Source organism: Prosopis cineraria, unplaced genomic scaffold, assembly GCF_029017545.1.
Source record: "Prosopis cineraria cultivar Desert tree isolate PC_DT_omini unplaced genomic scaffold, ASM2901754v1 PC1, whole genome shotgun sequence".
Classification (NCBI taxonomy): Eukaryota; Viridiplantae; Streptophyta; class Magnoliopsida; order Fabales; family Fabaceae; genus Prosopis; species Prosopis cineraria.
Window position 1 is genome coordinate 73,026 of NW_026555332.1, and position 72,089 is coordinate 145,114.

At 33.1% G+C, this 72,089-nt stretch overlaps 3 protein-coding genes and 1 long non-coding RNA gene across 8 annotated transcripts; 2 read left to right on the forward strand and 2 right to left on the reverse strand.

Annotated features, from left to right (window-relative positions):
• The first annotated feature begins 11,570 nt into the window (after positions 1-11,570).
• Positions 11,571-25,739, forward strand: LOC129284977 (biotin carboxylase 2, chloroplastic). Of its 2 annotated transcripts, none has more exons than XM_054920515.1 (17): positions 11,571-11,715; positions 11,876-11,939; positions 12,874-13,199; positions 14,879-15,020; positions 15,679-15,777; positions 15,880-15,936; positions 17,547-17,618; positions 18,120-18,209; positions 19,052-19,111; positions 21,540-21,725; positions 21,876-21,968; positions 22,031-22,112; positions 22,339-22,445; positions 23,383-23,458; positions 23,694-23,740; positions 23,840-23,902; positions 25,499-25,739. In XM_054920515.1, the coding sequence occupies exons 2-17, from the start codon at positions 11,892-11,894 to the stop codon at positions 25,556-25,558; spliced, it is 1,608 nt and encodes a 535-aa protein (XP_054776490.1). In that variant the 5' UTR covers positions 11,571-11,715; positions 11,876-11,891; the 3' UTR covers positions 25,559-25,739. The 2 variants fall into 2 exon arrangements, with proteins under 2 accessions (XP_054776490.1, XP_054776480.1); XM_054920505.1 differs by having other exon boundaries at positions 11,584-11,770.
• Positions 25,740-33,726: 7,987 nt separating this feature from the next.
• Positions 33,727-38,494, forward strand: LOC129284956 (U-box domain-containing protein 35-like). Of its 3 annotated transcripts, XM_054920495.1 has the most exons (10): positions 33,728-34,080; positions 34,414-34,532; positions 34,653-34,774; positions 34,892-35,088; positions 35,190-35,244; positions 35,772-36,069; positions 36,287-36,388; positions 36,538-36,966; positions 37,122-37,892; positions 37,995-38,494. In XM_054920495.1, exons 1-10 carry the CDS (start codon positions 33,903-33,905, stop codon positions 38,076-38,078), a joined length of 2,355 nt encoding a protein of 784 aa, XP_054776470.1. In that variant the 5' UTR covers positions 33,728-33,902; the 3' UTR covers positions 38,079-38,494. The 3 variants fall into 3 exon arrangements, with proteins under 3 accessions (XP_054776457.1, XP_054776470.1, XP_054776464.1); XM_054920482.1 differs by having other exon boundaries at positions 33,727-34,080; positions 34,414-34,774; XM_054920489.1 differs by lacking the exon at positions 33,728-34,080 and having other exon boundaries at positions 34,147-34,774.
• Positions 35,606-39,531, reverse strand: LOC129284987 (uncharacterized). 2 transcript variants are annotated; one of them, XR_008587048.1, is made up of 2 exons: positions 38,862-39,531; positions 35,606-36,440 (listed from the first exon to the last, which is right to left on the reverse strand). It is a non-coding gene; the product is annotated as an uncharacterized LOC129284987 (long non-coding RNA). The 2 variants fall into 2 exon arrangements; XR_008587047.1 differs by lacking the exon at positions 38,862-39,531 and adding an exon at positions 37,042-37,182.
• Positions 39,532-40,160: 629 nt separating this feature from the next.
• Positions 40,161-47,694, reverse strand: LOC129317034 (auxin response factor 19-like). The gene is made up of 15 exons (XM_054961349.1): positions 47,029-47,694; positions 46,802-46,917; positions 46,253-46,351; positions 46,097-46,153; positions 45,770-45,925; positions 45,613-45,697; positions 45,403-45,493; positions 45,114-45,278; positions 44,813-44,935; positions 44,108-44,183; positions 43,829-43,967; positions 41,769-43,618; positions 41,462-41,652; positions 40,676-40,844; positions 40,161-40,591 (listed from the first exon to the last, which is right to left on the reverse strand). Exons 1-14 carry the CDS (start codon positions 47,096-47,098, stop codon positions 40,709-40,711), a joined length of 3,354 nt encoding a protein of 1,117 aa, XP_054817324.1. The 5' UTR covers positions 47,099-47,694; the 3' UTR covers positions 40,161-40,591; positions 40,676-40,708.
• Positions 47,695-72,089: the final 24,395 nt, after the last annotated feature.

Here is a 72,089-nt window from a genome sequence, read left to right on the forward strand (position 1 = left end):
GGATATTCAAGAATTTAAATATTCCAAGCAATGTACTAAAATGGGCACCAGACTATTGAGGTATATATATTATATTGAAGGGAAAAGTGAACACCATGCGACCTGCCTATCGTTCTACCCTAAATATTGTTCCTGCAATTCAAACAATGTAGCCACCCAATTATAAACTAATTCATGATGAAATGTAACTCACTCACGCGCGCTCTCTCTCTCTCTCTCTCTCTCTTTATGTTCACATACACATATATAAATTGTAAGAACACACACACACACACACACACACAAATCCTTATGATTTATAGACCTAGGTAAATATCTTACTAATCTTCATGAATTACATAAAAAAGGTTATATGATGAGCTCTCTCTAGCAAAGATTGACAACTCACTTAGAGATCCCAAAAGAGTGAGCACAGGCAGCAGTTCTCTCCTGTTTTATGAAAATTTGGGACAAGGCTTCACTTTTGCTATAAAATCTTCATACTCAAGTAACACATACATGGAGGATGAGAACCCTATATTCTTAGGCTCCAACAAACATTTTTCATCCATTAAAACATCATCATTGATGTCCTTACATTTCAGGTATCTATACCACTCTATGAGGATAAAAATAACTACAGGCCTTTTATAAGTAACAAAATATAGATCAAATACTTGACTTGTCAAGTGAATTTTGTTAATCTTATGGGAGAATGCAGAAGATGAAGTAAGAATACTAAAAATAGAGCTCAAGCAAATAGTGGACATGTACCATATAACTTGTAGAGACTAGTATCAAAATAGATGGTTTTGTTAAAGATTAACTAACATCACTTGGTCTTTCAATTTTTTTTACTAATTAAAGTTTTCATATATTTGAACCACTGTATGGTATGTATTTTTTTTGTTAGTTAATTAGAGCATATAGCATATGTCATATATACTAACTAATGACTAATATTTGATCCATCAGTAGACTAAACTTGAAGAATGGAAAATGGAACAAGAGCAAAGAATGAAAGATGTTTTGTTTTTCTTTTGGCCAAAAAATGAAAGATGTTAAAGAAGAAGCAGTGGCAGAGGTTGAGAAGGAAAAACATATAGGAAAGTAATAAAAACAACACATAGTTTAGTAGAGCAAAAGGTGGAGAAGAAAATACTCAATGCAAAAATAAAAGAAATGATAGAAGCAAAAGAAAAGCACAAAGCTTTCGAAGCCCTAAGCTGCTCTTTCTTAGTTCTCAAAATTCATAGCTTATTTTGTATATCATTGTTGTGATTTTTATTACATTTCCACTGTTCCTTATTTAAAGGGACCTCTCAAACTCAATGACTTAATCAATTATATATATGTGGAGTATTATAATTAATACAGAACCAAATTGATAGCTCTAAATTTTCACATTACTTTCTTTGGCCAAACAATTTTAACATTAATTAGAAATAAAAAATTACCACATTACTTATTTGATGATTAGATCACTACTACTAATGATATTTATCAATATATTTCGAAGAAATTGGGTCTAACTATTATTAAAAGTGTTAAAAAATAAAAATATCTATCAACTCTTTTTTTAAGAGTACTAATATTTTTAAGTTCATACAAATGTAAATATACTCAAAAACTTAGTTTAATGATTGCAATTTTCCTAAACTGTGAAAAGTGGTTGATGGTCATTAGTTTCTTAGGATGGGTCCCACAATATACTAGGTGTCAAGTTTCCATAGGCCACTTCCCCCTCCTCTCCTTATCTTTTCTTTTCATTTCATTCTCACTTTAAGATTGTCATGCATACTGCGAGGAATGTGCTCAAATAATTAGCGAAAGTGAACAAGATAACCCAATTAAATGAACAGCACTTTGATTATCATAGAAAACATTAGTAACTCCTTAGGCAATACCAAATTCAATAACAAGACTTCACAACCATATAACTTCCTTTACACCCTCAATTGTTGCTATATACTTTACTTCAGTTAAGGATAATGCATAAATAGATTGGAGAGATACTCTCTAGCTAATAGGAGAGCCATAAAGAGTGAAAATATAAGCAAAAAGAGACTTTAACACATCAAAATCACAACGATGATCAGAGTCAATAAAACTAACAACATTGTTAGATACAATCTTATTCCTATCAAATACCAAACCAACATTAAAAGTACCTTTCAAATAATAAAGGATCCATTTAATAGCATCCCAATGACCCTCTCCAAGATTGTGCATGTATCTGCTTATCATGCTTACTACATATGCAAGATTAGGTCTAGTATATACTTACATAAGACAACCAACAACATTTGAATAAGGAACTCTTGACATCTTCTTAATATCCTTTTTGGATTATGGGTAAAGATCATCAAATAATTGAAAATGAGTAACAAGAGGATTAGACATAGGTTCATACTTACTCATATTAAATTGATCAAGTACCTTTAAAATATGTTTATTTTGAGATATACGTAATTTACTATTTTGACAATCTTTATGAATTTCCATGTCAAGAATTTTCTTTGCTACACCAAGGTCCTTCATATCAAACTCTTTACTGAGTTGTTATTTTAATTTGTTAGCCAAAGATTTCTCTTTGAAAGCAATCAACATATCATTGACATAAGGCAACGAACATAGAAAAAGGCTCATGGAAAAATTGTTTAAAATAAACATAGTTATCATATTTGCTTTTATTGAGGCCTTGCTCAATCATAAAGCATCAAACCTTTTATACCACTATCTAGGAGCTTGTTTTAGGCCATATAAAGATTTCTTTAAACAAAAAACACAAGTAGTACATGAATGGAGGTGTGACCAACAATTGGAAAAAAAATTTCATTAAAATCAACACCTTTCTTTTAATGACATCCTTGAACAATTAACTGTTCCTTCCATCTTGTATCTTGAACCCCAAGGATACCATCTTTCTTTTTATATATTCACTTAATAGCTTAAAGCTCGCTTGCCTTTATGAAGCTCACATAAGTTCCAAGTACCATTCTTGTGGAGACTCTTAATTTCTTCATTCATGGCCAATGATCACTTAAATTAGCACAAGAAGTAGCTTCAAAATAACTATAAGGCTCAACACCTTCAGGGATCTCTTGTGCAACAGAAAATGCATAAGCAACTAATACATCATCAGTGTATCGAGCAGGCCTTTAATATCCCTCCTTGATGATCTCAACCAATAGAATATTCTTGCTCTTGATAGATAGCAGGAGTGGTACTTGTAACATCATCATATATTTGATCATCACATCCTCCATTAGATGAAGATTCCATAATAGAAGAAAGAGTAATGGCTTTCACCTTTAACTCCACCTTTTCATTAGTACTCTGTTCATTACCGACACTAGTGGAAGGAGACACATAAGAATTTTTCTTAGAAGGAAATAATACTTCTTCATTAAATGTAACATCTTTACTAAGAATAACTTTCTTCCCATTAGAGTCAGAACCCCATAACCGATATCCCTTAAATTAATATGCATATCCAAGAAATACACATTTTCAAGCTTTTAGAGCTAATTTACCATCATTAACATGTACATATGCAAAATGCCCAAAAACTCTTAAATTAAAATAATTAACGGGGTTACCTGACTAAATTTCTTTTGAAAACTGGAAGCCAAATAACATGTAGTGGAGGTAGTTTTAGCCCATACATCATCCCGATGCCATAACTCAGCATTAGAGAGCATACAACGTGCTTGATGTAGAGTTCTATTAATGCATTTTGCAATACCATTTTGCAGGGGCTTTTTTACAAGTGTCTTGTATCTAGTAATGCTATTGTTAACACAGAACTCATTAACATTATTTTCACATAACTCTAACCCGTTGTTTGTTCTCAACTTTTTAACCTTTCTCCTTACTTGATTTTTTAGACAATAAGTTAGATTTTACATTTTCAAAAGCTAAGGTATCTGAATTTTCATAGAGCATAATTTCTTTGAAATTTTTATAAGAGGGAGGCAATGGGACAACTAACTTGATAGCTTTATCCTCATCTTCAATTTTGATATAAATATTTTCTAAATATATAATAATGAAATTAAATTCATCAACATGAGATTGAATAGAAGTACCTTTAACTATATAGTATATAACCATTCTTTGAGATGAAGTTTATTTGCTACACTTTTCATCATATAGAGAGATTCTAGCTTCAATCATAATGAAGTTGCATTAGTCTCATTAACTACTCGTAGAACTTCCTTAATAGGCATAGTTGAATAGTCAAAAAAGTTTTTTCATCTAACTCTTCAAATTGCATATCAAACATAGTCACAAGCTTTTTACCCATCTCTCCCCTCCCCTCCCCTCGTTCCCTGGCTATTGCTTCTTATTCTTAACAAGTAATATCAGAGTTAGGTTTTATTTAGGACATATAAGCTCATTATTATGCACACGTTTGAAGCCTAAAATGGGACTGGCCCTACTTCAATAGGTACTTGTGTGCACCACACCATTTAAAGCCTGAAAATCGAGCTGGCCCTAAAAAAGGTAGGGACTTGGTGTTTGGAACATCTTTGATATGGGAAGCCTGTGGACTCACATTTAAGGGGGAGATTATTAGGTTATTCAAATGTGAGTGGACATAAGATAATGTGGGAAGTTCCACATTGAATAAAGTTAGGCTTATTAACTAATATATAATAAAGAGGAAGAACTTATAAACTTGAATCTTGAGGTTTTGAGTTAAGATGTAGTGTTCTTCCGCTACTCTTACCCATCTCCCTTTCCCCTCATTTCTAGATAGTCGCTCCCCATTCCTAACAAAGTGGCTAATATTAATAGAAGGATGCCATATCTTAACTCAAAATCTCAAGGCTTAAGTTTACAGGTCTTTCTTCTTTATTATATATTAGTTATTAAGCTCAACTTTATCCTATATATGACTTCCCTTGTTGTTTTATATCCCCTCACACTTGAATAACCTAACACATACCTCTGTTATTATTAATAAAGAGCATAAGAATATAAAGTTGTAGGCGAGCCACTAAGCTGTTATTCATATTTCACATGGGCATGCTATTACAGCATTGGATAGAGATAATCTTAGTCATTTACATATAAACTGAATATTATATGTCACCTTCTTCTTCTCATATAATGGTCACTACTCTTTGCATGATCTTCATACCCATTATTGTCTCCTTCTTCTTCTCATAGAGTCCACATGGAAAGTCCCTCTTCTCCTTCCCTACTCACCGGAAGCTCCAGGTAGCTCGCTCCTTAATGGCTTATCTGGTTACGGCCTCCCTCAAATCTCCTCCTTCCTTAAGTTCATATGGTCTGAAGGTTTAACCATTGTTGGAGCTCTGTAGTTTTCATCAAAGTATGATTGTCACGCCTCGATAAATAATAGAGGGTGACTGACATAGAATGTGGACCATATTACACACTCCTTAAGCCCTAATTTAATATTTATATATTTTTTTCATTTTAAAATATAGTTGAATCTGTACTGAAAATTATAACATGTTTAATAATATTATTATATTGAAAATTTCAATTAGGAGCTCAGCTTTTTCCAGCCAACAAATAACATAAACCACAATAGAAACTGAACTATAGGCTATATGGAGCTAACTAACCTTACTTTCAAAATAAAATACATCAGTTCAAATGTTTATGTCAAAAGGAGATAATGCTAAGCAAAATACCACCACCCAGAATAATTTTTTGCCCTTTAAATGTCATCAGTAGGATTAATGCCAGTTAACGAATATGAGATCAAATAAGTTTCCAATGAATAGAATCCCAATAATAAATAACTAAATATGTATAAAAAGAAATTTTAACATAATTATTTATGTTACAAATAAAAATTTTCGCAAACAAATATGTAATAAATTTCGTCAAAAAGGATTTTATGTAACTTTAAATAAATTCCTGATTCATTAAAATATCATATCAAACGTCATTATTATGTACTTTCAATAAAGCAAATAATTGCATAAAATAATTATAAATATGTCATTAATCAAAAACAATAAAAAAATAGGTCTATCAAATAATTAAAAAAACATAATTATCTGGACTTATCAGAACAAATAACAAACGTGGACATACAGTCCACGAGAGTAAATAACCAAACGCGGTTTATGCCATGAAGACAAACGTGGACATACAGTCCACGAAGGTAAATAACTAAACGCTGCCGAAACTACGAAACAAACGTGGACACATAGTCCATGAGGGTAATGCTAATCAAATGCAGCTTGAAGCCACGAAACAAACGTGAGTATGATGCTCACGAATAACCATCCCTCCATTCCATGTGCATTGGCCATCGCACGGGGCTAGTACCTCCTATAAACACCCTGCTAGCTAGGTGTACCATGGCGTGCCAATAGCTAACGAAACTTCCGTTAGCAACCCATGTTCTGTATAAAGTCCCATTCAAATCCATTTTCAAACATGCGAGAAAATCATCACTTCCACAATAAAATTTTCATTTTCAAAGTCAAACTTGCATGAATCATTCTCTGTATCAATCCAATGTTTGATAAAATGAAATTTTATAATCAAAGTCCAAACTTGCATTTATTAATTAATTAAAATTTCAAAACTGATAAAGGCAATTTCACAAAATAAAGAAGTTTAATAAACAAACTATTCAATAACCACATCGTTATTACTAAAACAGTTTTGCATAAAAATGTACTATTGTAGTAAAGGAAATCTTTATTGAAAAATCAGTTGAGACGCTACCCACTTACCTGAAAAGCTCGCAAGATGAAAATTTGTTCCTTTTAAACATCTCTTAGTTGCCTTTTGGTTACTCTAATTACCTAAATAAGAAGAATGAATAACTTTTTTTAATGATAACTCCACTTCATATACTACCAATAAAAGTCATCAACCTATTATCTTGTCTAGAAATTATCAATTTCTTCTAAATCAATATTTGTCCCTAACCCAGCAACCATATTTGAAATATTTTATTTCTTTCTCTTGCTTTGGTATTTTAAAATTTTCAATCAATAACTTGATCCAAAATTATAGAGACTTCTCCGAGCTATAACATGAAAGCTTTAATAACCCATAATTTACCAAATTTTTCTTTCACACATTTTTATAAATACCTTGAGAGCATGCATTTATCATTGGCAACTTTATGAGATAAGCACCCATACAATTCAATAGCTTTCAAATTATTAATTCCATCCTAAAATTCGATTTAGCATCACTGCATGATAATATTCAGCACTAACCGACACATACACCTCAACTCTTACTAGAAGTGCATGATAGTAGCAACATAGAATAGGAACATAAGGAGGGAAAAGAAAAATACCGTGCTGCTATAGGAACGGAAAAGGAAGAAGAAAAACAGTAACTTTCATCAACGAAACATAGTGACAGCAACTTAAATCAAATGTGCTTAACACTGAAGAAGGAACAAAGAAGAGCTTCAAGTTTCCACACGCACGAGAAGGAAGAAGACCAAAATTCAGCCAGCAAACAAAATAATCGAGCTACCGTACACACACATACACAACTTCCAGCAATTGAGGAGGAAGAAAAAGAAGGATCGAACATGCGTGCATACACCACCTTTGTAAGCCACGAAACAGAGAAAAATGAGGAAGGAAGCAGACAGAAAATTTTAGCCAACAAACACACAAATCATATTACCATACACACACAGACTTCCAACTATTAGGGAGAAAGAAAAGAAAGTCTAAACATACACACATGAGCGTAGCTTTTTCCACCACAGAACAGCAAAGAAAAAAGCAAATATTCAACTCAGTACATGACAGAAAATAGACGAACAGAAGAGATGAACTAGTAAAACAAGAGGCATACCGATGGTGAGGAGAAGAACAAGCCGGAGGTGAGGAGGGAGGGCTCGGCAGTGATGAGAAAAGAAGTCTAAGGTCAGTGAAGAGGAGAGACGAGAATGCTCTGTTCTTCAAACACGAAAAATATAAAAATCTAATTGAAGAAGTACTCAGAAAATTACCAAAAAGAGCACGAAAAAATCACAAGGAAAGGCATAATTAAATTACGAAGGAGGACACTACATTTTCCTATAATTTTTAAAACAAAACTTCTGCTCAAAAATTTTGAACCCTGGATCCTTGAGAAAATATCTAGAATAAATTCTTATAAACTATCCCTTTCTACTTGCCATAAACTTATTTAAATAAAATATCTATTGGGAGAGAATTTTATTCAATTTAAAATTTAGGGTCATTACAATGATCCATTGTAAACTAACCATTGCCATGAATCCGAGGGCTTTGTCTGCCATGACAAGGAGTTAAGGAGGTAGGAGTAGATAATGGAGAAGTTGAAGAGTGAGTTGTAGGGTTTAATAGTAGTACAAAATCTTGGTTCTAGATGTCAAAGGGAGGGAAGGGAGGATGAGAGTGGTTTCTAAGACTTGAACCATATTTGCTCGCTAATGAATGTTAAATTAGGGAGGTATGGTTGAAGCTATGAATTGATGGACAGGAAGATGATGACCCTAATGAAAAAAGTTAGTAGATGTTTTCACCCTTTAAGCCTTATTAAAAAGTACTCATATTGTAATATGTATAAGACATAGTATTATATGTGTAAGTAGTGGGAATAGATAATAGGATTAAAGGACAAAAATATTCATGAATTTTTCTTTTAAGAGAACCCAGTATCCTTAATTAAAGGAGAGTATGATGTGCCATGACAAACACACATATTTGAAGTAAATTAAAAGCATTGTGCATTTGAAAACAAAAGGAAGGAGAAGAGGAAACATGAGAGATGACGAAGGCAGGTTTTGGATTTGTTGGGGCTTCAACTTTTGGCCATTTTTGAGGTGTTTTGGGCTAGATTTAAGCTAGGTAAACTTCCTAGAACTCTCACCTACCTCTATGCAAACCCATTGATTTTTAGATGGAGCCATTAGAAGTTAATTTGGGTTTCTATACCTGTAGTTGGTGAGTTTATGGTGTCTTGAAGTTGTGCTCTTAGGTTTGGATGAACCTGCCTTAAATTTGCAAATTGAGAGTAATTTGAGATCTAAATTAGTGTTATCTAACTTCATGAGAGCTAAATGAAGTTAATGAAATATTATTAAGGTGTTGGTTTAACCAACAATAGAAGTTAGATGTTGTAAGCAGCTTAATTAAGCTAGGCAATACTTATGTTAGAGCTAATAATTAAGGATTAGCATTATTTTGCTATAATTAATGATTAGCACTTAATTATGTAGATTATAGTTCAGGGTTTAGGGTTTAAGGCTTACTTGAGCTTAAGGATGCTTGAGAAGTATTGAATTCTACGGGTAATCCTTTTTAGTAACAAAAAGGTTCAGGTAATTAGATAATCTACCTTACTTATTGGATTGTTAGACTATTCATGAGGTTTTATAAAATGTGTAATTATGTAGTTATATGTATATGTATATACGTGTAAGCATGAATTGGTCTTGAAATTCTGTGTGAAATAGGAAAAATGGTTTTGAAACTATAATATTTACATATATCTTTGTATATTTATATATGTTAAATTTATGGAATATGCCCTATGATAGTGTTGTAATGATTATGGATAATGTATGTGAAATTGTGCTACATGAATACATAATTGTGTATGTGAGGGTGGGAGATTCACCATAGATGGAGTAATGTAAAACCATATGATATTAACTGATATTACGAATAGTCTTGATGTTCAGTCTTATATTTGTTTGGAAGTTCTCGCTCATCGTATAATACATAATTTCCCAGTTTATTAAAAGATTTTAGGTTATTAAATCTTCATTTCTAAAAATAGAATTAATAGCTAATATTAATATTATACACTATTTTTTTCAGTTAAATTTTTTGGAAGTTGAACATGTGTATGAAGACATTTTCATTTTTTATTTAATTTGTATATAATGTTAATTAAAGTTATTTTAAATATCTAAATCTTATAATATTTTTTAAAAAATAATATATAGATATGTGATGACTCTACATTTTTGAAAGATTTTTTAAATGTTATGTATAGTTATACACAAATTTTAATCTGATGATCTTTTTAAGTTATGCAATTATTTTTAAAATCATTTAAAAGAAAGATTAAAAAAATAAAAATTAATTTAAAAATGGCTCCCATAATTTAAATGTTGGTTCCGGCCCTGCGCCTTACTTGATGTTGACAATGTTAAAAGATTAATTTGATAAATTATTATGCTTTTCAATTAGAAAAAAATATTAAAAATATTCTACACCGGTCAAGTAATACAACTAGTATAGAATACCAATTAATTTTTTTTACACTAGTTTTTTTTTAACCAAGTGTAAAAAGTGTTTTTTCCTTTTAAATAGTAGTGTGTGTCAACATAACCTTAACACTAGGGAGAGGGTATCATCTATTCTAACAAGAGAGGGAAGGAGTTGGTAGTCCAAGAGGCTAAAAGAGCTTTAACGTTGCCTTGGCAACAATCATCAATTTCGAAGGAAGTGTAAAGTGAATAAATGGAAATAGTAGAGTAATGGGTAGAAGTTGTCCTACAAGACTAGAGGAAAAGAAAATGTTAACCAAGCAAAACTCCGACGTCCCTTTTTTTTTTGGGACCCTGGGTGTGTTAATGGATTTATGATCGTAGAAGCTTTGTCTCCCGTTATCAGGTATGTATCTAAAGGGGGCAAGAGGGGGCCCTTGGCCCTCTACAATTTGATTGGTCCTTAAAAATTTTTTAGGAATTTTTTTATTTTTCTTATAAAAAATGTAAAAATCAGTGTTAGCTCCCATCTTTTAAGTAATTTTTAATTTTGCCTCTATGCTTTCATTTCTGGATTCATCCTTTGCTTATTATCATCCTCAACCAAAACTCCCCTATCACAAATGCCACTAGTTGGGTTTGTCATTTTTGTTTTTGTTTTTTTGTTTTTGGTCTGAAGGTTTGTTATTGTTGTTGTTCCTCCATAAACGTCCATTGGCTCTTGCGTGGCTCCCTTTGTTGTTGTTCTATCATACAACTATGTGAATGTTCGTAACCCATCTCGACGCTCCTTTTAGGGTTGGTTTGGATAAAAGGAAAAATATAAAGAAAATAGGAAGATGAGAAAATTAGAAGAAAAATTTTTAAAAAATAATATACATATATATTTTTAAACTATTTTTAAAAGTTTTCTCTCTAAATTTTTCTTCCTACTAAGTTAGAGTTTATTTGGTTCAAAAGGGTAAACTAGGGAACCGGCCCATTTTCCATCAGTGCACCTCAAGAAGCCTCATTCCCTTAGTTTAAAGGAATGGGCCTTTCAAAGAAGCCCTTTCTTGTCACCAAGCAGGGGATTCTGGCCTTTCCCTTTCTCTTTCCATTTTCATCCATGATATTCCATCCTACTGAAATTGGCCTAACAAGCTAGCATCGTATTAAGACCTGAAAAGTGAAAAGCATAATTTGGGACAGATCACAGATATATAAGTTTTTCGAAAGATTTGGGACGGATATTAAAGGCATGAGTAAAAAGTTCTTGCCAGGCCCACTCAGCTGATTGCAGGTTGGGTTCTGCGTAGGGGCTGAAATAGTGAGATTTGGTCCGTAGGATTAATCGCATGGCATCTGAATCTGGATCTGGTTGCCCAAATGTGAAGGAGAAGGGTGCACCTACAGAGGATCCGCACCCTTCAAGTAACCTGGGCGGAGCATCCAACCTGGTACCGCCATCGTTTACATCGAAATCTACCTCCATATCAGCTCCGGGGAGTGGACACCAACATCCACTCTCATTTTGTTCTCTGGCAAGCTCTCTGCTTTATCGTTATAACATTTTGGATTTTTGTTAGACTTTAAGCGGTGATTCTCCTACTCCCATTATATCACCTAGTCAATTCTTATAGCAACACAGGATTTCTCTATGATGAAATGATCTGCAATTTCTTGCGTCTTTGTTTGTTTTAGGAATCTTGTTTCAAAAATGGAAGCTACAATACCAATTTGCAAGTCTGTTTGCTCACCTCATGTTGTAAGTTCATCCATCGGAATGCTTTTATAGATAAGCTCTACTATGTTCTCAGCACTGATTTCTGTTAGAAATAAGTCTCACACAAACAGTTAGCATTCAACTACGGGTTTATTTCATAGTCTTGCATTATTTTGTCATCCCATTTATATCGCGAACTTAGCGGGTACAAAGTGACACTTGCCATTCCCATAAAATGCCTGGCAACTTTTTTAATTTTATCATCATTTATTTTAACATAGATCCTTTCCACTCTGTTGGCTAAGACTGATATCGCGTTATTGTTTTCAATATTCAGAGATAGGGTTTTATTGGCAAGACAAATACGGTGCTGTGTAATTCTGAGTCATGTCAGTGCTATTTTCTAAAGGATGTACCTCAATGATTTTCAGCTTGACATTTTGTTCTGGTGGCAAAATGTTGTGAAGCATTATATGTTGTATGACATCTACACGTTTTCCTTTTTTTGGTTGAAGTTTGAATAGCATGTAAAGATGTGTGGAAAATCAGATAAAACTCAAATCGGCATTTCCTGCCCTTTTGCCACACCCTTTTCCCTTGGGCTAAAAAGATGGGAAAAGATGAAGTGGACTGATCATGCTCTGTACTGTAAGATATGATATAGATTATGACCTTTTCTCTTGAGGTTCTTGTCTCAGTTTAACGCTTCTAAAGAGTTTTTGATACCATTATCATAAAATGAAATTGTGAATATAAGGCAATCTTGGTGCAACACGCAAAATGTATTTTGGATGCAACTAAATGTAGAACTTCAAGAAACCTAACACATGGGTTTTGCTGAATGGACAAGGCATTTATACTATTTACAGCCTGTATATATTTTCCATTTCCGTTCAGCCTTTTCTTGCCTATATATTTGTATGCATGTGTATATAATTATATATGCATATATAATGTGTTCTTCTTTGAATGGAAGGGTATGTTTATGCCAAAATCTAGAGCAATCAAGAGTTCCCAATTAAGCTTTTTAGTGGGAAATAAACTGAATCTTTCAAGGCAAAGGGCTCAAAATGCTCAAGTTAGTCATAAACATAGGAGGCATTGCGGGGCTCTCAATGTGACATGCCAAGCTGATAAGATCTTGGTGGCAAATAGAGGTGAAATTGCGGTTCGTGTAATTAGAACTGCTCATGAATTGGGCATACCTTGTGTGGCTGTGTACTCAACCATAGATAAAGATGCTCTTCACGTGAAATTGGCTGATGAATCGGTTTGCATAGGTGAAGCACCAAGTAGTCAATCGTGAGTTACATACTTCTATCCTTTAATCATGATTATATTATTACTTCCTCGTGATTTCTAATTGCTAAATATATGTATATATTCTTACCCTGTTTGGTTAGCAAGATTGATAAATATGAAGTTCACATGATGCATATTCTAGTGTAGTCGAGGGCACTCACCTTAGTATCTCTCACCTTCAGTAAGGTGCCAAAAGGCGAGTGCCTTTTCCCTTGTGAAAGGCATGCACCTTACTCATTTGAAGTAATCAACTTAAAAGTTTAAGTTCAATAACCATAAAAACCTGAAAAGTTCTGCCCAACCTTTTATATTTAAGGGAATAGGGCAAAATACTAATTCTTTCTTTAAAATATTGTTTGGGCTGTTAGCTTTTTGGGGATTTTGATAACATTCACAAGAAAAAGAAAGAAAGCATTAGGTACCTTACTGGAAACTAACTTCCTTTTACAGCTCTAAAGCCTATATATGAACATACATTTACTGAAACAAGTAAACAACAGCTTTATATACATGAATTATTGGAGGCAGGATTTGGGTTAGACTCTAATATTGATAATCATGATAACACCTGACTATTATTATTAAGGTATATGAACTCCAGTGCATTTTATCTTTTGATGCTTTGCCAATGGCTCATGACTGTCATCGTTAATAAATTTATGTATTTTTTTTTCATATATAATTTTTTTCAGAATTAATTTATTAAATGTTATTTTAAGTTACATTTGTCTTTTTTTGTTTATATGACATTTGTTTTCTAATTTTCTTACTTTAGCACCTTGAATTACTCAGGCATGTGCTATTCTAGTACCTCCTGATGCATTTTAGAGTTTTAATGCCATAGGGTGCCTTTTGCATTTGACTACCTTGGCATATTCATGTAAAAGAAAATGAATAAGGAATTAATGCTGAACAGACTGAACTTTTATTTAAAAAAAAAAAATAAGAGGAGGTCAATTAACTTGAATGGGAATTGGTTGATAATTTTTCAAGAAGGGGAGGCCATAGAGGAATCATGATGGGATTATTTCTTGGAAATTATGTATTTATCTTTTGAAATTTAGCTTATCTTCAATCATATAGGTTTTTTTGGTTGTTAACAAAATAAGAAAGGTGCCAAGGAGTTTAGGTAAACTTATAGGACAAAAGGTAATGGTAAACAATATAACGTAGTACACATTTTATCATTAGGTTCTGTCATGCTTTCATTTAAAGCGTTGGTACGATGAAGTCTATTATTCATACTGATAGAAATGATGAGGCTATCAGAAAAAAAATGTAGGAACAAGTGGTTGATACCTTCACACAATAAAGTTTTATATTGAACTCATTGGGTTTAAAATTTAAAAAAGTGATATATAATATTTGTGACTAGGCGGAACATTTATGATGTTCAAGTTTGAAGGCTGCAGATGAGTGATGTATATATTTCAGCTTCAGTTCCAATTTGGAACCTCCTGCTTTGGTTGTTGGCTTGTACTATTACTTTGCTTTGCTAGCAATTATGAAAAAATTATTACTTGTTTAGAAAAATGAATTATCCTGATAAAGAGATCCATAAGTACCCTCTTACTGATGACTGTATTGTATTAAAGATGAAGATCGGTCTTCATTTCTTCAAAATGTGGATCAATCTCTGGAGACAAATTTCACATGTATGTTTCTCTGTCTCTGTGCAGATACTTATTGATTCCGAATGTGCTATCTGCTGCTATCAGCCGTAAATGCACAATGTTGCATCCTGGATATGGTTTTCTTGCTGAGAATGCAGTATTTGTTGAAATGTGCAGAGAACATGGGATCAACTTCATTGGGCCTAATGTGAGTAAGAGTGTGTAACCTGCAAAATATGAAAAACACCTGCTTCTTGTCTGCTGCTTTGCCTCTTGTTTGACAGGTCTGTTAATGTTTTTGTAACTTGGCTTTAATATTTGGAACCTACATGGATTGAAGTTGAACTTGAAAATTTAAAAAACCAGTATACTGCTGAAGTATCCTTTTTCACAGGTTCTTTGGGAGGACTAATATACTAAGCCGCTAGCATATCATATGAGCTGAACTTTAATTTATATCCAGATTGATATTGTATGATATTGTTTGCTATTGGTCTTCTGGCAAGTGAGCAAATGGTTATCAAGGTTGGCTGAAAATTGAAATAGCAGTGGAGCTAATCCTTATCCAGAAAATGTGCCTCTAGAGCTGTATTTGATAGTTGGCTCCCCCTGTCTTTTGTTGTGCTTTTCTAATTCTGAAGAATTTCATTGGAAACTTTGTTATGTAACTGAACTCCAATTTTCATGCCTTCTTTTAGTTTTTGTCTCCTCAAATGTTGCTTTCTAGTTTTTCTCAATCTTATGTGGATTTGATGTATTAGTTTATGTTTTGATATTTATTCATAAAGCCATGGCAGAAGATTCGTAGTTCTGAATTTTGCATTCTAATTTTCTTGTTAAACTGAATATATGGTTAAAATTATCAGCCTGACAGCATTCGGGTTATGGGTGACAAATCGACTGCCAGAGACACAATGAAGAAAGCAGGCGTGCCAACTGTTCCAGGAAGTGATGGACTGTTGCAGGTATTATATTTTTACTTAGGTTCACTAAAAGTTTCAGATACTTGAAAGGAGGTCAGTTCTGCTTTCATGGCATCAAATTAATGAAAAGAAGCACTGTAACAGAGCACAGAGGAAGCCATTAAGCTGGCAAATGAGATTGGTTTCCCAGTGATGATCAAGGTGCATAATGCTTTTATTTTTTATTTTTAAGCCTCTGTGTCTTGTAAGCTCTTGAAGTAAATTCTAGCTTTGATGGGTGGCAGAGATCATTTTTCTCATGCTTGAATTTTTTATATGCATACAATCATAAAACTATTCATATATTCATTAAAAGATTTGTATGTGTACATTAATAGATCAATAAATAATTTTTCTACAGCTGAATGAATAAATGTACATGGGAAAAACGAGACTCTCTTTTTTTGTGATAAAGACTGAGAGTATTAAGTTATTCATATCATGATCAATAAGAATTTTTTGTGGGGATGGAGGGTATCTTATTCATGTCAAGTAAAGCTATTAATTGTCTGCTTTTCCCTCTTGTTGTTGTTGTTGAACAAATATGGGATTGATAGCAACAATCCCTGCTTTTTGAGTTTGAGTCCCATGATTGTAGGCTAAAAGATAGTAAAAGAAATAATGGCAGAATGTTACGGTAAATCTTCTATACAAAGCAGTAAAGACAAATAAATAAAAATCCAATGATGGACATTCACTTGATAGCTTAAACTTTTGGGTTGAACTTTGAACTTGCTGAATTCCTTGACAATTCACTTATGCTTTGTGGCTTTGAAGGATTCATATACTTTCATATTATGTCCCATGCTCAATTTCAAAGCTATTTGAGGTGCTGAGGCTGCCAATATGGATTATCACTACCTGAATTATCTTTGTCTATGGCTGCATAATTCCTCCCCTTGGCCTAAATTGAATTTCCTGCCCAATTATTCCTTTGTTGGAAAAGAGACAAATCTGATAGAATTCATGTAACTTAGCTTAAAGAATTGATTCTTGTTTTTCTACCTTCAAGCAAACCCATCTTTTATTGGGAGAGGTGGTAGTTGAAACTTAGCTGAGGCGTCTGCACTTTGATTACATTCCCTATATGTGAAACTGAATATTCATCCCACTCCCTCAATACAAGCTTTCTAGCTTCTTTAATTACATCAGTAGAGGGATGATCTCAGTTAGTTTCCCTAGTTAAGAAATTTATGACTTGAGCACAATTTGATAACTCCAACTCTTCTTATTCCCTTTCCCGGCACTGGGTATTAGGTTTGAACTGAATTAATAGTAGGCTGGCTGGTAATATATAAATCAAGAGGAAGAAATGGATTTGTTGCTGTGTCTAACCAACTTTGTTGATATCTTCCTGTTTCCCTTTATGTAATATATAGGCCTCTCTGGATTGAACCCTATGATAATTTGTTCTTAAGGACCCTAGAGGAATCATTCATGTTTCAGCATCCTTTATTGGAGAAAACACTATAGCAGCATTTACATTCTGGTTTGCATCCGTAACTGTGATGTGAAGTAGTTGTATTCATCACCCAAGAGTTGTCTTTATTCGTTAGAATCTTTCAAATGAGGAAAAGTTTTATGCTTGACTGAGTACTCAACTAACTATTATAATTATTTTAAGGGAACATTGATGGTGATTGAATGACCTTCATAAAGTTTCTTAATTCTTATTTCTTTCATGTTCAAGTGCAACTGCAGCATTGCAATGAATTAGAGGACTAAAATATATGCCAATTAATGTTAGCTGTCAAACATTTTATGCTTCTTAGGCAACAGCGGGTGGTGGAGGGCGTGGCATGCGTCTCGCTAAAGAACCTGACGAGTTTGTGAAGTTGTTACAGGTATCTTTTCCATGTGAAGTTCTGAAGATATCTTGATTGATCTGTAATTTAAAGTCTTTACTTTCATGCCTCCTAAAATAGGCAGAAATATTTCATCAAACAATAAGCATATACAATAGCTATAAGGTTTATCAGATAAAAGCAAACAATTTGAGAAGACAAGAAAAATGTTTGTGCCTTGTGCACAACTGTGCATTGTTTTAGCGTATATATTTTTAACAAATTTGTAGATCAAGAATTCCTATTGCTTTGTTTGAGGTCCAAAGGTATAACAAGATTATCTACAGTGACTTTATGTTCCATTCAATTGTCATAATTCATAGCAGAAAACAATCTATTTTACATTAGTTGGCTTTAGATAGAGGTCCTCTTAGTGACAGATGCTAATTGTACAAAGATGATATTAGGTATGTTATATAAATATTAGTTAAATTCATCCTGTCCACACAAATAAGCATGTATGGTTTTGATGAAAATTGGTTCACTTTCATTGATATGCAGCAAGCTAAGAGTGAAGCGGCAGCTGCATTTGGCAATGATGGTGTTTATTTGGAAAAATACATTCAAAATCCTAGGCACATTGAGTTCCAGGTAATTTTATCTTTGTTTCAGAGATTAATAATTTGATTTTTGCCTGGGTTTCCGGCAGTAGGTTAATGCTTAAGGGAATTTTATTCATGAAAAATGTGGTTTCTAGAACAAATTTTCAAGCTGAAATTTTCTCAGAGAACCCACCCTTAAATTTTTGCATGCTGAGCATTGTAATAATCACCTACATGAAATGCAAATATCCTTGTCTTCTCAAAGGGTTGTGAAAGGGAAACATTGACTCAATGCTGCTAATTAGTAACATGATTTCATGTGATTAGCTAAAACAGATAAATCATATTGGAATTAGAACTGAAAAAATTCCTCATTTCCCCGTTTGAATTACCAAAGTAATAAAATCCTCATCATGCAAAATGCGAATCCAAGTTTCACATTCATTTGTTTTCAATATTGTTGAATCACATCACAGCTTCCTTTCTGCATTCGAGCTTATGGCAGATTGAAACTCCTAGATTGCTTTCTCTACACTCCTGTGTCAAGATTTGGCTAACACAGGCCAACAATACAGTCATTGATTATAAACTAGTACTTAACAAATTCCAAGTTTGTTATCCGAGTAGTTTTGGATGCTTTGGTCTGAGACTGAGACCTACATCCAGATTTCAGAAAAACAGATTAATAAATAAATTCATTTAATGTCTGATTCTTGTTGAAGCATTTACATAGTAGTACTTCTTCTTCTTCTTCTTTTGCTAGATGTTAAGATATCTGCTTGAATTAATAAACATTGGATTTTTGTTTTTCTACATTCAGTATCCGCTTTTCCTTTTACCCCTTTTGTATAAATGTTAATCTCATATACCCTCCGCTGCATTGCTTAACAGGTTCTTGCGGATAAATATGGTAACGTTGTTCACTTTGGAGAGCGTGATTGCAGCATCCAGGTCTTTTACAGCCTTAGTCCCCTATCCCCACTCTCCAAAAAAAAAAAAAAAATTTGGCCTTAGAACTTGTGGTCTGTCAAACTGGTTCTTGCTCTACATATGCTATAATATTTACTGTAAGTGCGTATCTTGATTGGCATTAAAATTTTACATTAAATAAACCTAAAATCTGACTTATTGTAATTTCGGGCCTTGGTGAATTCATAGCTGAGAATTAGATTATTAGAAGTTAACATGTAATTTACTTTACAGAAAAGATAAATGATTTTTTTTTTTTTTGGTTGCAAATGCCTATATGGAATTTTGGTGAGAGACCAATTAGTAGTAATGTGGAGGTTAGATTGAGAAATCAGATCATACCACATGTAAACTAGTCTAGATTTTTGGGAGCAAGTGTTTAAAATGATGGCAAAATTGATAGAGATGTTGCACATAGAATACAATCTAGGTGGTTCAAATGGAGAAAGCCTATGAAAATTATTTGTGGTTAGAAATTATCCAATAAGCTTAGAGGGATACTTTATTGAACTGTTATTAGATCAACTATGTTATATGATAGTAAATGTGGAGAGCTTTAAAGGGACAACAAGAACATTAAAGTTGGAGTAGCAAAGATGAGGATGTTAAGATAGATGTGTGGGCATACCAGAAAAGATAGTATTTGCATCGAGTATATATGAGAAAGAGTGAGCATGAGATCTATTGAAAAGATGGTAGAAAATAATTTAGCATGGTTTGGACATATACAAAGAAGGCCATGGGACATTTTGGTAAGGAGAGTGGAATATCTAGTCTTGAGTCCTATGAAGAGAGGTAGATGAAGAGCAAAGAGAATACCTGATGAAGTTGTTGAATGAGATCTTTTGGTTAACAATATACCTGAAGGTTTGATTGGTGATACAACATGATAGCATCATGCAATCCATATAACTGATCTCACTGAGTGCAATAAGGCTTATTGTTATTGCTACTTATATGGAATTATATTAACTTAAATTTTAATTGCTTCATAAAGACAAAATCTGAAATAAGCACATATGTGAAAAAATTGGCATAGCACCTATTAAGGGGAAAATGATAGAAAATCATTTGAGATGGTTTGGACACGTAGGAGAGACCAATGAGAAGAGTGGAACGGATAACTTTGACCCTATTAAGAGGGCTAGAGAAAGGCCAAATAAAACACTTTTAGAAGTTGTTGATTAAGATCCCTTGGTTAATAATATTTCTAAAAGCTTGATATATGATAGATCACAATGGTGTCGTACAATCCATGTAGTTGACCTCACCTAATGGAACAAGGCTTCTTGTTGTTGTTGTGTAATAATGACAAAAGCAAATAAAAAATAATGCTTCTTATTTCTTTTAAATATAAGATTTTTAGTTAAAAAAAATCTAAATTTGGTATTTTCTATAAAAGAAAATATTTTTTTTTATTTTAATTTGGGCTTTTTTGACTTGATGAGGGGTTAAAATTATTATGGGATAAGTCAATTCAATTACAAGTAAGCTTTTTCCATTGACTTGATTAATGGTGTTAATAGAGAGGGATTTTTTTTTTTTTAAAGGAAAGGATTAAAAAGAAAATAAAGTTAAAGCACTAAATTGAAACTTGCTATAAATTTAATGACTAAAAGTAAACTTTTATCTTCTATTTAAAATCCTAGTTTCTATATATAACAAGGATTCTTAATTTATAAATAACTAATATTATATTTCCATCTAACTTTCCTTCCATTAGCACCTCATATCTAATGCTGCTGATGTAACAAGACAAAAATAATTCAAAGTACATGGATATCAAAAAGTGTGGCTTATGGAGACTTGGTAGTACAAGATTCCAAGTCTTACATTGAGTAGTATGAAATGTTCAATGAGATATTTAAGTAGGTCGATTCTCTTACCTCAACGGCTAGTTTTTGGAGTAAAGTTTATCATCCTCCTTAAGTACTCATCAATTGATATTAAAGCCTGGTTGTCGGTGCTTTTGGAAAGGGCTACCTTCCAAGTCTTTTGACTGTTAGAAGGCAGAGTTAAGTGCCATGGAGTGTAGCCCCTAGGACGTTGGCTTTTCATAGGGTGCCAAATAATGGAGACTTGTAACATGGGATATCAAATCCCACATCGAGTAATATGAGATGCTCAATAGGATATTTAAGTGGATCGGTTTTTTCATCTCAATAGCTAGTTTTTGGGATAGGATTCCCTATCCCACTTGGGTACCCATCAGCATCAAAGAAAAAATGACTCTCCTACTAATCTCAGTTAAACACATTCTTTGAGAGGAAGAAAAGAGGAAGAGTCAATGACTTCATATAATGATAAGAAACTCTATACATAGGCTTCTGGTTATTTACTTTTCTTTCTTTCTGATCACTTTTAAATACCAGCTGAAGTATTGTTTCTGTTTCTTACGACTTCTATGCAGAGGCGAAATCAGAAATTGTTGGAAGAAGCACCTTCTCCTGCATTAACCCCAGAGTTGAGGAAGGCAATGGGTGATGCTGCAGTCGCAGCAGCTGCATCCATAGGTTACATTGGTGTGGGAACGGTAGAATTCCTCTTGGATGAAAGGGGTTCCTTCTACTTCATGGAGATGAATACCCGTATCCAGGTTTGAGCTAATAAGTTAAATGAACCAAACAAGCATTGCTCTTTTTTCTTTTTTGAACCAAATAAAAAATTACTTTTTTCATTCTTTTCTTTTTTTCTTCTTCTTCTTTTTTTTTTTTTTTTTTATGGTGGGGCACTTCATTGGAATTAGGTTGAGCATCCTGTGACAGAAATGATTTCCTCTGTTGATTTAATAGAAGAGCAAATTCGTGTAGCCATGGGAGAAAAACTTAGATACAAACAGGTACTGCAAGGTAATATTTTACCAGTGATTTTTTAGTCCTATAGTAATTATTTTCTCTGCAGGAAGATATTGCACTTCGAGGTCATTCCATTGAATGCCGTATAAACGCTGAAGACGCTTTCAAGGGATTCAGACCAGGGCCAGGTATATTGATGTGAATTTCTGCAACTACATGCTTCCAAGAAATAGCCTAAAATCTGTGGTATTTAATTGAAACACAGCAACCCAACTCACATGCTGATTTGTAAGCTGTTTGGTCAATTGGCTTCATTCATTCAGTTATAGTTGTAATTAAGATGCCAAAAAGACTCTAGGTTGTTTTACCTTTTTATTTGTTATTTTCTCATTAATGAGACATCTTGAACAACAGGGAGAATAACAGCATACTTGCCATCTGGAGGTCCTTTTGTGAGAATGGATAGTCATGTTTATCCTGATTATGTGGTTCCTCCTAGCTATGACTCCCTGCTCGGAAAGGTGCATTGCTCTGTTTCTTGTTAATTTTTTTTTCCCCATGAATTTGATTGTATATGAGGTGCTAAATCCACAGCTTATGTTGTCACGATATAAACAGATTAACTGAAAATGCTTGTCTTCAATCTATTCAGTTGATCAAATAATTCAATGCCAGTTAATATTTTATGAAAAAGATATGATCATAGTCAATTGGTCAATAACCTTGCAAGGGCTTTGGGATTTAAGCAATGATAATGTATACTTTTATACCTAATCAAATGATATGTTTTGCTTGAGTTTAACATCAGCCAATGTATAAGGCAATGGTTCGTTTCAATTGCATGGAGCTGCTTTTTCATTGAAAATCAAAATCCTGACCCAGGTCAATCTGGGTAGATTTTCTTCGTCATCTCAATATTTCGTAAAAATTAATATTGCTGGTATAAACACTCCTCTTGAGGATGAGTGATGTTACGTGATTGGACAGTTGTTCATGTGAGATAACTAGTAGTACTTTTGCTGCCAGAGAGTTTAAGGTTTGCGTCCCCATTGATTGGGGATTCCTTGGGAAACATGCAATGTATGAGGAGAGTATTTGTCATGATACAATATAATCTAGTCATAACTTGGATAGCTTATTAGCTTTGTTTTATCCAAGTTCAAGGGAACTAGAGGATACATTCAACTGGCACCTTCAGATGTCGAATGCTTACTATTTATTTTGAATACCGTGAAAGAAAAACCATCTTCATTTTTCTTGGATTTTGTTTTTGGAGGGGGGAGGGGGAGCTACTCTATGAATTTAGATTTTTAAGTTTCCCTCAGCACACGACATTTCTCTTCCTTGCCTAGTGATGAACCTTGATGAGAAATTGAGTGCACTGCACCTTTATTTATTTCAGTCAAGTACTTATATTTGAAATATTTATCCCTGCCTTGACTTCGGGAAATTTTGTAGCTAATTGTATGGGCTCCAACAAGGGATAAAGCGATTGAGCGAATGAAGAGGGCACTAGATGACACTATCATCACAGGTAAAATGATTCAAGTACAATGATTGTGAATTTGTGAATTTTGCATCGCATTATATACCGGTGCAAGTCAATTGTTTCCCTTAACCTCAAGCATTGGAAGACTGAAAGGAGAGTTATTCATGCCTTTGTTTTGAACCTCGGTCAATGTTCTTTTACATATGCAGGCCTCAATTGTTAGGGGAAAAATCCGAAATTCTTCTATCCATTTTTGATCAATTAATGTATTTTGTTACAGGGGTCCCTACAACAATTGATTACCATAAGCTTATCCTTGACATTGAGGTGGGTGCATCTGTTAAAATAGTATCATCCTTGAAATATATTTGCATATTTACAGAAGTCATACGGCGTCTCATATATGATATCTTTATTGCTATACAGGATTTTAGAAATGGCAAGGTTGATACGGCTTTTATTCCAAAGCATGAGCAGGAGTTGGCTATGGTAAGAACCTTTTAAAACTAGAGTTGAGAATAAGGGCTAGGCTTGCAGCCGTGTTTAAATAAAAGTCCGGACTTTGAAAATTAGATTTTTTTTTTTTTAAAGTAATCGGGCTTAAGGGCCTATCTCTGATAAGTTCTATAAAAAGAGGCTTGGGCCCAAGCAGTCCTTCAAGCCTGATTATTTTATCATTTTTTTTAAATTTTCATGGAATGGGCGTTTAATTGGTTTGAAGAAGAATTCTACTGCTAAACCCTAATCACTCAACTTTCTGAACCCTGCTGGACCATGTGATTGCCTTTTACTTCTCTTTGCTCATCTCTCCCTCACTGCCTCATGCCTTTAGCCATAGCTAGTCAACCACTCAACCTCACGCCTCTCATTCCTCGTCTCTCCCTCATCTTAATCTTCATCTTATGATGAGGAGGATCTAGCTGAAGATTTTAATCATCATCTTACATTTAAACTTTTAAATCTTTATTAAATTTTATGTGAGATTTTGATTTGTTTTATGTTGAATTTAGACTTTTAAATCTTTGTTGAATTAAAATGTTGGATTTTTCTTTCTAAAAAGATGACTTACGGGCTTGGCTTTGAGTCCTGTTAGTAAGGGCCGAGGCTCAAAATTAGGTCAAATTTAGGGTAACCGAGTTTTAGGGCTTGAGCCATAAGGGCTAGACCCACCCGGATTCCCATCTCTAGCTAAAACCCTGATATTGTGTCTCTAGCAATGAGTTTCAAACTTGTTGCACTATCTATTAAGGAGGGTGTCATGAGTCCCACATTGGGGACTCTCACAAGTAGGGTTCTTAAGTTTGAAAAGCTCTCTCACCTAAAGGCTAGTCTTTTAGGATGAGTTCACCTTTTGGATTTGTGCTCATGACATAGAGTATAGTTTCACGAAAAGGGCTAGCCACAAAAGGTTTTGACATGTAGGAGATTGAGTGAAGTACTGTGAAGTAGAGTTGTTAGAAATGTCAAGTCATAAGTCTCACATTAAGGAGCCTTACAAATGGAGTGAGTTTTATAAATATAAAAGGCTCTTCCTAACATACTAATCTTTTGGGATAGATTTTCCTTTTGAACTTGTACTCATGATAGAGAGATACTACAGAAACTGTGAACCTGAGGAAATTGAAAAATTTTGGTCTTGCTCACTATTTCACGAGACCTGACAGTGGCTGTAAATTCTGGGAGCCCTCATCAGTTTGTCTCAAACTTTTAGTACACTTAATGTTTTCTGGTCCTGGCAGAGCCAGCTCTAGCACGTTGTGTAAACTTTTACCGGCTATCCAACCTTAGACTTCCCATGGACAGTCCACTTGGTAAACTTATCTCTTAGTTGCAGATCAAGATATATTTTGACTATTGTCACATATCCTGTCAAACTGTTAATACAGAAGATGGAAAGCGGTCATAAATAGTTGAACCCAAGAAAATCAGACGGTAATCCTACTTGCTGATATCATTGTGTTTTGGTTGGTTTTATTCCCGATTTCAGACCGATAAAGGGAAAATCTGATCTAATTATGAAAGTTTTTGTTTTGCTCAAATTTGTAATTCATTTTAATGTTTTTTTTTTTTTTGGGCGCAATGCAGCCGCCCCAGAAGAATGTACTACCTAACACAGCCAAAGCACTTGCCGGCGCAACTGCGTGAAGCCACTGCCTTAAAGAATTTGTTGTAACCATTTATTCCTGCATGTGAAAGTTTAACGAGATTTTGTTCAGTCTCGGTTCAATTCATTGCTGACATTATGCTGTAAAATTTGTTGAATTTCGTGTCTGATTACTTGATTGCAAGGAACTGGAATTATATGGTTGCAGCTTTGTTCCAAATTCATGATTGTGTTGTAAAAAACAATTATAATGAGTATAAAAAAAAGAAAAAAAACCCCCCAGCAAGCCCTGGATAATTCTGGTGCATGTTAGGCTGAGAGTTTAGACGCCCAAAACGCCAGAAGTGCTTTTTTGGCAAACTCAAGTTCGCTTCTGTGCTTCATTGGCTCAATGCTACGATGGAATTGGCCATTTAACGAGATCCTAATTTATAATTTTCAGTTAGTCACAAGTAAATTAATATATTTTAAGTAGTATATGTTTAAAATAAAAAATAATTATATAGGAATCAATATGAGGACATGTATGTAACCCAGAAACTGAATGCTTAGACTTCAAACAAAATAATAGGAATAATAAGACTTTTAATATTTTAATTTTGTGTCGATTGTTGATTTGGTTCTTGAAGTATAGCTTTTATTAATAAAGTCCCTAAAGTTTTGTAATGCTATACAATTAGTTTCTGAGGCGTTATTTTTCCTTTTAAGCTAGAAGGATTAGTTGTATATAATTACAAACTATTAAGGACTTGATTCATAAATATCAAACTTCAAGGACTAAATTAATAATTGAAGCAAATTTAAGAGATCAAAAGTTTTATCATCCCAAAATAATATATAGTACATAAAAGGTAATATCTAACTATATTTCATCTTTTTCACCCAAATTATATATACTTATTTCATAATTTATAACTTTAAATATATGCATATAAACATTTCATACATTTTTACATACTTTTCGGGTTTTCTTCATTTTCCAGTTGTTATGAGGTAGAGATGTGTATAAATTGTAGTTTAGAAATATAAATTAAAATTTTAAAAAAATTAAAACTATTTGTTTGGTTCAACCGGTATGTATTAAAATTTCAAAAAAGAAAAAAATGCTGTCATAATGGGACTGGACTCAAAACCAATTCCTAATTCCTAATTTAACTGGTCAAATCGACCGTTGTGGTATAGTTCTCAAAATATCGATGGTTGTCTTCTGTTTAAAATCGAATTTGAACAAATTAAAGTTTGTGAATTTAAATTTAGTTAAAAATAAATTATTATAACATAATTTATGTTTGGATATAACAAAAACTTAATAAAAAAAGTTAACATTACAACGTCCCTCCCCATATAGGTCTGTTTTGGCAAAGAAAGTGAGAAGGGGGAGGGGGAGACATATGAAGGGAGTCTAGTGAGAATGATCCTTTTATGGACTCCCTTCTATTTAAAATATAAGCAGTTTTTTTTAAAAAAAATTGCATACCAATAAGTCCTTATTTTCATAAAACTATAAATTATTTTTTCCTTTTATCCTTTAGTCTCAATTATTAATGCACTTCACGATGAGTGAAAGATAACTTTATATAGCGATTTGGGTTAATAAATATATGATAAGGGTAAAATGAAAAAAAAAAATTACATGTATTAGATTGTTTATATTTTGAACCAAGATTAGTTGAAAGAAGATACTTATATTTTTTTATCAGAGGGAGTATTAAAGAAAGGGATATTTTAGGTTAGCAAGAAATTAAATGAAATCAATAATGCTTAATGATAAATGGACATTTTTCAAAATGTTAAAGCAACTTTAATAAGCACTTAGGCCCCATTTGATATGATAGAAGAGTTTTTTATGGAATCGAAATTGGAAATAAAATTGAATTGAGTTTTAAAAGTATGTTTGGTATGAAAATAGAATCTTAATATAATTTTAATAAATATATGTATTCAAAATAAAAAGCCCAAATACCTTTATTTCATTTTTTTTAATGAAAAACTTAGCAGTCAAAAAATAAAGAATGTACTTTTAAAATTCAAAATATCTTTTTTTTTAAGAACACATAAGTTAATTCCATGTTGAGTTAGTGGATTCCATGACCTTTGTAATGGAATTGAATTCCATCAATTTTGATGAAATCAAATTTCTTTAAAAAAGCAATTCAAGCATACTAAACAAGTTAATGAGACAATTTCATGTCTGAGTTCATTACCTTTCTTACAATTCTATGATACAATCATGGCCTAAGGAAATAGGCTTTTGAGACGGAACAATTTGCAAAAAGGGTGAAAAGAGGAAGCATAGCAAGATCTGAAAGTAACATGGTGATGTGAAACAAGAAATATGAAAGAGAAAGGAGAGAGAATGCCAAAACTCTCAAAAAACTCTTATTCAATAATACTTAAAGTTAAATATAAATAAAAATTTAACTCTATTTATAGAGCTCTGAAAATAATAAAATAATAATAATTTAAATTCAACTCCCAAATCTTAAATCTAAATCTAATATTAAAAATAACGATATCTAAGATAACGATAAAATAAAATAATAAATCCTAATTTTAATAGATAAATATCTATATTTAAATATCCCTAATGGATAATCCTAATATCTTAGATAAATCTTAATTATCATAATTAACCATTATCCCATATTCCATCATTTCTCCCTTACTTGAAGAACTCGTCTTGAGGCACAATTTAGTTGGGGATGGACGGGTGGGATAAAATCTAAGTTAGGTGCACCAATCTAGAAATCCATTCTAGCAAGTGAGGTAGCGATGGAGTAAATCATGTGGAAGATGAACTTGATTACAAGAATATTTTGGGAATCCTCTCCAATAGACAAGATATTGTTGAAGCTTCTCATTAAATGCCAGGACATTCTTGGCAAGTACAGCTTATCGATGAGGTGAATCTATAGCAAGGTGAGATTGTTTCTGGCTGATCACAACTTGGGAAGGTACCATTTGCACAGGAAGTAGAGGAGCTTTTAGTAGGGTCTTTAATATAGCATGTAATGATACAAGTGCTGGAATGGATAGATCACTCTTATGATTAGGTTCCATAAGGGTTACTATAGATTCCTTTCAATTTAAGGTAGGAGTTTTAACTTTCTCTTGCTTGATTGCTTGTTTCTACTAATTTAGTGATTCTAAAAATGTTTAGAAACTCTTCTTTATTTTTTCAGTTAAACATGCACCTTCTTGAATTTGATGTTTCAATTCAACATCGGATTCAACATTATGGTGTTTGACCTTAGTCATTTGCCTTTCGAATTTAGCATCAAAACTTTCATCCTCAGCAATCTGGCATGCATATTCAACCCTGTGACGTGTTTCATAACCACACTATTGGTCATATGCATACAAATATTGTCATTGTTCTTCAATTATTTTCCTCTGGTAGCCTTCGTTATATTGTGGATACCCAACATGTCGAAGTGGGGTGCCATACTAATTTTAGCACTCCCTACATGGGCATTCATGATAATATCCCATATAAAATCATGAATATATGGATTGAAAATTATCCTTCAAATATTCTATATGATGAGTTGTGGCTTTAGGGAAGGTTTAGGTTATTTTATAAATCTCAACTAGAAAAGCAACATAGGGAAGAGAGGTGGAACTAAGCTTTGGTACCAAATTGATGTGAAATAAGAAAGAGGAGGGAGAAGGAAGAGAAAACTATATAACTCTTATTTAAATATCAAACTTAATATAATTGAAGAACCTTAAGGCTATTTATAGAGCCCTATATATAATAAAATAATAATAAATCTAAATCTAAATCTAATCATAATTTAAAAGATGATGATAAAGTATCTAGTTAGTTTAAATATCTAATTTTAGTTGAGAGAATATTTAAAAATAAAATGAATCTAAGATACTAAAGAAAAATCCCTAGATACTAAATCAAATCTTAATAAACCCTAAATCAAATTAAATCAAATATAATTTTCATATTTCTCTCCCAGTTGAAAGAATTATCTATCGGAGAGGTAAATAGTTGGTAATGGTCAAATAAAGTGAAGTCAATTGTGTGAAACTCCTCTGCAGTGATCCACATGGCGTCTAAATCAAAATGACCCTTTCAAGGAATAAGGTATTATTGGACATGACCTATTTGAGTTACAATCATCTGTTTATCCATGACAACAAATGGTGTAATGATGGGCAATGATGGAATTAAGGCATGATAGGACTATGTACTAGCAAGGGAGTGGCTTAAAAATACTCTGGTAAGGAACAAGATCCTCAATATTAAATACTAGACTGATAGACATGTTTGGAGGAAAATCTAGCAAATAAGCATTGGGCCTTAATTTTTTAGCGATGTGAAAAGGGCTAAAAGCATGAACATGTAACTTTTTGAGTGAATTTCTTCGGAAGTGATTTAGATGTATGCAAGTCATAATATAGTCTCCAACATCAAATTCTTGGGAATGGTAGTGTGCATTGGCAGTTAATTTATATGTGTCATTACTCATTGCTTACTTACCCCTAATCTCAGCATCAATGTTGTGAAGGAAATGGGCAAAAGCTTTGGTTAGTTTAAATGTACGGGTCGTAAGAGGATAGGTAAGAGGTCAATAGGCTATTTGGGGTTATACCCTTGTCTGAAATGAACTCTTGCCAATGGACTGATTAACCTAATTATTATAAGCAAACTCTATGACTAGTAATACCAAATCTTAATTTTTTGGTTTATCATCGACTGGACTCTTGAGTAGGTCACTGAAATGACTATTAGTGACTTTAATTTGACCACTAGTTTGAAGAAGGAAGGCAAAGGAGAATTTTAATTGGGTACCAAAGAGCTTCTAAAAGGTTTTCCAAAAATAACTAACCAATTTGACATCCTTATCCAAAATAATATATGTGGATAACTTATGAAGATGAACAATCTCTCGAAAAAAATAGCTTAGCAAGATAGAAGGCATCGGTGGTCTTGCTACATGCTATGAGGTGAGCCATTTTTTGAGAATCGATTAATGATGACTATAAAGAATCGTGCCCTCAGACTATCATTGGTAAAGCTAATACAAAGTTCATAATAATATCCTTTCAAGGTGCCTCAAGAATTGGTAAGGATGTATACCACACTGTATTTCTTTTTTTCGCCTTAGAAATAAGGCATGTGCAACATTGAGCTAAAAGCCTAACAACTCACTTAAGGGAGGGCTAGTAAAACTTATCCTTTATTAAGGCTATAGTTTTTTAGATCCCAAAATGTCCAATTAACTTGCCAGTATGTAATTCACATATGAGAAAATCACGCATCAAAGTGTGAGGGATACATAGTTTAAAGCCTCAAAATAGTTACCCATCAAGGACTAAGAAGTCTACATGTTCACAATGATAGCCATCATTAACTTCTTAATATATGAGTTTAAAGTCAGGGCAAGAGGCGTAATCATACTTCAGTCTCTCAAATCCTACCATACTAATAGTTAATGTATTTAGAAGGTGGACTCTCTTGCTCAAAGCATCAACTACCTTGTTCTTGACTCCAGCTCGATATTTTACAACAAAAGTGAATGCTTGCATAAATTCAACCTACTTAACATGTTTGGCATTTAAGTGCTTTTGAGAGCTTAAGCATTTAAGTGCTTGATGGTCTGAATACAAAACAAAATTATTCAAGTAAGAGATAATACTTCCAATACTCAAGTGAACAGACAATGGCATATAATGTCTTATCATATGTTGAGTACCTTTGCCTTGCCTCATTGAGTTTTTCACTAAAGAATACCATCAGGTAGCCTTCTTGGCTAAGGAGGCCTCCAATTCCTACACCCAAGGTATCACATGTAATCTCAAAGCACTTGTGAAAATCATATAGTGCAAGAACGAGGGCACTCGACAACTTTTCTTAAATAACCATTATCCTATATTTCATCATTTGAATTTTGTAGTATGATATTCGGCCTTACAGATGAATAGCATGACACATACTATGAGATTTACGGCTGTTAATCTAAATTGAGAAAATTGATTAAAATTTATGAGATATTATAACAATAAGTTGAAGTAAAAATTTTACTTTCCAATAAAAAGGTGAGTTTTCTTTCAAGGTCAAGGTTCAATTTTGCCTATGTACTTGTTTTTTAAGAACGTTGGGGACATTATTTTTTTAGGCCCTAAAAAGCCCTTCTGTTAGGAATCCATTAACTTACCATTTTCTATTGATGTGGCATGTGCATGAGGCCCATGCACAGTGACAGGTAAAACTCTGATCAAATCCTTTAATGCTAATTTGCTCCTAAACTCATTTTTTAGGAGTGCTAGGCATCTTAAAATCTTTTTTAGAAGCACTGGGTACATTGAAGTATTATGAAAATAAAATTTAATAATTGTTGCCAAAACATTAAATATTTTCATATTTAATAATTTAAATATTATTATTTATAAATATTTATTCAAAATTTATAAATTACTTTTTAAATATTAACAACTCAAACTGGCATTTTATAAATTTATCAATGACTTTTTATTTTTTATATATCGATCTTCAATTTTCTCTTCGATATAATGTCTAAATTGTTACACCTTCTATGCTTATTGAAACTTACTTATATTTTTTAGGTTATTTTCTATAATTTTTTTTGTCAACGAACGATCTTTCTCCAAAATATTATACTATTTAAATTTAATACTCTTTGTATATTGCAACGTTAGGAGTAAAATAAAAAACATGACAAATCAAGACTAACAATATGCTAACAAAAATGTTTATTTAAAAGATATCGTTTATTCCATTAATGTATTATGAAAAAGTTACTTAGCAAGAAAAAAAAAGGAGAGATGGGAAATAAAAACCCTTCATTAATTTGGAGATTCATTCCCTTTATTTTTAATACAAAATTATAAAATATTAAAATATTAAATTGGGTGGTGTAATGTTTTAAATAATAGTATTTAAATTATTAAATATTAAAATACTTAATATTCTAATAATATTTATTAAATTTTATTTTAACAAGATTTTAGGATGATCAGTATTTCTAAAAAAAATTTTAGGGTACTCCACACTCCTAAAAAAAATTTAAAGGCAAATTAGTACCAAATAACATAGTCAAAGTTTTATATGTCATTGTGTGTGGACTTTATGCACATGTTATATCAGTATAAAATGAAAAAATTAATGGTTGATTGACAAAAAGAATTTTTTACTCCTTTAAAAAATAATTCAAGAGTAAAACTATCCCACTTAAATGTATAAGGTGCCCATACTTTTAAAAAATAAGTATATAGATAAAATTAAACATTAATCTTTTGTTTTATGACAATGTGCAGTTTAAAATTATGTAGTCTAATATGAAAAGCTGAATAACTTAAAAATTAAAATATTAAGAGTCAAGTCCAATGAGAAGAAAGTATCCTTGTCTTTATCTATATCTTTATCTTTATTAAATCCCGTCATTTAGCATGGTACATCTACAATGCTAATCTTTGTCCCAAAAGGCTACGGTGCTGATCTGAAAGAAATTTAAACATTTAATTTTTTTTAATGTTGAAATTAAACCAGCAAGGCAAATGTCAATTACGACCTTGACCACTTCGGAAAAAAAAATTTCAATTATATTTTTATTTAGTTTTTACTTTTAAAATTTTTGATATTATGTAACATTTTTTACTTATATAGTTTCAAAATTAGTTATTAATTTTTAAAATCACTTAAAAATACAATAGTTTTTTGGAATAATAGATTTTGCAATGAAACATTTCATTTCATTTTTTTAATATGCACATAATAATAAATCATCAAATAATTTTTACACGTCATAATCTAGCTTTTAAAAATATTATAAAAAAATGTTTGTTAAAAATATTATTAATTAAATATTTGTATTGAAGAAGGGTAATTTAGTCAAAAAGAAATCAAGTGGAGTGATCTAAAACTTTTAAACTTAAAGAAGAGGCATGTACAAATGGAATATAGAAAACAGAGATGTTTGCCACTTCGTCTTGTACAACTTTTGATAAATTTGATCCGTATATATTTTTAAAATAAGAAGGTCTCGATGATTAAATCCTTTGCACAGAAAGTTTATTCTTAGAATATCTTTTGTGAATTCTAATTATGGAAGCAATGACAAACTGTAAGCTATAATAAAACTGAATTGGCAAGCTGCAAGCTATGTAATAAAATGAATTGCCACCGCAATGGCACTTAGGAGTTTAGTTCCAACAAAATATCTAAAAATAGAACAAGGAAGTTTTGCCGGACTACTATTTAGGTTGTGGAAGAACATCTGACAGAATATCTCATTTCACATTGGTAAAAGAAAAAACAAGAGCCAGAGGGCTGCGTGTTAAGGAGAATCTTTTTAATATTCTTGAACCGTTTGAGCTGCTGCTCTCTCGTGTCAATTTTAATCCAGGAGGATGTCAAGAATAATTCCTGAGAAGAAGTTGGGTGCAGGACGTGTGGTTGCTGTGGCTGTTGAGAATAACAAGACAAGCCAGCTTGCTGCAAAATGGGCCGTCGATAATCTTGTTCCCAAAGATCAATGTATCCTCCTACTCCATGTCAGACCAAGGGCGTCTTCCATCCCTACAACAAGTAAGTCTTTCTCTTTTTCCCTTTCTTAAACTAGGAAATCTATCAATCTCGCATTCTATATTTTTTCTCTATCGCTTAAGCTCGGTGCTTTTGGCTCGCCAATAGATTCAAATGCATGCAATAATAAAGATGTGGTGAAAGAGCGATCATACTTAGAGACCCACAGCATAATGCTGACCACGATATATATAATCCATACATGCTTAATTTTCTGGCAAACAAAACAAAGCTTTTGTGTTTCAGCATACGTTTATAAATAAAAACCCACCATGCATGCAGCCATTTTGGTTCACATGATAATTTCAATTCTTGTTTTTCCTATTCCGAATGCAGCGGGAAGCCTTGTAACAATCGATTCGAACGATGACGTGGCAAGAGCATACAAGCAGCAAGTCGACCACGAATCCAGGGAGCTTTTTGCGTCTTTCCGTGTTTTCTGCAATAGAAAAAGCGTAAGCTGCAACGCAACGCCTTTCTCCATGTTATCTTTCAACAATAGATTCAAGGAAAGAAACACGGCCAATATAAGCCTTTTCAGTTTTCTCTCTCCCACTAAGTACTATTTGCAACAGGTACAATGTAAAGAAGTCTTATTGGAAGACACGGACATAGCAAAAGCATTAATAGAATGTGTTTCTGCGCATTCAGTTGAGCTTCTGGTACTTGGGGCACCATCAAGGAGTGGTATTGTAAGGTAATGATTTTTTCCTACCCGCCTCTCTAGAGCAAGCAGCTATGTAAGCTTAATTGATAAAATATCGCGGTTTCAACTATAACATCATCTGTTTGTTGAACTTGATGTTCACGACAGAAGATTTAGGACAACCGATGTTCCAAGCCTTGTGTCAAAGGGGGCACCGCCATTCTGCACTGTGTATGTCATTTCTAAAGGAAGAATCTCATCTGTACGAGCAGCTTCTGCTCCAATACCAGCCAAACCTACACCTCGTAACGCATTGCAGCAACAGTCCACCCAGCGGCTAGAAACCCAACTCGCAACGCCGCGGTGTACGTTCTATATCTGTGTCATGCCGATTCCTGCTCGCTTTGGCTTATTAATTCCATTGCTTTTGCTTATAAAAGGTTTTATCTACTTGCATCTGTTACAGCAGCAGAGCGGTTAGCATATGGCGCCTGCCCCCTACCGGGTGATGACGACATCAAGTGAGTTCTAATGTACCTGTCTAGGGAAGAAGTATGCCTCATAATAACAGGGGAAACTTAGCACTAGTTAATCTTCGATGATGATTAGTAAAATGGATCAGTTTCACAAACTTGACATGTATCACGGCTTCTCTTACCAGCATATCTTCAGTTCCTTGCATGCAAATAGCCCGCATACATTGCTATGATTTGTGTCTGTAGTCAAGCCTACCCTGACGGAAGCCCGGGAAAGGGGGGTAATGGGCGGACAGCTTGGCCTCATTGCTTTATATCCAGGCTATTTCGGACATTAAGTGACGGAGGATAATTTATCCAGATCAGGCATAATCAACTCTTAAGAAGGCGATGATTGTGAAAAAAATTAGAACACGCATATAAAATGATCTTTATGCATCCATAAAGGCAGTAGTAAATGTCATTCATAGAAATTGTTGAATGTTAAATTACAAATGCCAGTGTGTGCTGAAATGGAGATTTACATAGATTAAAGAACTTGTGAAAGGACTAACTGGATAATCTGTGGACAGATCACCATTCACAAGAGGTGGCAGATCAAGCTACAAACCGTACGAATCCTCAATCCCTGACTCTGATATATCATTTGTGAGCAGCGGAAGGCCAAGCATCGAAAGGATGCTTCCTTCGATGTTTGATGATCTCGAACCCGGAATGGCCCCTCGACTTTCCAACAGCTCAGATTTTGATGGCAGAAGCTCCGAGTCATCTTTCTCAGGGGCCAGGTCAATTGACATGAACTATTCCCAGGGTGACTTTTCATTCAGCTCGCAAGACAGTGGGGGGTCATCCTCAAGATTGTCCCTATCGGTAAGGACAACGTCAAGGATAAAACATGAACAATTTGTTGGACTAACCTACCGTACTATATTAACATGCCCGAATACTAACGGGTTATTGCAACTTGATCTTCATACCTTAGCTGTCCAATTTTCAATGGCTCTCTGTCGGTCGTACTCTTAAAAAATGTACTCATTCATGCCTCCCAGGAAAGGAATTAATTATGAAGCTCTTCTTGAAATAATAGGATGATATGGAAGCCGAGATGAGAAGATTGAAGCTCGAACTGAAGCAAACGATGGAAATGTACAGCACAGCTTGCAAGGAAGCTCTTACAGCAAGGCAGAAGGTAGCTTACAGATTTTAGTTAAGTTGTTACATGCTCCGAGAATACCGTAATCCTGCCGAATAGTTATTAAAAAGAAAGAATTAAGAGATTAAATCGGGAACTTTATTCGGGAAACAAAAATTATAGAAACTAACAGTTACATCCGACAGGCAATGGAACTACAACGATGGAAATTAGAAGAGCAAAAGAAATTAGAAGAGGCAAGGATGTCTGAAGAAGCAGCATTGGCACTTGCAGAGAGGGAGAAAGCAAAGTGTAGAGCTGCCATTGAGGCAGCAGAAGCATCCAAGAAAATTGCGGAACTGGAGGCACAAAAAAGATTGAATGCAGAGATGAAAGCCCTGAAAGAATCTGAGCAGAAAAAGAAGACACCAGATACTTTTTCACAAGGTAGTGCCAGGTACAGAAGATATACTATTGAGGAAATCGAAGAAGCAACAGAATGTTTTGCGGACTCGCTCAAGATCGGGGAAGGAGGGTATGGGCCTGTATATAGGTGTGAACTAGATCTCACGCCAGTTGCAGTGAAAGTTTTAAGGCCAGATGCAGCTCAAGGAAGGTCACAGTTTCAGCAGGAGGTAAGAAAAATGGCCAGAACAACATCTTCAGCTTAGGAAAAAGTAGATTACTAAATCATTGAGAATTGCATCTACCAGTTTTCTAGGAGTCAGCATGGTCAAGATTTCGTTCATATGTATCTCGTTGTTATTCATAATATAGTTTGGCATTGCAGGTTGAAGTGTTGAGTTGCATTCGTCATCCAAACATGGTTCTCCTCCTTGGAGCATGCCCAGAGTATGGGTGCCTTGTGTATGAATACATGGCTAATGGAAGTTTGGAGGACTGCCTCTTCCGGAAACGCCACTTGCCACCTCTTCCCTGGCAGTTAAGATTTCGAATAGCTGTAGAGATCGCCACCGGCCTCCTTTTCCTTCATCAGACAAGACCAGAACCACTAGTTCATCGTGATTTAAAACCTGCCAACATTTTGCTTGACCGTAACTTTGTCAGCAAGATTAGTGATGTGGGATTGGCCAGGCTTGTCCCTCCTTCAGTTGCAGACAGTGTAACTCAGTACCGCATGACATCAACTGCTGGAACTTTCTGTTATATTGACCCAGAGTACCAGCAAACTGGTATGCTTGGAATTAAATCTGACATTTACTCGCTGGGGATCATGCTCCTGCAAATGATAACAGCGAAGCCCCCGATGGGTTTGACTCATCATGTTGGGCGAGCTATAGAAAACGGGACTTTCACAGAGATCCTTGACCCAGCTCTTGAAGACTGGCCAGTAGAGGAGGCCCTACAGTTTGCCAAGCTTGCTCTGCAGTGTGCGGAAATGAGGAGGAAAGATAGACCTGATCTTAAAAAAGTCGTATTACCTCAGCTCAATATATTGAGGGACTTTGCCGAGGATAACATGCCGATGATGGTCATGTTTGGACGCAGTACAGGATTCGCCTCCAATAACAGAAACAGCTCCACAACCTCCAAGGTTCAAGTACGTCTCTAATCACACTTGTTCATTTTTCTGATCATTAGATAATTCGTACACCACAAAAACCTCAAGAAACTTTCCGACTTTGAACTTTCTCTCTTCTAGGATGTTTTGAATGATTCCCAGTCAATTTCTGGAATCTCCGTATATGAAAGCCGCTCAAGCACATCCCCGTTGGGGAGAATATGATTGTATGGCAATTTGGTAAATTGCTGATGAGTACTGACGAATGTGTTTAAAGGCCAGCACTGGGAGACAAGTTAAGACAACGAAACTGGATTGACCACAGCACGACAATAGAGCAACGGGCAGCCACTTTTAGCCATCTTTGATGTTACTGTAACTTCGAAGAAATCAAGAAGAGATGTTCCAAATTTCATGGATGTGCAAGAAACTATGATGGATTCTGACGTTCAATGTCATCCAAGCTTCTAGTTATTTAGCTTAATTAAGGCTGAGAGAGGGACTGCGGTGGTTCAGATAGCTGGTTGTTGCTAGGGAACTAGTGAATGGCAGTAATTATGCTCCATGGACAGCATAACTCCGCATTCCAGTTCAACATTCTATAATTCCAAGTATCAATATGGTTTTACTTCTTTTCTTAATCCACAAAGCGCAAGAGTTTATTGCCACATTTTAAGAATGTTTTTAACCTCTCTTTTCTTAAAATCTTGTTAATTCGAAGTTAAATGTCGGGGGGTTTCCACTAAAAAGTCCTTTTTTCATGCCAAAAGACTCGTAAAATACAGGAATGGAATGCAATCATCATTTTTAATTTGTATGATCCGATATTAAAAATGTTTTGAATAAAATTATTTTTTTCTATTATATTATAAATAAAAATGATGAAAAGGATGAAGATGCCCCTTAATAAAATAAAATAAAAACTCCCTATATACCCTGCTCTACATTGAAATTCAAACCACCGTTGACTAGATCTACAAAAATACATCAACAAACCATCATACGAACCAGAATGCAAGAGAACGAATGCCAAGAATTGGCCCGGGGAAAGGAATCATCGATCAACTAACTCAACTCGCTCGAATGAATTAGCGAAGAGTCCCGGGAAAGCATCTCCGCCGCCATTTCCTAACCAAAACAGAGCAGTGATCAACAAAGTAGCAAAGAGATTTAAGAGGAACCTATCAAGCACAAGGTTGCCCAGGGAAGAGGAACACGAATCAATGTCACAAAGAAATCACAGAAGATTGGATAGCGAGGATGATTTTGGCTTAAAAATTTGGTGGAAGCCACATGAGAAGAGTTCCAGAGGTGAGAAGGTCGAGGTGCAGGGGCCAATGAGTTTAAAGGAAGGATTTTTCAGTGCCAATGATAATTCTTGGGTCCAGGAATCAGCATTCATCTCATTTTTTAGATGAATCACGATTGCCAGGCTTGTGTGAATCATCACTTCCAAGAGAGCAAGGAACTTTAACACTTTTGCCAACCATGTGTTCACAGGACAGCATGGAATACAGGATAAGTGCTCATGGGACACAACTGAATCGGAACACAATTATCTCATGTTCATCCTAAAAAAAAATTAGGACTCAATTAAGAACCAAGACGAAACTAAGACAAGATCAAAATGTTTTGCTGCCTTAATAAATTGGACAATGTGAGAAAGACTCGAACAATAAATTCATTAAAATTTTAAACCATATAATTTATAAAATTTAAAACCAAAACATGAGTCTATAAATCATCACAATTTAAAATTAATTATTAAATTACATCAATCACAACTATAAGTTAGTAACACATTATGATAATAATTACAATTGATCTTTAAACTCTAAAAACAACAAAAGAAAATAAGAAAGGCACAACATCAAGTTATTCTTCTTTAGTAAAAATATGTTAAACTAGTTACTCTTCTGAAAATAAAACAAAAAATATAATATAAATAAAAATTATTAAATAGATTGATGTAAAAATAAATTATATTAATATAATTAATATATTTTAAAAAAAAGATATTACCATGTGCTGCAAAAAACTAAATAAAAATTATCAATACAAAAACTTTTAATTTTAAATAAAAATTGCACATATTAAAATTATAATTAATATAATTAATATAAGTATAAATTATATTAACATAATTAATATATTTAATGTATTTTTTAAAAAATATATATATATATATATATATATAATATAATATTTGGGACGAGACGGAACATTCTGAGGGTAATCTCATATCCCGTCTTGATTGTTTTTTCAGGTCAGGACAACCCATCCCAATATGACTGGACAAAAATGGGCTAATCAAAACGGATTCACATTGAACACCCTTGATACAAACCAACCTACGTCATCATTCCCATTCCTTGGCCAATCTGAAGTTGAAATAAACGGACCATGACTGAATACGATTACAAAGGCCCATGCAAAAAGCCATCCTTCTCTTCTATATATGGGGAGGAATCAATTTTATACACCTTAACTATGCCGCCATAATTTAACCTGGCTTTCTAAGCTACGCTGAACTAGAGAGATTCTATATGCATTGAGAACAGTTTCGCCAATCTTACTACTGCATCTCAAATCCATAGCTTCAAACAGTTAACTGAATTGCTTTGTCAGGGCGCTCTCCATACTTAATTCATTACCACAGTTGGCGCACCGGCAGCAAGTAGCAACAGATACTCCACTTCTTACGGCTCTACAAATTTGCCCGTAGTCCACTGAGCCAACTGCAAAAGATTGTTTTTAAGATCTGCAGCAGGATAAAAAAGTCCACAGAAACCCACCAAATAGAAACAATACGGGTTACCAACATGGAAGAATAGTTAGCAGATGTTTGGACTCCTTTAGGTATTTCCACCATCAGAGCTGCTACAGGCCTGATTTGGAAGGCCACCATTGCCAAAATCTCCATCCAAACTCATCTGTTGCACCTCTTGAGGAGAAAGTATTTTGATGCAGCGGACACAGTTCACAAACTCCCTGAAATACCCAAAATAGTAAAGATGTTAAAATATTACCATCATAAATCACCGTGGTTTTGCAAATTGATTAAATTAAACATAATGGCCAGACATAATTGCATGACTATTCCTGTTCCAATGTTTGCTTTACCCAGCCACGGAATTGCATTATACTGCACTCTGTTCCATATTCAGGTTTACCAGTTAATTAACAGATGGGGAATAGCCGAATAGGTATACAGCAGTCATCAAGTTATTACCAACTTTCAGGAATAGCTAGTCCAACCATTCCACAAGGAAATGAAGATTCCTTCTTTGCAAAAATTAAGAATCCATGTGCTCAAAACGCAGGCAAGACTGGGATCGTCAGACCAATACCAAGCATTCTCTAAATGCACAATTACCTTTTTCAATTATGTATTCATTATTACGTTTCAACTTGACCCCCTAAAAGACAAGGCCGTCTCAATTATCTGCTTAAGAAACAACACAAATCAAAAGAACATGGCCATCTTTTCCTCTACATGCAAAGAACAAAACAAAAATTAGATGTTGGGAGACTATCAATGGATGATGAACAAGCAACACGCACAAATGCATGCAGACAAATCCGAGTAGAAGAATGGTAGAACTTACTCCCAAGGGTCATCTCCCACTAGCAAAACATCATTTTCATGATCCACATAAACAAGTTTCCAGCCTATTCTTTGCCAGTCCTCCAACTGTCCCTCTATGCCAAATCTACGAGCCAAGTCTTGTTTAAGCTCCTCATAACCTGAATACCGGGTTATGTCTATGGACCTACCAACAGCTCCACGTTTGTATACCTATATGTACAAGGAATTGCTTGGAACAATAATTCAAAACAAACAAAAGAAAACTTATCCACCATCTGAGGCATGATTCGCTGGGAAAAATAATAATGGTAATAGTGATAATAAACCTTGGTATACGTTCTCATCCGCTGAAACTGTGGTGGGGGAGGAGGTGGGGCCCATGTACCCCTATTTAAGAAGCTACTATCATTTATTGTGGGATCAATTGAATTAAAGGTCATATCAGGGACCCCAAATGTCTGTGAAACAATTGATGAAGAGAGTTCTTGCTGAGCACCTCTGTTATCCTCATAGTTACCAGGCATGCCTCCTGAAGAAAAGTTATTTGACATATCCTTTCCCAGCCCTATTGTGCCTTTGATCAAAAGAGAATCTGGATTCAGCGGCATTCCCAATTGACCATCAATATTATTGCCATAAGGAACATTGCTCCTAGCATCTAGCTGAATTTCCCCATCTTGATTATTGTCTCTAAACAGCATTGACTGCGGATTGTAAGATAATGGATTGTTATTCTGATGCATACAAGTGTCATTTCGAGAAAGGCTAACTGAAGTTGTAGAAGATGATGTATCCAAATAATCTGTCTGTGCAGCTCCACCATTTAAGTACGCATGAGTGGAAAAATTCCCTTGATTTTGACTTTTGCAAATATTTAAAGAAGGCTTGACTTCAGATTTTGGGTGAAAATCTTTCACCAAGCTTGCATTTGAAGACATGGCCTCTAAGGCACTAGGACTTAAGATCGTGGCTGCAGATTGAGCCATATCATCCCCTATCGCTGTGTTCCTATGGATCCGGGAATTCACATGTGGAAGTGCATTGGCACAGTTATTAGTGGAAGGTGAAGTGGAACAAGATGGAATGTCATCAGTAATTACAGACTGCCCTGCTCCAGCTGTTCCAGTTAATATATTACCACCAGCCACAGAGAGTTTGTTGGCAGTAGGAGCAGGGAGGAATCCCACATGCTCAGACATCTCGGACAGTGTGCCAGATAGCTGTTGTTGAAGCTTTGTCTGCCGGGATGGATGAGAGAACTGAACACTGGTCTGGCCATTATTCTTCGTCATCTGATGTGGAATAGAGTTACCATCAGGAAGTGAGTTTTGAAGTATGGCAGGAATTTCTAACACTTGACTTGACGTTAGGGCCCTTGAGAAGTTCTGAGTTGGATCTAAAAGTTGCCTCTGCTGGTCTTGGATTTGACTAAGTTGAGTAGGCTGCTGCATTATGGACTGCTGCGCCAAGATTGTTTGCTGTTGCTGTTGAAGCTTCTGCAATAATTGAAGCTGAATCTGATTGTCAGACATCTGCATCTGTTGATTGACATGATCAGGCATGGAGGACTGTATAAAATTTTGCTGTTGATTCTGACCCATAAATGTCTGTTGCTGCTGAGGCTGTGACAGGTTCTGGGAGAGGTTCCTATGCAGCTGATGGTTTTGGATGGATGGTTGCTGCTGTTGAAGTATATTGGTAGGTTGAACAATATTTTGAGCATGCAGAAGTTGGTTCTGAACTTGACTCTGTGGTAGAGTTTGATTTCCTAAATTCTGTCTAGGTTGCTGAGTGATATCACCTACTTGTAGTGGCTGCATGACCGTTCCTAATGGGCTAGACACAGATGGCATCTTCTGAAGATGATCAACTTGTTGTGGGGTTTGAAGTAACCTCTGAGGACTGAAAGCTGCATTGCTTGACTGAGAGATCTGTGGAGCACAAAATCCCAGCTGACGGGCAATATCTGCACTAGGAAGATTTTGCAGAGCAGAACCAGACAAGGACTGCACGTAATTTGGCTGCAATGAGCTAGACAGAGCAGGATTTTGCTGCATATTCATCCATTGAACTAAGCTGAGGCCAGGGAGTGACTGAGGATCCTTCATGCATATATCATCACCAGGCCAAGGCATCATCCGCTTAAAAAGGTTATCAAAATCAGAAAGATCATCATCTGCACAGATCATCAACAGAAACTATAAATTTCCAATCATCATACTGAAGATATGTTTGACTTGATTCAAAAAACTTAACCAATAGAACAGTTTGTCAGGGAACATGAAGCCCAGGAATTTTTTTAGGAAAAGAAAGGATTTTTGGAGGAAAAATCTTCCCTAAGTTATTTTGATCTAATTTGTATATTTTAGCATTAGTCATTATTTACCAGGCATTCCTGGTTGTCTTGGACGCTTAGACCGGAAGAACGGAGGTGGACAGATGAAAAATGGAGCTGTCACTGGTTCAATTTCCCATATTGAAACCCTACTTCGTCTTTCTCCAGCAGTTGATTCATCCCAACCGACCTGACAATAAAAATGCACGTTAGAAACCAAAGAATGTGCTAAACATAAACACATACATAATGAAAATCGAGTAATCAGGATCATCTACCAATTGATGGTAAAATCTTTTTCTCAAAGGCCAAAAATACAATAAATAATACCTGCAAATTGCGCCATTGTGAGTTTTTCCATCTTGCAGGATCCAGATCACAGATTCCTGTAATTGTACCCATATACCTGAAATACAATTGAATGCAATATTTGTCATAAAAGTACTTTCAGGTGTACTATTTATTCCCAGCCACATACATACCCAAGGAATCTAAAATGATATTTCTAATCATACGGGAAAAATAAAAATAAAAAAAGAATCAGGTAGAAGTAAACTTGCAAGATGAAGTATTTACAACTTCCAAGTTTCCAAATTATAATCATGCAACCAACCATGTCATCACTAGCATCATGGGAAACAGCATTTATTATTTAGACTAAAGTATACTTTTAGTACTCTAACTTGATATAAGATTTCAATTTGGTTCTTTAATTTTGTAAAGAATCTTTTTAATCATTTAACCTTAACATTGTTAATTTCAAATAATTATTTTTTGTGTCAATCATTATTATTTTAAAAAAATTAAACTTAATATGTCAACATTTGAAAATGTTCTGTTAATATTTGAAAATTCAATGTAAAAATTTGTTGGAACAAAACTAACAATGTTAAAGTTAGAGGACTAAAAACATACTTTATAAAGTTAAGAGACTAAAATGAAACGTTGTGTAAAGTTAAAAGACTAATGTATGCTTTAGCCTCTTATTTATTACTCTATACATTTCACTTCTTGATATGAAAACTCAAAAGGCACCTTCTTGTTCCTGAGTCTTCAGTTTCAAACATCATTCGGAAGCGCATGCCAGGAGATATTTGGTGGCTATACACTGCCTTGTAGTACTTCGCCAAAGGAATAACAAATTCTGACGGGCTAGCCCTGCACACCAAAGAAGATTCAAGTCTCAAATTTTGGGAACACAGAACGCCAGTTCATTTGAAGGAGTAGCTATTAATATATTTTGCAATCTGATTGAGTAGATGAACAGTAAACTAACCAAAGGATATCTATTAAACTTCTCAGTTTTTAAGATAAACGAAATGAAAAAGATGATAACCTAGGGTTATAAAACACAGTGAAGGGGCTGTTGTTTGCAGCAGCATGAGCTGCTGCTGCCAGAATTCCAATATGCATACTATCACTTGATAGCACTGAAGATGATAGATTTGTGGGTTGTCTGTGAGCTCGCCTGATACCAAGAAGAAGCTGCTGCTTTTCATCTCTGCGAAGAGAAAGTCACAAAAAGGTTTAGATGTCTGATTAATCAAATATTTTAAGAGAGTATTTCAAATCAATACTCCAAAATGAAATGATAAAAAGGATCAAACTACTACACTTAGTCTTACCTTATAAACAAAACAGAGTCTCCAGCAAATAGCCTCTTTCCACTGACAAATAGACTCCATCCTGTTGTAAGTAAGTGTCGCTTTGGTTGTCCTAGTTACAGAAAAAGCCAGCAAATTTGATAGCACAGAAAAAGTCAGCTAATTACTGAAAATGTCTGATAATACAATATTTTATGCTTAAAATTAGATATGGCTGTGCCAAAATCATACCTCGATATATATGGCGAAATGTCCAGACATTGTCATGCAAATCCCTTGCCACAAGTTCTTGTGCAGGTGGTTGCATAGTATAATCCTAAAAAGAAATCAGAAATATATCAAAACATGAAATTCCGGTCCAATGCTTGAGGAATAAATTGAAGCCTACAAGAGCAGGGAAAATCTTCTCTGCTGCACGGCGTGGGACAGAAAAACCTCCATGTGTACTCGTATCACTCGCCGTCAATTGTTTACAGAAGAACTCAGGCTGTGGTTTACTTGATTTGAGAGCAAGATCAGATCTTAACAATGCGTCCTTGTCAAACTGCATGAATAGTATAGTAAGGTCGGTGGGTTTGGAGACTTTGAAACAAGAAGGATTCCATTTATTTTATATAAATTAAAATACTTTTCTGGCTTTGCATTTATATTTGGCATATCAAAGTCACAAAGTGGCTTAAGAGTATAAAATTTGGTCACTATGAATAGCACTTACAGAAGGCACTGGTTGAAGTGTCATCTGAGCATATACTTCATCAGTTTCTGGGTCAGCCTGTAAAGACAGCCATTAATTAGTTGTTTTAAAAAAATGAAACAGAAAGTCAGAATACGTTTTTGGTGTAGATTATAACGACTGGAAACATCCCCATACATGCAAGGTGACACTGAGAAGGAGACAGAGTAACTTGGAAGGGAGATTTGGATAGTTTGGAATCTGACCATCCACATCCTTCTTTAAAGATGCTGCAACCTGAAACAAGAAGAAACGACTCATTTCAAGTGGCATGCACATCCTAAAAAGGAAAGGACACTAAAATTATTATATATATTTTCACACTGTTTCTTGCACCATATAACAATTATGTGGCCGTACAAACTGAACGCTAGGCTTTAGAACCACCTCAAACCTAAAAGGAATTCATGAATCAAAATACTTTCACTCTCTCTTTGAATATAGGATCATAATCAACTGTTTTGGTTAGAACAAAGTAAACAACAGAAGCATCTCCTAAAGGAGTACGGAACGGCAAAACAACTAGTATCAGCATATACATGAATTACTGGCGCAAGAACAATGGGCATAGTTATAATTTATGAAATACAAATTAAAACGCCAAAGGCAGAAAGAATTTAGGAAACAGGCACACGAGGGAACAAAGTAGGGAAGCTGATTAGATCAACAGACAAAAATTAAACTGACCTGTTCACTGTGACCTTGAGGGAAGTACACCACGTGAGTACCTGATGGCGGCAGGTTCACCAGCGGCCCCGCACAAGCTTGCCAAAGCTCTGGATTTATGCTCTTCTTCTCTGCCCCTGCGCCCCATGTTCAACACTCGTATTTACCAATATTTCTTTTGCACCAAAATTTCCAAAACGAATTTAAAAAAAAAAAATAGAAGAAGCGGAAATAGAGAAAGTCCTCACCTTCGCAAGGGTTCGGCGCAGCAGCGGCGGAGGCAGCCCCAGCTCCAGTACCGTCTGGCTGCATCTTCATTGTTTTGTCTCTCTTAGGAAATATGCTGCTGTAGTTGTCAAGAGTGTCAACAATACATATCTTCGATGATTAATCAGATATCCAACAAATTATCGACCAAAGAGCTCAACCATCAGCAATCCAGATTTTAAAAGCTCTGTTTGAGGTAGAATACGTAAGCAGGAATGTGCAGCTTTTGGTCAGATCAGCAAAACGGAAAAGATAATATTTATCAAGGAAAGGAACATCAAAAAGCTTGGGAATCTTTTAACGGAGAGGAAGAACAAAAGGGAACAGATAGAAAGGGAATCTATCGTAATATGACCAATTAGGAAGTCAACGAATGGACGTCTAAGCTCCGGCCGGCGAGTTGGCCGGAAAACTAGAGAAGGGAGAAAGTGGGTCGGCGGGACAGGAGTCGACAAGGAAAGCAACACAAAAGAAGGCTTGCCAAGTTTCTCAGAGACCAAATGCTGCAGCTTTGCCCCTATTTTTCCCTACAATGTTCAGACATTTGGCTCCCCTTTCCTCTCGTCTCTTGCTCCTTCACAATGACCCTTTTAACCTGTCTCTCTCTCTAGGCACCCTCTCTGTCTCTCTCTGTCTCTCTCTCTCTCTCTGTAAGTATCACTGATTAGACAATAAGACATCTAGTTGTTGACCTCTGCAGCTAAGAGGGTTAACAACTGTTGCATTTTTTTTTTTTTTTAATAACCATGGTTAAATTATTCAGCACACTTTTTTGTTTTTGTTTTTTTTTTTGTTTTGTGGGACCAGCATTCAACACTCCATTGTCCACTCAATGCCAAAATTCTCACATATTACAAAATGTATTCATTTTTTTTTAAAATATAATTTTAAATTTTTATACATCATTCACATTTTATAACAAATTATTATATTTTTAGGTGTTTTAAGTTTTTATATTTTTATCTTTTAATATTTTAAATCTCTTCATAAATAAAATATAATATTTTTAAATAAATTTAAAATATTAAAAAATAAAAATATAGAGATTTAAAATATTAAAATAAAGTGTAAGAACTTATAATAAAATGTGAGTAAAGTGTAAGGATTTAAAATTTTTTTTATTATTTTATTATCTCATTTGTTTTTATAAAAGAATTTTTGATAAAAATGTTTTATAAATAATCTAGAAAATCAATAAAATAGCAATTTAGCAATACATAGAGTAATTGAGAGACAATCAGAGGATGCGTGGGAAAGAGAACAGAATATTTAGCAAAGAGCAATTATAGAAAAAGTAATTTTTCTTATAAAAAAATAAAAAAGTAAGTTTAAACGCATCAACTAAATTTTTAAATTTATGTAAAATAAATTTGTTTTATAGAAAGGATCTAAAGGGGTAGCATCTTTCTTCATCATGTTTTGAACATTTACTTTACAAAATTCGCTAAATTAAAATTCTCTAAGTCATGCTGCGATATTAATATTATCATGTTAATTTTTACTCCTCCATTTGAAAATATTTGTCTTTTAAAAATGTACACAAATTAAGCAATGTAATTAATACACAAGAATATTGGTCATGCTGCCAAATTTGTCCCTAAAATTTAATAACTATTGTTTAAAATTGTTGGAGTAAATAAGGGTATAATAAAAAAATGTCAATAAGTGATATTTTAAATTATAAAATGAAAAAGATTCTAAAAAGACTCATATTTTGAATAGAAGGTTCAATAGGAAAAGATGTGGACTTGATAGCTTATTCCAAAAATTGTCTAAACAAACTTAAATTCGTGTTAGCACATTTCAATAAAAATACGATATTCGAATTTTTAGTACTGACAAACTAACTAATTTTATAAAGAAGCAGGTACAATATCTTGTTATTCTTAAAAAAATTATTAGAATGATAACATGTAAAATTATTCTTCAGGTGGTTATTAAACAATATAGTAAATTTTACGAAAAAAATATTGATAAAATTGTGAGGTTATCAATATTTAACACACGCAATTGCCTTTAACAAAATTTCTGCCCACAATAAACTGGAAATATATCATGAGCAGAGTGCAAGGTTTTACTCTCTTCATTTAAAAATATAAGATATTTTTAATTAAATTTTACCCTTCAATAAAGTAGTTACTTACTTTCAAACTAATCCTATCTTTCTATATTTATTCTTATTAAACACCTTATAATAAATATAAAGTTATTTATAAATGGAGACATTTTTTAAAAAAATAATGATTATATTTTAAAATTAAAAATATTTTATATCTTTTAATATTTAATTTTTTAAAAAATATTTTATATTTTTAAATGAATGAAGTACTGATTAAGCAAACTGTCACAATGAAGTTTTGTTTTACCTGACTAGCTGATATTATCATGAGTCCGTTTTAAACAGTGATATAAGCGTTGATTAGCTGCATTGCTCTTTAAAAAAGGAACCATAAGTAGCTGGGCAAATAAATAATAAATAAATCGTGGAAAAGGATAAACTCGTAATTACCTCAATCAAGACTGAAATTTCATGTGGCCTTCCATTATTGGGTGGGAGCGAAAATGCGCTTACCCCCACATGGCTGCTGCTTTGCCAGTTCATTTGTTTGCTTTCTTTCTATACATTCGTGCACGGTTGATTATTTGATTATTTATATTACTTAATTAATTAATTGATAATAATAGCATGGTCGTTATTGCACATTTGCATGACCAAATTAAAATTACGACCAACTGTATTATCAATATATAAATGAAAGTTATTAATCACTAAATTAAAGTTATTGTTATAGGATAAGGTTCCAATAATGTGTAAGATTTGTTTTAGAGCTCTTGACAAGCTTTTAAAGGATATTTTAAAGTTAAGCAATTCATAATCTAGCCATTTTCCCTTAGGAGGAAAAGTTATGCTTGGTGGAAACTTCATGAAAATCCTTTGTGTTATTTTAGATGGATCGGGAGAAGATATTGTTTTTGCCACCATTAACTCTTCATGCATTTGAGATAATTGCCAACTTCTTACATAAACAAGAAACATGAGACTTCTAGCAATAAATATTGAAGCATCTATCAATGTTTTTCAAGATTTTGTTGACAAATTATCTCAATTGGTGATGAGACTGGTACTGAAGTTAATAAAGGATTTATGGACACTAAGATTATAGTTGATTTGTTACTAAATGATTCAGATAACCCAATAAAATTCATTGTTGATTCAAATTTCCCTGATTTTCTTAACAACATACATAATTCTTCATATTTTAGACATATGGCTCTATTATTAGCTTACATTGGCTATAGTTAAAAGAGTATATAGGCACATATTGTCCCTGTTCCCTAGAGAGGAAGTTGTAAACTTAAAATCCGATAGTGTTGTGAAAGTCTAAAAGATAATGAGGACATGTATTCACTTGATGACTTGCACTTTATAGATTTCCTAAATTCAATTTCAATGTCAAATCTCTTGAATCATGAAAAAAGACTTAAAATGGGTACCTTAATTTTTTAAGCACAATTGCTAAAAAAAAACTTGACTACAAATTTAATTACTTATAAGGCCCTAGGAATGTTTCTAAAATGAGGTCCTTCATTATCAATAATTACTTTAGGCTAAATGACATAAATGTCCTAAATGATAAAAAAACAAAAATTGAGCAAAGTCATTCACTACCAATATGTTGCAGAAGGTCCTTCGCTGTCAACATCTCATGAGATATTTCACTATCAATAGTTTCATGTCAATATATAACGCAAGGTCTTTTAGTATTAATATGTCAAACAAGATCCTTCGATCGCAATTTATTAAGCCTTGAAGTACAAGGTTATTCGGTGTCAATATGTCACATACAAGGTTTCTTCCACGATAGGCAAATCATCTTCAATGAAGCATATGTGATGTTTCTTCCATGATATGTGATTGATCTTTAAGGAAATGTAATTTTCTTTCATATATTTAAATATCATTTATGCATATTTGGATATCCCTTATGGATATCTTTAGGCTTTCTTTGGTTAGAGAGGAGGGAAAGGGGAAATCCCCTTAATTTAGGGGGGAGGGTTTAGAGGGGAGGGGAGGAAAAATTTTTCCCCTCCACCTTACCAAATAAGGGAAGATGAGCTTCCCTCTCTTTGTTTGGATGGGACAAAGCCCCTCTCCTCTCCCTCCAACCAAACACTACTTTAGAAACATATGCAATTTTTCTTTCATGATATGTGACTGATCTTCAACGTAATGTAATTTTCTTTCATATATTCAGATGTCACTTATGCATATTTGAATATTTCTTATGAATACTTGAAAGCATATGTAATGTTTCTTCAATGAGATGTGACTCATCTTCAACAGGATGCAATTTTCCTCTATATATTCGAATATGGTTTTTGCATGTTCTATAATACAAGTCTTAGTGTCAACATTTTATATGGAATGTATCTTATATTCGAATATGCTTTTTGTATATTCTGAAAAATAATCTGTGTTAAAATCTCACATGGAATAATCTTATATTCTTATATGCTTTTTTTCATATTCTGAAAAAAAAAATCTTGGTGTCAAAATTTTTCAAATAATAGCCTTATATTTGAATATGCTTTCTGCATATTCTAAAAAAAAAATTCATGAAAATACTAAAGGATATTTTGAAAATGTAATATCCTAAAATTTAATATAGGCTTAATTAAATTAATTAAAGGGTTGAGATAACTAGTTTAGAATCTAATTGGATTAGCTAGAGTAATTGGATTACCCTTGGGTTTATTAGACCCTATATGGGAGTTAATTTTGGGCTTTAAGTGTTATTAGGCCACTTTGAGCCCAATTAATAGACTTAAGTTAGGGTTCCGAAATTGTGTCATCTGTACTCAAATAGAATAGAAGAGGGTAAAAATGTGAGAGAGTAAGCGAGAGGAGGTTGGAGCTCTATTAAGGCAAGCTTATGATGTCATTTAATGGTGGTTTTAGGCTACTAAATCACTAGGTAAGTTTCAACTTCCCTTCTCCTACCTCTCATATGCGGTTTCTTCTAGTTCTTAGGGTTGTAATGGTGTTGTTTGAACTTTTGGCTAAGTTCTACCTACTTTATTGACTTCAATAGAGTTTAATGAGAGTTATCTAAGCTTCTAATATTTAATTATTATTAATGGCAATAGGCAGTGTGAGTAATGATGGGTTTAAAGGTAACCCTAATGCTAATTAACTAAGTTTAAGCTAATGAAGTTGGCTAACAATGTTTCATTAAGTTTAATGAAGGTTACATAAGTTAATGGAAGTGAATTTTAGGGTCAATTTTGCTTAATCACACTTAATGGAGGTTTAAGGCCTTAACTGTGATTAGGGTTAATTAATAACAATTAGCCATTAATGTTATTAGTTAATTATTAATTATACATTGATTACTTTAAAAATTGTTGTACATGTTAGGAAGCTCACTCAGAATCCAAAGTATACTCTTGGGGTGGTAATCACTGAGGGTGGAGGTAATCGAAAATTAAATTCTTGTAGATAATTATTATTTGTAGTTATAAATTGTATGTTATTGATTGAGATGAATTTGATGACATGAATTTGCAAACATGTTGGCATTGATGATTATTGAGTTGTAAGTGGAAGTTTGATACTATGATAAGCATGAGCATATGATTATAACATGTCATTGCATAACATAAGTATGTTACATGATCATGGATGGGTGAGAGTTTACCTAGTGAATAAATGCAATATAGAAATTCCATGTGGTAGAGCCTCTATCGAGATTTACACATAGTGGTTAGCATATTTGATTAAAGTGCGTTTATGTTCATTACTCTTTGAGAATGGCATGTATGAGTACACCGCCTTGGATCACCAATTTCCTATGAGGGATGGTAGGGGTCGAGCAACTATAACATTTCGGTAATTCAAGAAGGAAAAATCCATGGTTTGAGAGTAAGGAGCATTTACCTTAGCCAGGTAACCCTTCACACAAGTTAGTCCTATATGATTTAATAGCAATTGGATTCAGTCAAAAGATATAAAGAGAGGAACAAAGATAGAATGCATACAATCATGCATAATTGTCATTATTAAATTCTATGCCATGTGATTAATGATTAATAATGTTATGATATATGTTGAGTGTCAATAAAATGTTAAATATGACTCTTTGCCTTATGTGCTTGTATTTGCCACACTTTTATGTACTTAAATTTTGTATCTTAGTTACTAGGATTGTATAATCTCACTATTGCTTGTTAACACTTTTCTAGGTGACGCTAAGAATATGGCTAAAGGGGAAGCAATGCAGACTAGAGACGTGTAGCTTCTTAAATGAAGCCTCTAGTTACTTAGTTAATGTATTTGAATACTTATTATTGCCAACATTAGGTGTTGTATTGTTAGACTATATTTATCACTTGCATGTGGCCCTATTTGTAGACTTGGGCATATTTGGTTAGTGGCCTCTTATGTTTTTGAGTTAAGACAAAATATGCAATCGTGTCATTAAGTTTTGATTGTCAAATGAATTAGCAGGTTATGGAGTTAAGCTTGCAAAGTTTGATTATGATTTATGTTGTATATGGTTGTGATGGCTAGTAGTTAGATTTAGAGGGGAGACACTTGGTTGATGAGTTATATTTGTGACAAGTATGTTATAGGCCAAGGTCCTTATTTAGTATTGGTTGAGGTGAAATCAGAGCCATTAGTTTGTGCAATATCATATAATTAACTCTAATTACTTAACCATAATATCACATATTACCATACTAATTAGGAAATAACTACCCTAACCACCTTACCATGGTAAAAAAGGTTTAACTACAGTTAAAAAAGCTAACCATAATAGAGAAGGAAAAGACCAAGGTTGAAGATCTATAATGGCTAATATAATTGAACTTATAATTTGTAATTTAAAGTATATAATAATAAATAGACCCCACTATAGTAGAAAGGATTAAGACCCATATAGTAGATATTATTATACTAGAAAACCCATCATAATAGGGTACAATTTAACAAATCATATGGATCCTGAGTTGAACAATCATTTTAACCCAATTCAAGACCCACAAATACTTAAATTAGAGTTTTAAAGGCATATGGAAGTATGTGATACCTTTCAAATTGAAAACAGTAAGGAAAAAAGGGCTAAAAACATCATTCAATCAATTGCTGTACACCACAACACAAGCACTATGGATCACAGCATGTAAAATTGTCATAATTACCACAAGATTTAACTATAAAATCACATTATCATGGTAATTAGGAATTTCTCATCCTAGTCACTTTACCATGGTAAAAGAAACAACTATAGTTAAATAAAGCTAAATATAGTAGAAAAGAAAAGACCTTAGTTTAAAGGTCTACTATGGTTATTTTGACTAACATTAATCCTTTAATAAAATAGTATAGATTCATAATTTATAAGGATCCCAATTTAGCAACCTAAGCTAATGCATAATAAAACAATACAATTATAAATCAAAGTTCAAACCATTTGAAAGCATAGGATATTAATCATTTTGAAAATCATTTAAAAGAAAATGATAAAATTATATTTGACAATCACAGGAGCATCTTCTGCAACTTATTCATACCCTGTTGCCCCATGACCTCCCCTATGCAGTATGCTGCTACCCAGGCGCCATGCTTATCAATACATTACACAAGCACCTAGACAACATGGTGCTATCACAGAAAGAACTATCAAGAGTGAATATCTATCACACCCTAATCTAACATCTAATATCTAAATGAGGAGGTCTAGGTAGTTCTAAAGAACTAAATAGCAAAGCTAGATGTTGGCAGCTTTCACCCTTTTAAAATACAATAATTCAGAATATTCGATACCTAATCACACATCAATTCCATTTCACATGTAAACTACTGGGGTGTCCATACCAATTAAGTGCCCATAATACAAATCATAATCTAGACCGATCCCCAAAAGACTAAGGACAACCTACAGTAATGCATCATAACAATATGTTCAGCACAGTTATAGTTAGCAAAATAAAATAATTCTCAACATACTTGTACCAGTAATTAGGCCCTCAACAAACAATTACAACTCACACAATCCTTGATTAGGGCATTAATTATAACCAAACAACAATAACAACATGTAAAGGTGCAAGTAATCAAAATATTATTTCTAGTTGGCAATATCATTATCAAATTACATATAATGATAAAAGGGAGACATACAATAGGAATATGAGGTTCCTAAGACTCAAAAGTCTTTCCCTTGCTCAAATCAGAGCTAGTGCCTATAAAATGTTAAGATAGGAGTAAGTAAAATCACTCAGTAACTAAGAAAAGCTCTAAACCACACACTTGCAAATTAAATTAATAAAGGCATGCAAAGTAGGCAAGTTATAAAAGTCCACATCAAAGCATACAATACAATATCATATACTCAGTATCAAGTTCTATGATACTATCAAATGCATGATTATCAACTCCTTATCTTCTCCATATATTGCTGACCAAATCAGTGGGCTAACAATTAAATAAGATTGAGTTTATGTGACCAGACTAGCTTAAGCCCTCCAATCATAAGGAGACACTCGCTCAAAGATGCCTCACCCAATCTCAAACCACAGATCCCTCAATTCTCGAATCCGTTAGGGTATCACAATGCCTAGCACCATTCCCAATCTAAGGTGATATAAAAAGGCAACTGGTCTAGGCACCTATGTTTACACCTAATCTAGAGTGAGATTCAAGAAAACCTGACCCATGAAACTAAACACCAAGGCCACCCATGATGTTGGTTATACAATTCCACATGAAAAATGATCTACTGATCTACTTCTCCTAGGGCATCCTCTTGCTCAAATCATGATCATGTCACTATACAAATTGATTATCATGCAAATCTTGCAACCCTATAAACTCAAGCATGTATAAAGTAATATAGTTAACGTTTGCAAGCATTCCATTATCATAATATATGTACATGTTCATCATAAAACCAAAAAACAATATATCCTTTTTAATATGAGATACGATAATCAAAAAAACAAGGAAATAAACCTAATTGCATATATTTTCTAAAACCATAAATAATTTCTATTTGAATAAATACATATTAATCATTTTTAAAATTTAGTTAATAGAAGGTTTTGATTTGGCCCTAATGACTTCTATAGGCTTGTTGAGAATTAAGTCTCTACATCTAAGATTGGTAGTTTTACGAGGTTTGAAGGTTGAGAGGTTAGGGTTAGGCAAACCTTAGCTCTAGGTGATGGTTTAGAAGTGAATTTAAACCCTCAAATGATATGATTAAATCTAGTAGGAGTTAAATGAATATAAGGAAAGATTATAAGGACTTTGATTTGTCCAGTGATAGAAATTAGGAGTTTAGATTAGCTTATTTAAGACAAGAAGTGTTTATATTAGAATGAAAAGTTGTTAATGGGCATTTTAATATGAAGATTATTGTAACATGCAACCTCTTTGAGGTTGTGGAGACTATAGGAGTGTTCATTTACCACGATTAACAATTATAGTGAAATAAATATTAATTTACACACACATATACGTACATACATATTAATATTTATTTTACAAAAACTTGTGAACAATTCAACATGTATATATATTTGTATGTATGTATACATGCATGCATTAGTTTGAAAATACTTGTAAAATGGGAAAATGTTTTTGAAAGATTATATATATATATAGTTTATGAAATGAGTTGTAAATTGTTATTGTAACATTCTCAATTTTTAAATCCAGATAAATTAAGCTTAAATAGACTAATAAAGTATATCTATAAGGTGTGTGGCCAGAGAGCCCTAAGTGGCATGTTTGGTCTTGATTTCAATTTTAAACACGGGTCCGAAGGAGAATCGAGTCACTCAAGAAAAGAAGAGGAGGAATTTCTGAAGGGAGCAATTCTGTGCCACGCACCGCGACTTGTGGTTGGTCCGCCACAGTGCATACATGACAACCCACCTAGAAGAGGCCCTCTATGCTATGTGCCACGACGTATTGTGCATCTGCCATGGTGTATGGTTAGATTTTTACGGTATTAAGTCGCAAATCTGAAGTGAAAAAAAGAAGAAGAAATAAAAGAAAACGAGAGAGTAGCAAAAAAGCTAAGCTAGGGCTTGAAGAAATTGATTGTTAAGAGTAATTTGAAGCTCATGAACACTAAAGGTAAGCTTCCTTGCTTAAATCTTCCTCTCTTCTTCCATTTTCTTGATGGTAGAGATTAGGGTTTGATTGATAATGGTGATTTTCGATCCATAGAAGTTATGAGCTCGAACCCATTGATTTAAATAGAGTTAATAAGAGTAGATTGAGCTAAGTAAACTTGATATTTATGATGTTATAATGATTGGTGGTTGAAGGATATTAAATGTCTAAAATTCCCATTAATTTGGTGGTTAGGATTATTGTAGCTTCATTAATGCTCATTTAAGAGCTCAATGTTATTTATGAAGTTAAATGAAGCTAAGAAGCCTTATGGGTACTTCTATATGAGTCTAAAATAAATCTTGAGTGTTAAGAAATAGTGAAATATTAGTGAAAAAATAGCTCAAAATGGATATTGATATTTTACATGGTAAATGCTTGTAGTGTAATTACCATTGGCACCATTCAAGCTTTTTGGAAGCTTCAGGAGTAAATAGTTGAGGGGTGAAACCTTTGACTTATCAAAAGTTTAAGGTAACCAAGGAAATTCTATCTTATGCTTGTATGTGTCTATTAGTTGATTGATTTATGATTTATCATTGAAATGTATAAACTAAAAAGAAATGCAATTGTGGCTTACTTTGTGAAGAAATCCACTAGACCAAATTTGTGAGTTTTTGCCTTGTAATGCAAAATTTTCCTTAAGAACAATAGTGGGGGGTTTTCATATTAATGTTCATTGGGAGTTTAATGATTTGGCAAATTGAGAAGTAAAATGAATCTTTGTTTTAAGAGAAGTTCAATGATGTTTGAAAATAGGAAAGTTCAATGATTTTAAAAGTGTGAGGTATAATGATTGTGATTTGGTAGTTCAACGACTTGTTTGGTTTTGAAATTCCATGAAATGTGTTTGAGAAAGTCCAATGATTGTGTAATGATGAAGTTTAATGAAAATTGTTAATGTGAAGTTCTATGAATGGTGTATGTGTGAGTTATGGCATAAATGTGCATTGCATGATCTTGAGAGGCCGGAGTTCGCCTAGAAAGCAGAGTAGATGATAAATCCACATGGTAAGGCCCTATCTGTGTGATGGATTACCTAGATTAATTCTATCCATATTGTCCCACTAGTTCAACGAGGAACTTGAACCTAGCTAGCTATCCACTGGTTCAATAAGGAAGCTAGTCTAGGGTGTATGACACCTTATAGTATGAGAAATAGGGGAAACCGTGATCCATAAGTGAGTTAGGTATGCCTTAGCTGGGTAATCCCCTCACAGGTGTCTAGGCTAGGGTAATCAAGGAATATAGACTATCCCATTGAGTTATAGTCCATGGTTTCGTGTTAGAGAATAAGGAGGATATAAGGGAGGTGTGATCATGCATATAGTGAGTAAAAAAACTTATTGTCAATATTGAGTCCATAATAATGACATTTTGAGTTGAGTATTAATTTCTGCTATTATGCTTGTCTATGATTTGCTTGACCAACTCTATTTCTATGAAAAGTACTAAAAGAATTATTTTCCAAGTAGTTGCTATTATGTGAGTTGAATTATGAATATCTAATTTCAAATGTCTCACATGGGTTAAAGTACTAACGTTAACTGCCACTTGCATTTAAACTAATTGATATGTATTAGTATGGGCTAGTCGAACCTTAGTTATTGAGTAGTATTACTTACTCCATCATCTTCAACATTCCAGGGAATAACTAAAGAAGTGTGGACAGAGAAAAATACCCTGAAGCTTAGGATCACGATCCATTTGTAATAGGCCTCCTTATTTTGGATAACTTATGTGTATGATAATTTCAATTACTAATTAGGATTTCCCTTTTTGTTACTTACTTGCATTAAGTGAAATGTAAATTGTAATGGTATTTTAAGCCCTAGGGAGAGAGCTGATTATTATGTGTTATGATGATAGGGCTAAAATACTAATGCAAGCAAGGGTAGTAAATATTATGTAATGTTCTAGGAAATCTTGATGAAAATTGTGGTAAACTCCTCCTTCCTATGATTTTGAGTTAAGAGGTTGAGTAATGAAAATTTGATCTAAAAATTTTCTTTATGTTATGGTGCATTGCACGAGTTGGTTTTAATGACATGTATATGGTCATATTGTTATTGGTGGCTTATGGTTCTTAGTATTTGTTTTGGATATTCAAGAATGTGAAATTTGTTATAATAGTGTAAGTTTTGAAAAGGGTATCCAATTTTGGTTTTGAAAAGAATTTGAGTTTGAGACTCATGCCATTAGTTAGTGTCCAGAAAGAGCTTTCTGTAGACACCTAGTTTGCATTATTCAGACGTCAGACGAAGATTTGGGGCACAACGAAAGTTGGCCCCAATGCTGTCAAATTGATAGCAGAATTCACTATCAAAATTTGTGCAATTGCGCTGCGGCACATGGTGCCACGAGCAAAGGCACGTGTCATAATGGCGAACACGCCGCGGCGCATGTTCAATAAGCCACAATGCACACCTTATAACTTTTCAAAATTTTTCTTGTTTTGAATTCTTACACTAATGTACTCACTCATGCAATGATCCCTTGCTTCCGTGTATTTACGAACTTTGATTTTCCTCTTTACAAGACTTGAAATGATTTTAGTTTTATAAACTTGGGGTCCCCATTTTGTTAACCAATGAGAACCATTTTCTTGATGATTACTATTGTCTCATTTTCATAATTACTTGGGTTTTGGGTTTAATTATGGGATTAGAAGGAGGAGGATATTATAGTTATATGATCTGTGACATCCAAAAATTTTAATAGAGGATTAATTAAGTTAATTACAAAGGTAGATTAATTAATTTAAGTCCTAATTGGATTAATTAAGATAATTGAATGGCCATTGGGTTTATTGGACACTATATTGGAGTTAAATTTGGATCCTAAGCATTATTAAGACACTTTTAGCCCAAATTAGAGGGCTTAAGTAATGCTAGCAATTTTAGGTCATCCATCACAGCAAATGGTGCTATGCACCATAATAGATGCAATGAAAATTTAAATCTTGATTCTGTTGTTCAAAGAGAGATTTAAGAGCAAGGGCATTATAGGTAAAAGTGCTCTACTGGGGTTATGTTGAGGAGCCCATTTAGAGTGTTTTGGAGCCTTTAAATCATATGGATAATTATTCTATTTACTCTTCTCCTACCTGTATTTTTATGTTTTTAGTTCTTGTTGGGTTTGGGGAGTGAAAGTCCAAACCTAGAATCCACTTCCAACCACTCTAATGATTTTATTGGAGTCTAATGATAGTTATTTAATTTTTAATCTAGGATTTTGTTAATGACAGTGATTAGAGTTGTTAGTAAGGAGTTTAGAGTTAACCTTAATACTAAATAATTAAGTTTAAGCTAATAAAATTGGCTAACAATGTTTATTAAAGTTAATGGAAGTTAAATAAGTTAATGGAAGTGAGTTTTAGAGTTGTTCTTAGTTAATCACACTTAATAAGGGATTAAGGACTTAATTGTGATTAAGGTTAATCAATGATGATTAGTCATTAATGTTGTTTTTTAATTATTAATTATAGATTGATTGCTTCAGAGCGTATTGGGCTTGTTTGGAAACGCTTTTGAAATCAAAATTACACTCCTCGGGTGGTAACCAAAATGTAAAGGTAACTAGAAGTTAAATTCTTGTAGATAATTGTTGTTTGTGATTATGAATTGTATGTTATTAATTGTGATGAAAATGATGATGTAGATATGCAAGTATGTTGTTATTAATTATTGAATTATGTGACTTGTAGTTATGAGCTTTTTTGGTGATGAAATGGAATAGTTGATTTGCTTGGAGTTGTATAGCTGTACTATGTTAAATGTGATGATGGCATCAATTGTATGAATGATTGAATAAAGTTCTATATGATTGTTATGCATGATGTGATGATGGCATTGTAACTAATGTAATCGTAATGAACACAATTAAGGGCATGTGAATTTATGAGCATGTGTATAAGGATGTGGATATGTGATTTAGTGATTGAATATTCATGGCACGATGCTAAGAATTGATTATGAATACATGACTTGATAAGGTGATCTTATGCATAGTCAAAGTTTTTAAAGTATATGATAATAATATGTCATTGAGCATGAGTTTATGATATTGACAAGAAGCTTGAATGTTAGTTAGTTATGCATAGCTAGATAGTATGTGCTTGATTATGAGATAAATTAATCAAGTTTGCATTTTTGGCATGTCATTGAGTGATATGAACATGTTACATGATCATCGATAGGTAGGAGTTCACTTGAGTGAGTAAGGGTGTCATAGAAAATTCATGTGGTGTAGCTTCTACTGAAATTGCTCGTAGTGTTTGGCGTAATTGATTGTAGTGCATTTATGCCTACTGTCCCTTAAGAATGGCATATGTGAGCACGCATGCCTAGGATTATTGGTTACCTATTAGGGATAGTGTGTGTCATGGCAACTTTGACACCCTAGTATTTGAGAAGCAAAAATTCATGGTCTAAGAGTGAGGAGCGGGTACCTTGGCTAGGTAACCCCTCCTGTTAACCTCTAGAAGTTCATATTATTTCATCACATTTTCCTTATATTCTAATCCATTTTGGTTCAATTGTTTATGTTTTTATTGCCCAAATTAGAAAAATGTGCATTTTATTTTGGGCTTGTGTTCTTAGCTTTAATTTGATATTTTTAGCCTAATTTCATGTTATTTTAATTGAATTTTTGATTAAAAGCATTTCTGAAGCTTTATGGATGTTTTTTAGAAGGCTTTTGGATGAAGAAATCAAGAGCAAAATGAATGATTCCCGTTAGCCGTAAAAATAGTGCAAAATTGGCAAAGTCGTTCTAAAGTCATGACTTTCGTTCGCGACTTTCACCACTGTCAGAAAAACACTGTGTTTCATTTATTAAAAATTAGTTGGCTAGGATACATATAAGCTGAGAGCTCGACCCAGAATGATTCTTGAGACTTTTAAACACATTTGGAGCTTGGTTGTGCTAGGGTTTGGGTATTGGAAGAGTTAGGATCAAGAGATTGAAGCTTTGAAGATATTTGGAGCTCATTTTCTTTAGTTTTTCTATTCCTCTTCCCTTTCCTCTCTTGTAATTTGAAATGGGTCCACTTATTTTGTATATTTGTAGCTTGTGGATGATTATGAGTAGCTAAACCCTTTGTTTTAGGATTATTTGGAACCTTTGTATGGATTAACACTATATTTCTCCTCTCTCTTTGTGATTAATGATATGTGTTTATTTTACTCTTTCCTTAATGCTTCTACTTGATTGGCCACCATTTAGATGTTGGGTTCACTTAATTGAAGCTTGAGAGGGCTAGGTTAAGTGTAGAACTTGGGTAAAATTGTGTAAGAACTTGATATTTATATATTGAATGGATAGTTTTGCTAGTAAGATAGAGATATACTTGCTAGCCTTACATAGCCACATTAAGGTTGGTGTTTGAAATTGAGTTTTATTAATTGTAACATGAGATTGAGCAATTAATTTAACCAAACACTTGTTCATGATTTGAGAGAGCTTGTCCAAGTATTTTTAGAACCCTAGGTTAGCACTTATTTTCAATAAAAGCATTTATGAGAGGAGTAATTTTGGTGTTATGAAATGCAAGGGGGATAAATAATCCTAGGTCATAAATTATGTTGGAAGTTTATGAATCACTTACTTTTCTTTATTTTCTAGTGTTAGTTTCATTTGCAAGATCATTTTCACCTAACTTTGTGTAGCTCAACTTGATCGAATTTACTTAGTCTTTTGCTTGATCATTGTTTTTAAACAAATCCTCGAGGGAATGAAACTTTACTCATTTTATATTACTTGCTACAACCTGTGCACTTGCAGAGAGCAACACCTCACAATTTGAGAACGGACTTAATTCGGTTACACAGGTTAGTCATGTATGATTTGATAACTCATGGATTTAGTCAGAAGATATAAGAAGAAGAATAAGGATGGATTGCACATGATTGTGCATAATTGTCATACCTTAAATTATAAGCCATGTTATTAATTGATAGTTTTATGAGGCATATCAAGTACGGATAAAATGTAAAATGTGAATCTTGCCTTGAGTACTTGCTTTTATGTGCTTGAATTCATGTGCCTTGGTTATTAAGATTGTATAATCTCGCTCTTATTAGGTATTACTTCTCCGAGAAAACATGAAGAGTAAGGCTAAGGGGAAATTAACAGAGATTAGAGACATGTAGCTTTGAAAGTAAAGTCTCTAGTTATTTTGTTAGTGTACTTGAATACTTAATATTACCAATATTAGGCATTTGTATTTGTTAGAAGGTCCATTGCATTTGCATGAGCATAATTTTTGACAATTCTTATTAAGGCTTTTTTATGATTTTGTAATAGGAGCCAACCATGCAAGTGTGTGATTCTTAGTTGATGGTTGAATCCTTATTGCATGTGGAGACTTAGCATGCTTACCTATGGTTGTGGTTCATGCATGATTGTCTATCTTGGTTAATGACTAAGAGTTAAGGTAATGGCACTTAGTTGATTTGAGAATATAATCAGTGGCGGAGCCACATTCATTTGAGGGGGGCAAATGCATCCCTTCATGTAGGGAAAATTACATATATAGTATGGGAAATTTACAAGCTTGTACCCTATATTTTTAATATTTTGAACTCTCTAGATTCAATAAAAAATATTTGGAGTCTCTAAATTTAAACTCTATAACAACCTTCTCTATATTTTTGGCTAAAAAAATCTAAATATGTTTTGCCCAAATAAATAAATATATATATATATATATATATAATTTTACTTATGTTATTATATTTTTTGCCTAATGTAATTAATTTTAAAAAATTATAATATTTATTTTTAATTATTAATTTTTAAATTATATTTTTGTGCACCCCTTGACTCAAGGCCCTAGCTTCACCACTAAATATAATCATATATGGATGCATATAGCCTTAAATGTTTAAAATTCATGTTTGTTCTTGAATTAGAGTGAGACCAAGACCATAAGTTAGTTCATCCAATTGTCCACATGTGGATGCTTGGACCACCTTAATCAGAGCTCTGGATAACAAATTAGGTTCCTTAAAAGTTTACAATTAAGTCTTATCTTATCTATGTTGTCTGTGAGTATATGCCACGAAGGAAGGTTTTGTTGGTTGCGATAGATTGTTTCGTTCGGTTGGATGCGACAAATAATGCTATTGGTCGCGGTGGATGGCCTTTTGGCTGCAATGGATGTACCCATAATTACCAAGATGTCTGTTTTACCCTTGTTGAATGAGTTTTAAATGCTTAACTTATTTTCATGTTTTCGTACCCTTTTCTACTATGATTTTTAAGTCATTTCAAGTGTTTATGCATCATCAATCTTTTTCAAACAATTCTAGGATTCCATTATTCAAGTATTTTCATAGTTAACTGAAGAATTAATCTTAGCCGATTGATCCTTGTTATAAGGGTTAGTTTATTTGAGTTTTTTAAGTGGTTAATGACAAAGATCATTACAAATTTGGTATCAGGTTCTAAAGTTTCAAGAGCTAGTGCTTGCGAGTCATTGCATTAAACATTGAGCAAATAAAAATGTTGGCAATATGCATTCTTTACACATAAATTCTCCTTGTCATAGTTAAAGGTTTATTATCCATACTTATTCTTCTAAGGAGGGCTGCATCCTTAGCAGGGGAGCATAGATAAAGTTAAAATGTTCTAGCATGTTTATCCTTTTGATAAGAAAGATAAAGTTAAATGTTAATAAGATTGTACATAAATGAAAGAGAAAATAGTTAATTGAGAATATAAAAATTATACCTTCTACTTAGACTATGCTAGATAGGTAGTAGAAATATCCATCTATTAATTGAATATTCTCACTGTTTTCCTAAACTGATTTGGTCATTGGTAGAAGTTGGATGAACACTTGCCTAATGGTTCCATTTTAAAGGAGGAGATCTAGACATGTAGTGTGATAAGAAAATGAGCATTAAGTGAAAAGAAGAATTTGACAATATATAAATTAGTAGTAGACGAAAGGTTTAAAGCTAAAAGTTATGGAAAATGTAAATTTGTAACAATTTAGACTAGTTGGGACTGGATTTAAGGAATGGACTACTAGTGGGTACATTATTGAATATTAGGAAAGTTATAACTTTAGGTATTGAGAAGTCTTATGGGGGACAAGGAAGGCAAGGAATCAAGGAATCCTAAGGACATTATTTGGTTTACTACTAGAATTAGGTTACCAAAATTGACAGAGTGAATTGGTACCATAAGTAACGATCAAACTAGGGAGCATTGTTTTATGAATAATGGAACTTTCAACGATAAGAGATTAAAAAGTTCACTAAGTTGATGGATGAATGGGACTAATACAAGGAAATAGTGGCTAAAATTAGGAATAATATATGAAAGGATTTAAAAATATTTCAACGACCAATGCCATGCCTTAACTATAAGGTCATATTAAGGGCAATAAGGACTTCCCTTTATTTAGGAGTGAAGAATATTTAAACAATTGAAACACTTCTTGTTGAAGTTTAAATTGATATATTGACACTAATAATGTTTAAATATGAGTACATTTATATCTTTTAAAGATTTCTTCAAATTAAAGTTTACATGAAACTTTGTTAATAAGAAAAATGATTTGACGGAAAAGATGATTTCTTTTATGTTTTTAAGGCATTATGTTAGAAGCATCTTAAAGTGTTTGATAGGAAGAATTAACCTTACAATCTAATTATGAGGCTAAATATTTTTTGTCCTAGACTTGTGGAAATGAAGTATGTTCCAAAACTTTACAATTGAAATTGGAAACTCTTATTCACTTTTTGAAGTCAGGCAAAGAGTAGTCGCATTACTGCTTTTGTAATGACTTGAGATTATGTTTACTATGTAAATGAGTGTGTGCACGCGCGCATGCATGTGCATTACTAAGTAGGATTTGCATATAGTTTTTTAATATACTTGCATGATTTGTTGTATATTGCATTTTGGCCTGAATTGTGTTTTTGAGATGTAATTAAGGTGTGGGATCAAAATGCTAGTGCAAATACATATTGAATAGTATTTGACTTGGTTATATTGTGAAATAGTCAATTTGTATATATAATGCCTTAAGCATTTGACCCCATTTTGGTAGAGCTTAGGGTTTTGACTGGCCAAATCTTGTTTGTTTTTTTTATTATTGTTTGTATAACTATTCAATTAGATATTTATTGGTCAATTGGATATGGTTTAAGTTTCGGTTGAGGCTAATGGCAAATGGTTGGGTTTTGAGACACATGGTTGCACATTTCTTTTAAAAAAGTGACTGTTTTATGTTCAAGTATCCAACTTTTAAATGAAGTGTTATTTTGGAATGAAACCAATGCCATTAACTAGATAATTGAATAAGCTTTATAAGAGTACTTGAATAACTCTAATTGGATGTCAGACGGGGCAATGGATCATGCTAGAAAATTTGCCTCTTAATGATGTTATGATAGCAAGTGTACTGTCATGAAATGCTATAAGCATCGCGATAGAATTTGTTATGTGTTGTGGCATATGGTACCATGGCACTTGGTCACCATTAAAGGTGCCTTGGCTACAATATATTCCTTCTATGTCATCCACCATGGTGAATGTGTTAAGGGGGAAAATTGCTATTTTGCCTTTGTTTTGAATTATTCTTTTTAATTTAGTCCTTTTTCTTCCCTATACTCCAAACCTCTTATTTTAAATTGTGTTAATCTTAATAACTTTTCAAAAAAAAATTTTAGGATCCCAAAATTTTATAAATATTTTTAAAATGCATCGCTTAACCTTTTTTGTTGTTGTGGTAATTTAAGAAGGGAATTAATTAAATCCTAATTACCATGATTTTGTGTGCTATGTATCGTTTGACCTCTCTTGATGGCTTTGTTACTTGCTTTTTTGTTGATGTTCAAATTTAAGGATTGCTCTTCCCTTGTTTAACTTGTAGCTACTTTCTTTGAGAAAATCACTCCAAAATCCCCTACAACAAGTATAATTATCTTGAAATCCCACCAATTGTATAAATGCATGTGAGACTTCTAAGAACTTAGTCATAATTAAATTTTCTAGTGAAATGACAAAAAAGCTAATGTGAGGTTCTTAAGATTAGTTTTGGCTTCTCATTCATCCTAGACCACCATTTCATGCTAGTGGTGGTTACTACAGATGCCATACACTCTTCCTACACATCTGGTGGTGAAAAATTGAATGCCTAAGTTGGAGAAGACTTTCTTAATGGTAGTGGTAAAATTATAAATCATGCCCCAAATTATGAAAATCTTAAGACTCCCTCTATTTTTTAAGGGTTAAAGCCCAATTTTACCCCTTTACTTGTTTTTTATGAGTATCAAATATCTTATACTTTTAAGTGGGATAATTTTCCCCTGAAGTATTTTTACTAAGTCCAAAAATATCCTTCTGTAAACCAACTATGTGGTCTTCTTCATGATTTGATGATGTGGCAACCCATAGAGCGACGTATAACGTTAAAAGTAGCCTCCTTTACTTATCACCGAAGGCCCTACTAATGTGAGCTGGAATGGGCATAGAAATGTATGCAATAGCAATGCATTAGCACTGAAGGAAGGAGTTGGGGCTTCTATAGGAGAAATATCCAAAAACATTGCCAATTCTTGTGGTGGTGCCAAGTTAGAGACCTTTATGGCTAGCTTTTAAGAAGTCTAGCATGCTCTGAGTAACCTATCATTAAAGATGATAGAGATTAAGATTCAAAGAATCAAAATGACTTATGATGTACAAGGTGGTGTTGGGCTTGGTCAAAAGAGTGGCTTAAGAGAAATTGCAAAGATTGAAGGCTCTTTGGCTTTAGAAAATATAGAGCTTTATAATTCTACCTATATTGCTATGCTTGAAAGCTTTCTAAAAATTAAATATATAAATACACTGTGCTTGTTTGACTAATGTTTCTCTTTGATTAGTGATTTTTCCATCTTTGTTATTTTGATTTGTGATCGTTTTCCCCTTTTTTTTGATGATGTCTGCTAATAGAATAGATTAATCCATGATCTACAGGAAATTTGATGTGAAATAATTAGGTAATCTTCAAGGGCTTAAATATGAGGTTGATGAACATAGTTTCATTTTTGAAGCTTCGATCGAAGCAACAGGTTTCTCTAAATGGAATCACTAATGGAATATTTAATCAACAGGTTCGACGTTGAATCCACAGCATAAGAGGGAAAGCGAATCTTCAGTCTTCTAGGATTGAGATCAAAATTTGTTCAAAAAGAACACCATAGTTTCAATTCACCTTGATTTGATTCAATTTCAGAGACCTGAGAGTTAGGAATAGAGGAATTGATCTTAAGCCCTTTGCCACTTCAAAGCTAATAAGAAAACCACGTACCTAGTCAAAAGAATGAAAGTAAGACATGTTAGAGGGTTAAATGGGGTTTGCTTAGCCCCCACCAATTGACATATCATTAGATAATCGGGGAGTTCATGATTGGTTAACAAAAGGACATTTTTGGATTTTGAAAACATAATTTAAGGAAAAAATTGCCCCACTTAAGAGTATAAAGTGTATAGCTCTTCTAAAAAAAAGTATAGGGATAAAATTAAATTTTAACCTATTTTTAAATTTACAAAGGAACATCAAACCCACATATTTTCTAAATATAAGAAAAATTATTATGTGTTTCTTTGTTTTATTTTATAAGTAAAATTATAAATTTGTAAAAGTATTTATCACATTTTTCTTAACTTGCCCCCTGTAAAATCCATGTTTATTTTTTTTATAAGGAAATCAATGTTTATTTTCACTAGATAATTTTTTTTTATTAATTATAAGGATAATTTAGTCTGAACTTCTTAATTTCAGACATAATTATTATACTTAACAAACTTTTTTTAAATTGTATAGATTGGTTTTTTTTTTATATTTAAAAACAGAGAGAGTATTAAGCTATTAATTCCAATTATTGAAATGTTAGTAAGAAAATATAGGAAGAAAACTATTTTTTCCAGGTGAATTACCCAATTTTTAAGGTTGTCTCTTCGTAGTTTAATGGAATTTTAATAATTGGAGGTTTGTAATGGAAATCAATGTTTTAATAGGATCCTTAATTATCATTTTTATTCTTTCTAATTAATTTAAACAAATAATGATATTCACTTTCTTTTACGTGACAACGATTTATAAGAGTTTCATCTTTCTTTCATTCATTCCTAGCCCTTCCACTACCAATTAAGCTTCCATTTCCAAATCCACCTACCACTTTTTAGAGATTTTCCCTATGGTGATGGTTCTTTTAGGTTATATATATATATAATATATATATATATATATATATATAAGTTCTATTAAATTTTTGAGTCAATTACAAATAATTTTTTAAAAACATTTTTAAAATTTAAAATTAACTCTTTATTCTATTTCTAAAATCGTAAAATCCATTTAATTTTTCCCATTATCTTACTAATAATAAAAATTGCTAACTTAAATAATAAGTTTGGGATATAGTGTCATCATATAAAAAAATTCTTAAATAAATCGAGTGCGTCATATGATTTATGATCTGTCAAATTATAATACCTCAAATCATCCAAATAAAATCTTATATAATATTATTTTAATTGATTTTATTCTTATAACAGAATATATATTAATTTCTTTCACTTTTTTACTTTATATCATTAATATGAGAATTAATTTACATTTAATGTCATTTCAATGTTATGTTTTTATTGAACATACTACAAATAATGTGGCATATCCAATCTACCTAAAATTTTCTCTAGTAGATGTCGATAGTTCAAATTTTACTCAAAAAATGGCCATGTTATGTTAAATTTCAAATGACATAAATAGAAAAAAAATAATTTACTTCATATAAATTATAGAATCTTCCCATACAACAAAAGCACACTTGCATATAAAGTAGGTATTGAAAATTGCAATCAGGTGTTGCTCGAGAAATACTTAAGTAAATCGAGTATATCATGTCATTTATGATTTGTCCAATTAAAATTTTTTAAATAATCTAAATGAAATCTTATGTGATATTTTTTAAATTAAGTTTATTTTTATTACAAAATGTACATTTGATTTATTATATTTTCTTTATCTATTATCATTAATATCATAATCTATTTATATTTAATACCATATGAGTGTCATATTTTAATTGAACAAACCAAAAATGACGTGATGTACTCAGTTTATTTAAGTATTTCTTGATGTTGCTTTGCTAGCATCACTTGGTGCTTTCTCTCCTTTTACTATTATATAAAAAAATTATGAGAGGGTCCCAAAAGTATTCGATGCCTAGGCACTCTTCGATATATGAGAGTGCTTCTATTGGGAAACGCACCCTTCAGTTATAATCTAACATGATATCTTCTACTTTAAAAATCTTAGTTTGTAATTAACAAGCTCTTAGTAATAATTTAATAAGTAAACATGAACAAAATAATAAGTTGATAAGTTTTTAACAAATAAATGTCTTGAAATATAAAAAAAATTAAGTTGACAACATATATTAAGATGACGTCACAAAGTAGAAAAAAATAATTCATGACTAAATTAAACTAGAATCAAGCTTTTCCCACGCATAGTAAAATCAAGCTTCTATTTTATTAGTGTCATTTTTGTGAATGTCTTTAGATAAGAACTTTTTAAACTTTTTCTTTTTGAGTTGAGACTTAAAATAAAGAAAAGAAAATTGAAGAGATTGATACATTGTGAGTCTTATAAGTCTAAAAGTAAATTGTGTTTAGTCAAAATTAATGAGAAGATGTTGGATAGTCCGTTAACTTTGCCGTTACATGCTGATGTGACATGTGCGTGGGACTTACTCATAGTAACATGTAAAACTTTGACCATGTCCTTTATTGTTAATTTGCTCCTAACTCTTTTTTCAGAAATATTAAGCACCTTAAAGTCTTTTTTTTAGGAGTGTTAGACACCTTAAAGTCTTATTAAAATAAAATTTAATAAATATTTTTAAAATATTAATTATTTTAATATTTAATAATTTAAATATTATTATTTAAAACATTACATCACCCAATTTAATATTTTAATATTTTTTAATTTTGTATTAAAAATGAAGAGAATGAACCTCCAAATTAACAAAGAAATTTTTTGCTCATCTCTCCATTTTTTTTATTAAGTAATTTTTTTTGTAGCACACTAATAGAATAAGCGATATCTTTCAAATAAACATTTTGTTGCCATTTTGATGGTCATGATTGTCATATTTTTAATTTTACTCCTAACACTGTAACATATAGTGAGTATTAAATTTAGATAGTACAATATTTTGAAGGAAGATCATTAGTTGACCAAAAAAATTAAAGAACTTAACCAATATTAAAAGGGGAGAATGACAATTAAGGACCTTCTAAGAGCATTAATCCCAATTATAGACCGTGAAATTTTAAAATCGTAGTTAAGGATCATGGTCCTTAATTGTGATAAAAAAATGTAGTTTGTGAGGTGGAATTCATTATTGCCACTTGAAAATTCACTAACCCAACTTGAAAAAATTTGTAACGTATATTATGAAAATATGAAACTCCATTTGAAAATCAATTGTTTAACAAAAAGCACTACTTGAGAATTTACTGACTCCACGTGAAAAAATTTCTATCGTATATTGTGAAAAGATGAAATTCTGCTTGGGAATCGATTGTTTAATAAAAAACACCAATTTGGACAAGTCACTTTTTATTAATGATTCTCAAGTAGGGTTTCATTTTTTTACAATATATGTTAGAAATTTTTTCAAGTCTAGTTAGTGAATTCTCAAGTAGTGCTTTTTGTTAAACATTCCATTTTCAAGTGGGGTTTCATGTCTTTACAATATACGTTAGTAATTTTATCAAGTTGGGTTAGTGAATTCCCAAGTCGTGTCAGTGAATCTCACCTCACAAATTATATTTTTTTATCAC

Coding starts and splice junctions, on each gene's coding strand:
- LOC129284977 (XM_054920515.1), top strand. CDS start 11,892: ATGGAAGCTACAATACCAATTTGCAAGTCTGTTTGCTCACCTCATGTT. Junction 13,200..14,878: donor GAAGCACCAAGTAGTCAATC/GTGAGTTACATA, acceptor GTCTCTGTGCAG/ATACTTATTGATTCCGAATG. Junction 21,726..21,875: donor AGATGAATACCCGTATCCAG/GTTTGAGCTAAT, acceptor CATTGGAATTAG/GTTGAGCATCCTGTGACAGA.
- LOC129284956 (XM_054920482.1), top strand. CDS start 33,903: ATGTCAAGAATAATTCCTGAGAAGAAGTTGGGTGCAGGACGTGTGGTT. Junction 36,967..37,121: donor GGTCACAGTTTCAGCAGGAG/GTAAGAAAAATG, acceptor TTGGCATTGCAG/GTTGAAGTGTTGAGTTGCAT. Junction 37,893..37,994: donor CCACAACCTCCAAGGTTCAA/GTACGTCTCTAA, acceptor TCTCTCTTCTAG/GATGTTTTGAATGATTCCCA.
- LOC129317034 (XM_054961349.1), bottom strand. CDS start 47,098: ATGAAGATGCAGCCAGACGGTACTGGAGCTGGGGCTGCCTCCGCCGCT. Junction 46,352..46,801: donor CTCAAGGTCACAGTGAACAG/GTCAGTTTAATT, acceptor TTCTTGTTTCAG/GTTGCAGCATCTTTAAAGAA. Junction 40,845..41,461: donor GTGGGAGATGACCCTTGGGA/GTAAGTTCTACC, acceptor TGGGTATTTCAG/GGAGTTTGTGAACTGTGTCC.